Source organism: Sceloporus occidentalis, unplaced genomic scaffold (genome assembly GCF_023333645.1).
Source record: "Sceloporus occidentalis isolate IW3139 unplaced genomic scaffold, rSceOcc1.0.p SCAF_6, whole genome shotgun sequence".
NCBI classification, from domain to species: Eukaryota; Metazoa; Chordata; class Lepidosauria; order Squamata; family Phrynosomatidae; genus Sceloporus; species Sceloporus occidentalis.
The window spans coordinates 48,958,266-49,030,354 of record NW_028316986.1 but is presented as its reverse complement, the minus strand read 5'-3'; positions in this window follow the sequence as shown (position 1 = coordinate 49,030,354).

The following is a 72,089-nucleotide window of genomic DNA, read 5'->3' as shown; positions in this document are numbered from 1 at the left end:
AGTCTGCAGGACCTAAGCAGTGCAGCTGAGGATGGGGGTCTTGGAGATGTTTCATCCACAGGGTCACCATGACTTGGGGGTAGCCCAAAGGCAGTTAACAACAAATAACAAAGCTACATGGAGAGCAGGGGATATGGATGGATGGGTGGCATTTCCACCCATCTTACCACTCAGAAAGGTTGTAACCACTAGAAGTAGGACCCATGTTGTATTTCCTTTTCACAGCCTTGCAGGTTGGCAGAGGATGAGTGGAAATATAATCTGCCCATGCTCTGATCAGCAGCATAACAGACTCCCTTCTGCCTATGCTTTTGCTGCCCCATAACATATGTTGTGGGAGGCAGTTATGATTGTAGCAATAGTGTCATATACAGATCTGCTACAGATACGGATTTGAAAGTCTGATTGTGAATTCTGGCCATAGATATAATTCATTTCATTTCATGTATAAGTGTCTTTTCTTCCAAAATGGGACCCAAGGAAGCTTCCGGAGAGTCACTAAAAAACTAGAACAATAAAAAATAATTAAAACAATCACACAAAACCATATTACATTATTTTAAAACACACAAAGTATAAAAAGGATGATAAAACATCCTATTTTTTGTAAAAAAAAAAAAAAAGCTTCCCTAGTTATATATTAGAAGCCCATTTACGCAACAAGGCCTTTGACTGTTGGTGAAACAAAAGCAAGAAGGGGGGCTGGCCTAGTTTCCCATGAGGGGAAGTTCCAAAGCATGGGAGCAGCCACTGTATAAACTTGAATCCTATTAGTTATTCCCAACTAGAGTATAATCAATGGCTGAATTGTGAGTCAGCATGTAGGTAAATCCCAATGATACAATGGGTCTATTCTAGTTGCAGCTAATATCTTCAGGCTAACATGGTGAGCCCTTGGTATCTACTGCAGTTTGGTTCCAGGACTCCCTGTGGATATCCAAATCTGTGGATGTTCCCAATCAATACAATGGATAGTAAAATGGTGTCCCTTATATAAAAACAGCAAAATAAATGTTTGTTTTTGCATTTTATATTTTTCCCTGAATATTTTCAAGCTGTGGATGCTTGATAATGAATCCGTGGATATGGAGGCCCAGCTGTAGTTCATCTCCAGCAGGTTGGACATTGCAGTATGCTTTTGTTAGGGTCCTTGAACATAGCTTCCCAAATATCAGAAGCCCAGCCTGGCCAAACACATAGGAACTTTGCCTCCAATCAAAGCCAGGTTATGGTGGACCTCAGTTCCTTGTCACTTTGGTAGGATTTTAATCATGAAGGAATAATAGAGCAAAGTTTGGAAAGTTAAACAATTCCCTGTATCTCCAAGCCAGCATTTCTAGTGGCCATGCTGGCTTGGAGATTCTTAGATTTATATTTCAAAAGATAATTTGACCCATGTTGTGCAATAAAGACAGTGTCAAGGAAAAATGTTTGTGTCTTCCCCATCCCTGCATAGCATTTTGGGTATTTTGTGCCTTCTGGGTATGCATATTTGTAAGGCAAAACTGAACCCATCAAACGGGTGGGAATTTCAATAACAATAGCAATATAGCAAGTACATTTCTATACTGCTTATCAGTGCACTTGAGTACTCCCTAAGTGGTTTACAAATTGTAAGCTAATTGCCCCCACAATCTGGGTACTCATTTTAGCAACCTCGGAAGGATGCGAGCCTCAGTCGAGCTTGAGCCCTTTCACTGGTATTGAACTCGCAAACTTATGGTTTGTGAGTGAGTGGCTGCAGTACAGGCATTTAACCACTGCACCACCAGAGCTCCTGGTATGTGGCTGCAGTACAGACATTTCACTCATATTATAGAAATGCTGGGTAAGTTGTTAACTGATGTGCTCAAATCCATCATCATAAACATCTGATATGTTTTTCAATATAATTGAAATCATTGTAAATTTCCATTTTACTGTGCTAGACATTTTATGGCTGACTTTGGTGTTCTACTCAGTTCACCAATGGTTGAAGAACATTCAACTGTCCAGTTCCAGAACTGCAGCTGGAAGCTTTTTGCACCAGAGGACTAATGCAACAGTAGCACTACTGGCAGTCATGGATGGCCAACAGACCAGCTACAGGTCAGTGACAGCATCATTTGAAAAGATTCTACCATAGATGCAACTATCCTACTTCTATTCTACCTACTTCTCAGCCTTGTGTAGTAATCTCCCTTATGTCCGATAAAATTTTCTTCCTTGTTTGAGCAGAGTACATTTTGTCTCTATAGGTCTAACTAAAAGATTGCAGATTAGCATAAATACTGTTAAATATACTTAATTTGAATGTTTGCAAGCATGCACCTACACACACACGTGTGTGTAGTTACATTTATGATTATGTCACCATTATATTTTTACACAGTATACCTGTGGATTTGGGGAAAGTACACCCTACGGCTTGAAGTAGCATGTTCACCAGCAACAAAAGCCATTTGAGTCCAAATATCATTCCATATGGTGTAAATTTATAGATGTGTAGCACTTTATAAATAAAGGTTAATAATAATAATAATAATAATAATAATAATAATAATTTTTTAAAAAAATTATTGGTGGACAAATTCTCAATCATATCTGATTAGGGCATAAATCCATTTGTTAGTCCTCACTGGAGTAGACCCACACAATCAATTTTTAAAAGGGGGGGGGGGGTAAATCAACACTTTTGTAAGTTTAATTGACTAAGAGGCGAAGCAGATGGGGCAAAAGGACTGGCCGGAGGCTGCACCTGGCCCAATTGATGCATGACAGCACCAATCAGATGCCACAGTCATAAGAGCAGCCACTGCTGTGGTCCCAAACGGGCCATGAAAAGGAGCAGTAAGAAACCACTCTTTTTGCAGCTGGGTTTGGGCTGAGTTAGACAGCCCTAGCCTGGTTTCTAAGCAGCCTCTGTGCTATCTCTGTGCATATGTCATGTGCACACAACACCCCTGGATTGGGTGTGTCCCCCCCTGCTAGTTGACTAAGACTGGATTTAGGCCAACAGCAGTGATGGCCATCATGTACGAGACTGCAAGTTTTATTGATTCAACAGCTGAGACAGTCAATTGTAAGGAATGCTGGGGTCTGCAGTTCAACATCTGGTGGGCTGCAATAATGTATTCCTGCCACTCAATTACAGTTTTATATTTCAGTAAAATATCAGGGAATAATTAGCTCACAGGCTGTTCTCTATGCCTGAGTTTCTAATATATTCCTAAGTTACTTAGGTCAGAGTATCCAAAAGAAAAAAAAAATCAAATGCAGGTATCCAAAATCCTTCATTAGTTTTCTTAACTATAGGGCCATTATTTTCTTCTTTCCATCCTATAAGGAGTGATCCAATTCAATTTGTTAAAAAGACATCCATTTAGTAACTTTTAACACGTATTAATTTCATCATTAGCTTTAATCCTCGTTTAAGTACACTTATTGCAACATTTCATTAATCCATTAGCATGCTTGAAACCCAATTTCTCTTGAACACACTGAGCCTTTTCTTCCATATCCCAAATGCCTGTGGTTTCCTTTCTGTATTTGTAAAGGAGCCAGGGGACCAGCATGTCTGCTTGAACACTTTACATTCAAACCCAAACAAACTCCCCCTGAGTCCCCTTTCCATGTGGAGCACTCCTTCTGTTGGATCCAGTATTAAAGATGGATTCTTTCCAAATTCATCGGGTTTTTTTTTGTTTGGGGGGGGGGACACACCAAATAAAGCAAACCCAATAAAAACTAAGCAATTTTATCAGGAAAAAATTGGTTATGCTCCACTTAATTACTTGAAATGGAGAACCATGTGCTTCCTGCCACAATTAATTAGTCCGCTGGCTGTTTCCATCGCTTGAATTCTAATTACGTGGGCTGACATTCCTGCCATGAAACATTAGTATCCAAACCAAGAAATATGCTTATATTGCCATGGCCTCTGACTGCTGGACCAGCTGAAGCAGATTGTAAAATGAAACTGGAGAAGACTTCATAAGCCACCGTGGCTCAATCGGAATATTCAGAAGGCATCTTCTGACTATGTCATTTGCAGTGCTCCTACTTCACTGATGCACCCATCTATTTCCTTTGAAGAGTTTACCATCCTCTTCTAAAATACATCAAATATAATATTGAATCTCTGGTTCAAACTAGGTGATGTGAAGCCATGCAACCTCAGCTAAAAAATATCTATGTTCAGGAGGATGGAAGCAGAAGAGGAAAATGATTGAAATCTTCCTTTACTTCCAGACACGTAAAAACAACATCAACAGGATGATGTGTAAGATGTTTTTCAAGGTCCTGGCAATATACTCCTCTGGTACCCATGGCACTCTTTACATGCAGTATTCCAAACCCTGTTAGGTGTTCTGAAGCTGTATTATATAGATCATAGTTGGACCACACACACACACACACACACACACACACACACAAATCTTTTGTAGGTCATTTGCTCTGAGCCTCCTTTGTTTGTACTTCATTCCACCTTTCCTAACCTGCTGCTGAATGTCTAGAGTTTCCCTTAGTGAGTATAATCTGCTGCATCTTTGCTCTGTTTGTATGAACTTTATCTAATACCTTGGCTAAACTTTCCCTTCTTTCACTTCAGGCAGTTTCTTCCTGGCCTGCTTCCTTCAAGACAGTGTCTTAATTCATCCCTTCATTTATACTGTTACCTTTAAGATATTACATTGTGATCCTGCTCCTCATGGGTCTTTGCCTTCCTAGGCCCCCCTTAGTTTCTTCCTCTGTGATGCTTTATTGGTTTCTCTTCTATTTTCACTTCTTATTTTAATGCCTACATCTTATCTGTACAGAGGGTTATTAAGCAAAGAGGATTTGGTAGGATGGTCTGTCTCCAGGGACTCAGTAACTATAAGATCATTTCCCTGCTCTTCCATAATTACCCTCTGGGACTTTGCTTAAGTCATACCATTACTTTCAGTACCTCTGTTCCTGGCCTACAAAATGGTGGCATCAGCACTTTGTACCCTGCTGGGAAATGCTGTGCAAATGCTCCACGTAGAAAGGGCCTCTAGCTATATGTTCTTCCATAACCAAGGTATAACTGCTCCAATATAGCACTGGGATAAAGAGGAATAAGATTTTGCTGGTCTATGTCACTAAGAGAATAGTGTAGGAATAGGCTGCCCCTTCTGCTTCTTTGTTTTAAAACAATAAAACACAAAAGTCTCAACAATGGGAACCAAAAATGAGGAAAATATTCTCAATATTTCCTGCCCGCTCCAGCAAATTACTTCACAGGATATGAAAATGCTCATGGGACAAACATGCTCATGTCAGTCCATTGACATTTTGTGATACCTTGAGAACATTTTATACTAGACTGAACTTTCAGCCTGAAAATGTATTGTTGAAATACAGTGTAGTGCCTGTAAGAAAGCTTCTTCACATCCGTCCTATAATTTGTTAGCCAGTGAGTATCATGAAAAAGGTTCAAAGAGTCCATTAAAATGTTTGTACCATGTTGTATTTCACTGTGGACTGCAGTGACATAATGTGAGGTTTGCCAGTTCTGTACCTTCAGGAACCACTATATTTTCCAGACAGGAGTCCAGAAGTCAGAGCAATCCAATTTACTTAGGATGGCATTACACAGCAGGCTACAGACATTTTTCTACCTGAAGCAGTCAGTCCCTCCCCACCAAATGCTGCATTGTAGCAAAAGCTGCTCAAGTTGCTTTGGCACCTGGAACAGAAAATCCCGCAAGAACTCCTCTTCCTCACTGGAAGGAAAATGCAGTAATAAACTGAACATCTAACAATGTGCTGCCTTTTCATGATGAAATCATCTGCATGAGGCAGACATCTCATTGTGCCTAGTAACTGGACTGCCTCAGTTACACAGTATAAAGAATTTCTCCATTGTAGAACACATAATTTCAAGCCATGTGAGGTTATCAGTAAAGGCTACGGTGAGGAATATATGTGCTTCCTGAAAGATAGTTGCAACAAGAGACAGAGCAAGTGTCCTCTTGCCTTTTGTCCCTTTTTAAGGCCAAAAGCACCCAGGTGAGCACATCTACGGTCAATAGGAACCAGCAGGGGTAAATCAGACTAGTTCCAGGACTTACACAGAGTTATAAACAGAAACATGGTACAGATAATCCAAAGGAAACAAACTGTCCTGAGCAGAGTTTAAAGCCAAAAGAGCATTGCCAGAGAGATTGGCCTGAAGGTACACGCTGAAGGTCAGAGGTCTATGAGACCTGAGATATCAGACAGGGTTATACCAGGTGTCACCATCCCTGAATTTCCAGATTTACTTCCCTGGAGGAAAAGTGCGCCATAGGCAACAGGAGCCGAGGTAGACCAAGGAAAATCTGGTAAGCAGCCAGGGGATGCTCTGGGTGCAGCAGTGCATGAGAATGCAGGTGCTGAAATGGTGGCAAGAGGCAGGGCTGTAGGAGGCAGTGGGAACCTGATAAGCAAGGAAGAACAGCCAATGGAGGAGTGGGAAGAAAGGAAGAAAGATGATGAGGGGAACAGGGAGTGAAGTAGAGAAGTAAAAAAGTTTGAATGGGAAGAGATGAAGAAGGAAGGTAAATAGAAGTAAAAAAGCAGTTGTGAGAAGGACATGGAATGCTGAGGAGGCAAGGGAAATATTTCTTTTGTTCTCTCCCCTTATGAACATTTGTGTATTTGTTGGTAGATTTGTTGGTGAATTCACTCTCATTCCCCTGAAGGGTGTAGAATGGGACATAGTTATAAAGAGTTGAAGGGAGGAGTTTTGAGGGCTTTCCCTAAGACCCATGTAGACCCACACAATAATGTTTCTGGAACTATCCTGAAGAAAGAGAGATTTTAAATATATCTTTACTTATGGGAAGCACCACCTCTTTTTGTGTTGGATTCTTTCTTTTGTGGTGTCTGTCTGCATGCCAGCCTGCTTCCAGACTGCAAGAAACATAATAATAAATCTGGCACAAGTCTAACTCTTGTGACTGTGAGTGTGTGTGTGTGGTGGTGATGGTGATGTCTGAACTCAATAGATCTGCCAGTGCCATGATAGGACTGTGATCCTCCTCTGCCTCCAACTGGGCCCAGCCATCTTTGCATTCTTTCTCCCATTCTTTGTATGAAGAAGCCTCGTCCTGTTTGTACTGACATTAAAGGATGGATGGAAGAAAGAGTAGAAGGGGGCCAGTGCTTCCAGGACAGATTACGCTCTTGCCTTTTACCATGGGGTGGTTCCAATTTTAAAATAAAAGTTAAAATACAGTAGGTCAAAAGAAAAGGTAAACATGCAGTACTTACATGGATAAATCAACTCAGTTTTTTTGGTACAATTTTTAGACTAAAATTTCTAGACTTACACATGAATGTATACAGTAAAAAATTATAAAGTTAAAAATATTAAAAATATTAAGAAGTATTAAAATGATATATAAATCTTAAAATTTGGATGACACAACCCAACCATTGTCAGCTGGAAAAGGCCTGATTAGGGGGAAAAATTGCTTCCAAAAAGAGAGCAAGGATGGGGTCATCCTGGTCTCTTAGAGGAGGGAGTTCCAGAATCTGGGAGTAGTCACCAGGAACGCCTTTTGTCTTGTTTCCACCAAATAAGCCTGAGAATGTGGTGAGACAGACAGAAGAGCCTCTGCAGACAATATTGGAACTCTAATGGGTTCATAAAGGAGGATATGGTCCTTCAGATAACTGAATCCAAAATGGATAGGGCTTTACTTGTCAAAACTAGCACATTGAAATTTTCTCTGAAACAGATTGGCAGCCAATGGAGCTGTTGCAACACAGGAATTGTCTGCTCCCTCTAGCCAGGTCCAGTCAAAAACCCAGCTGCAGCTCTTTGGACCAACTGAAGTTTCTGAACACTTTGCAAAGGCAGCCCCACACAAAGCACATTACAGTAATCCAATCAGGATGTAATCACGGCATGTACAGTTGACCCTCCATATCCATGGATTCTTTATCCACAGATTCAAGCATCCATGGCTTGAATATATATGTGTGTGTGTGTATTCCAAAAAGCAAACATTGATTATGCTATTTTAAATAAGGGATGCTATTTTACTATCCATTGTATTTACTATCCATAGGAGGTCCTTGAACCAAAATGCAGTGGATACCAAGGGCCCACTGTATGCTGTGGCCAGATCTGATGTCTTCAGGAACAGGCACAGTTGCTGTGCTAGTTTTAATTGTGCAAAAGTCTCTCTTGTGAACTTCTGAACCTGGGTCTTCAGGCTCAGAGCTGAATCCAGGAGTATCCCCAAACTGCGAACCTGCATTTTCAAGAGGACTGTAAAGCCATCTAACACATGCTGCATCCCTATTCCCAGATTAGTCTTTCCATTGCCCAGGAGCATTTCTGTCTTGTTTGGATAAAGCCTCAGTTTGTTTGCCCTCATTTAGTTCATTACCTTTGCCAGGCATTCGTTTAGCCCAGGGCAACTTCACTGGAATCAGGTGGAAAGGAGTGATAGAGCTAGGTATCATCAGCATACTGGTGACACCTGACTGCCAAACTCCAGACAACCTGTCCCATAGGTTTCATGTAGATATTTAAAAGCATAGGGATCATGTTTGAACCCTGAGGAACCCCACAGGACAATGGCCAAAGAGTCAAGCAGGAATCCCCCAGCATCACCATCTGAGAGCAGGCCCCCAAAAAGGCATAGAGCTATGTAGAACAGTATCCCACATGCCCCATCCCAGAGAGGTAACTGAGAAGGATACCATGGTTGACGGTATGCAAGCCACTGATAGGTCCAGCAGAACCAACTTGGACACACTCCCCCTGTCCAGTTCCCTGTGTAGGTCATCCACCAAGGTGACCAATGCGGTCTCTGTCTCATATCCAGATTTGAAATGGTTCTAGATAATATATTTCATTCAGGAGCCCCTGAAGTTGAGAAGCTACTACAAACTCTAGTAGCTTGCCCCAAAGTGGAAGGTTGGATACTGGCATATAGTTATCTAGTACAGCAGGATCCAGGGAAGGTTTTGAACAGAAGTATTACCATAGCCCCCTTCAGGCATGTTGGGACCCTATCTTGTTGCAAAGAGGCACTTATCACTTCCTTTCCTTCTCAACAAAACCCCCACCACCAGCATGTTTAATTAGCCAGGAAGGGCAGATATCCAGAACAGATTGCACACAAGAGAGTATATAAATAAAATAAAAAGTGCATGAAATAAACATGGTGATTCATTGCTTCCCTCTTTCTTTTATAAATGAAACTGTAACATATTTTCACTGTATCTTGATATTCCTACACTCCACAATTACAGCAATATGATACTATCTTAATTGCTATAGCTACCTTTTATGGGACTCTGGGGTTTCCAGTTTGGTTAAGCAGTGAACATTCTCAGATAGCTCATGCATTACAACCAGCTAGACATCCTAGAATGCTATAGGGCTGAGCGGTGCCAGCTAAAAGTGATGTAAAATTGTCATAATTGTACATTGTGGATACTAAAAGGTACGTTTAAAATATATTTGCAATTTTATTTGTTAAAGGAAGGGGGAAACAATGAATCACCATTTTTCTTTCATATGTATTTTATGGTTTTATTTATTTAACTCAGGTTTGCTATCACTACATATAAAATATTAAAGCAACAAGGTTTTGGGATTTTTCTCAAAACCATTTCACCACTCCAGTTAGGCAGGGTAAAATTAACATATAGTATATTGAGCCCTTTAGCTATGTCAAGTTGAGAGACGCCTACGTATCACATTCCCACAGAATTGGCATTATTCTAACAATTATGTATAACTTTATATTTTTAATAAAAAAATAATTGTAGTTTAAAGTGGCACTTCATCTGAGGCTCTAAACTGGTGCATATTTATTTTGCATATAAATCTGACCCTACTGTTAGTAGAAAATGTCACCACCATGTTTGCAACTAAAGAAAAAGCTGAATGAGTACACATGAAGGTTTTATCATGTACTGAGGGAATGCTATAATCAAAGATGTGTTTTGTTGTTGTTGCTGTTCCTATTCCAGCTCGGCCATGTAAATCTCACTGGGTGACCCTGGGCAAGTCACAGTCTCTCAGCCTCAAAGGCAACTCCCTTCTGAAGAAACTTATCAAGAAAATCCTGCAGGGTCATCATAATTCAGGAATGACTTGAAGGCACATAACAACAGCAACAGCAAAGAGTCAGCACATACCAGAGTGACGAAATTGTTGCTTTTGTTTTTATCTTCCTGGCAAAACTGGGACTCAAGGCAGTAACAAATTGGGACTGAGTGGCAAAATGACCTGCAAATGTAGTGAAATGTCTTCTTCACCTAATAAATGGCAGATGATGAGAATTTCTAGTTATTAATGCTGTTGGATTTGGGTTAGTTCACTGGTTATTTAATGTTCCAATATTAGATTTGACAAGTTGCTACCTACCATTGCTGCCTGATAATTCATCAGCAAGACTGAACTGTTTAAAAAGGTTTGCTTGACATAAAAATTTAAACAAAAATTATCTGAAAAGGGCAACCCAAATTGTTAGAGAGAGAGAGAGAGAGCAATTCTTCTATGAGAAAAGGTTACCATGTTTGGTGCTATTTAGGGAACTGAGAAGAGAAGGACACAACAGAGAGAACTATAAAATTATGTGTGGTGATTAGAAAGCTTCTAGAACTTTCCCTTCTTTTCTCATAAGGCTGGAATGCAGAATCATCTAATGAAGATGTGAGTGATGAATAGTGCAAAAGTGATAAACAGAAGAACTACTCACTGTGCTTACTTACTATGGTGCTCACTACTACAAGACAATGGTCCCTACCAACCAGGCTTGGAAAATTTTATTGAGCTGACATGCTTGCATTCATCCACTGATGTCTGCACTCTTTTATCTGTAAACCTTCCTATTAAATGTGGCCCTGCCACAACATCTTATCTGTAATGCTGGTGTCAGTGTGCTGCAAAACTGTCAGTTAAGCAGAAACAGAGGTCCATTGTTGCTGTTCAATTGTCTGTCCTTCTCCATAGTAACACCTTAACATTTCTGTTAAAGAACAGACCTGTAGATATACCTGCTTATTCCTGCCAGGGTATTAGACAAAAGTGGTGGTAGGAGAAAGCATCTACCAGCATCTCTGACTCTAACTGATATACTTCAACATATGCTTACAGTTGAAGAAGTGGACTGCAACATTTTATACTGAAATATATCAGTTAACCTAAGAGATGCTGCTAGACCCCTTTCCTTTTTATGCTTGGAACAGACAAACATATTTATGAGACAGCATCCATGAAAATGGGTTTGCTATCGAACTCTTTGCTGTTTCCTGTCTTCCTTCAGATTTGTTTGTGGAAGCGCTAAGAGAAGAATCAATAGTTACCAGAGAACACTATGGCAAAGGAGGCTCCTTCTCCTTTTGCATGTGATGGCAGATGACTCTAGCAAGTGACCTCCAGAACTGCAGAGACGTGTAGATATCTTGACAGAACAACACAGAGCTGGCTCACAGTCAGCCTCACTACTGCATCACTCTGAAAGTGGCTTGAGAGGTCACACAACTGGCTGTGAGGCAGTCACAGCAGTAACTTCTTTTGACAAGATGTTTGCACATTACTGCATTGAGTGCAAACAGGAGTGACTCCTGGGAATCAGCTCATGCTTTCAAAAACACATTATGAAAAGAGACTATGATTAGATAGCTATTCCCTATTTTCTCCTTTAAATTTTCTGGTTGATATTCTGATAAGAAAAAATTGGAGAAAAAGAAACACAAGTAGGATGCCATATTGCAGAGCCTGTCATTTCTTCTCCAGTCATCGGGGCAAAGGGAGGAAACTCAGGGCAACAACACTGTCTTGAAATGTTGGTGTGTGTTTATAGTGTTGCCATGTGCCTTCAAGTCATTTTTTACTTATGGAGACCCTGAGGTGAACCTATGATGGGATTTTTATAACAAGATTTGTTGAGAGGTGGTTTGCCTTTGCCTTCTTCTGACGTTAAGGCTGCATCCACACTAGAGAAATAACCCGGTTTGGCACCGCTTTAACTGCCCTGGTTCAAGGCTATGAAGGCTATGGAATTCTGGGAGTTGGATCTCCGCTCTGGGCCCCAAAACAAACTCCAATTCCAGGGATGTAGCCAAGGGGGGGGGTCTTGGGGTCTGGACCCCCCTTCCATTAGAAAAATGAATGGTGCGTGCTGCTGCGCTGCTGTACCCAAGCCCCCTTATAATGGTGGCATTTAGTCTGGACCCCCCCTTCCTAAAATCCTGGCTACGTCCCTGCCAGTTCCCAGAATTCCATAGCCTTGAACCAGGGCAGTTAAAGCGATGCCAGACTGGGTTATTTCTCCAGTGTGGATGCAGCCTGAGTGTGACTTGCCCAAGGTCACCCATTGGGTTTACATGACCAAACATCTCATTCTGATATCAGTGAGAAGTGTGTGTGATCAGCCACCTGGCCTTCAAACAGAAGGCTCCAGATCTTTGGAGAAGATCCAGAGCTACTGGGGACTTTTGAAAATATGTGATAAGCAGGGTAAAATCCAGTTCTGCTTATGAACAGCCTGGCCATTGTTTGCTTACAGTTCACACCAGAATCAGACTTTGGGCCATATATTGTCTGGTCTCCCCACTGAAAGGATGGGGAGAGGGCACTGTATTTGGCCCGTGCAGACATGGCCCTCAAGGTAAATCAACCTGTAAAAGGCTTCTCCTGACTCCACCTCCATCATCCACATTCTGCCCATCTAAGAGGGGGCTTAGATTTGGTAGCTAACTAAGGAGTTTATCGCATGAACTTTAAAAGCATTTTCAAGCCTCCCAGTCTGGAACCAGAAGGTGGGAAAGAGGTGAGGATTATCACATGCTAAATCGCCATCTAATCACCACCTACCATCAGCCCAGGTCCAAGCCAGGTCCCAGTTGCACTCCGCCAGCACTTTTTAGAAGTCAGATGCTTTCCGGCTTCTAAAAAGTGTTGGCGGAGTGCAGCTGGGACCCAGGCTGATAGCGGGCAGTGATTAGGTGGCGATTTAGCATGCAATAATCCCTGCCTCCATCCTTGTCCAGCCTTCAGCCCGGGAGGCTGGAAGCACTTTTAAAGTTAACTTGATCAGCTCCTAATTTATTTGTGACAGCCACATTGTTTATATACTGCTTTTATGCCAAAAAATTCAAGGGAACTGAGACAAAAACTGCAAGAATTTTAAAAAGTCAGCTGACTTGTATTCAATCAATGGAAGGGGAAAGGGAAATATTTATTGGGGAAGAAACAGTGAGCTAGAGGAAAGGGATTTTGGGAATGTGAGATAGATTTTTTTAATCACATTTACAGATTGTCCCTGAAAAAGGTATCAAATTTTCATGAAGTAGGGGGAAGATCAGTAAAAGAAGAATACTAGAGAATAAACTGTTCTTGCTAATGATTCTCAGCAGCTTGGAACAAATACAATACAAAATGTTTGATATTCATATTGAACCCACACTTCATTAACATCCATTTATTAATATTATTAGTTTTAATTGTATTTATAGAAAAATTAACATCACCAATTCCTACTCAACAAATGGGGAGCCCAGGAGTGTCTGTGATCAGATCTGTGTGATTTTACAGCAGGGTGGGACATACATGCTGAAAGCATCAAAACCATGAATCGGGCTACAAAGAGAATATAAAATAAGTTATTGAAACATAGAGCAAATGGATGGGGCCCCTCTTTATCTGGGAAGCTATTCAGTGGAAGACAAGCTCTGTTAGTAAGTTTGATTCTGTAATAAATATTGACAATCAGTAATTGGATGTTCATGTTCTCAGTGAAGCAGACCTTTTTAATAATCATGGTATTATTATTATTTTTTTTAAAATGTGGTGGAACATATCCAAAGCATTCATAGGGAAAAGTCCCCATCTTGATTTCTGCTCTTGCCTAAGCCAAAAAAGCAATAAATGTTGGATGGAAATCCTTAGATTCCACACAAGCTGCTAGACAAATTAAGATGAAAAAGGCTGCACCTGATGGCTTAACATTGTACAGCTCTATTTGAGGCAGCAGCCTCATTCTTTTTGACTCTCAGCACACATACACATGAGTGAGCCTTATTCGAGATGGAAAGTCAAAAAGACCATGAACCAAAAATATAGATCAAATTAATGGGGAGGAAGAGCTCCAGTGTGAACATCCAAGTCTGCAGCTGGCAACTAACTACAAACTACAGTTGGCATCATAGTATGTCACCTGATCTATTGCTTTTCAGATGATTTTTGACATTGAATAGTAAGACCTGTTGCCCTGGGCTTATAGTAAGTCAAAGGCACAGTGAGAAAGAAACCAAGAACTGAGCATACGTCTATAGGGCTATATCATTTCATCTTTATGTTCAGCTCCACTGCTGGCATCCTATCCATATTCAGCCCACTTTTTCAATTACAGACATCTTCTCCTGCAAAGCTCTCTGCCTCTGTAGCAGAATCAAAATAGGTTTGGACATTTGATTGAAGTTAGGAAAGTACATTATTTTGAAATAAATATCACAGAACTGATCGAGTCTGGGATTGCTTGGATTTAGGATGCCGTCAGCGAGAAGATCAGCTCTTGAACCTTTCCACTTCCATGAAGGTGATGCTACAAAAGAGAAAAGGAAGTGTATATAAAACCTCATCTATACAGAGGTGGGACGAACAAAACTGACTCTTCCATTAGGCAAAGTTCTACCCTTAGCTAGTGGAGCATCAGGAGCAGTGAATTGCACCCCCCAACCCCCAACCCCCAACAGCAACCATTTCTGCTGTTCTGAAGAGCCTTGAAAATCAAGGCAAGACCCCAAATGCATGGCTCTGAGAGGTCTTTAGATTGTGGCTGGGTTGCCCTGGAAGATTGCATTGGATAACAGTAATGATGCAAAGAAAATATTTGCATCCCCATCAAGAAAATCATGTTTCAACCTCAGAGATATCTGGCTAAACAGAAGAAAAGCCACAGGAATTTTCACAACTTTACAGGACATTTTGTGTAAAAATATGTCTAAGGTTTTTCTGTGCAGACAATATGCTTTGGAGCACAAAATCTGAATTTTGTGCTCAATATAACATAACATAGCTTAACTTAGCATAAAGGGTTTTTGCATGGAAAGCACATGCAGAAGAACTACACATGATTTTTCTGTGAAAGAATCCATGTATCAATACAACTTTTACACAATTTGCACACATACTTGGGTTCTTACAAAGAAAAAACATGTGCAGTTTGCTCCTATATATTTTTTGTGATAAAAATACAATATTTTTGCACAGCATTGAAAGTATTTTGTCCAAAGTGCATATTTTCTGCCTCAAACTATATTTTATGTGAAGGAAAATCATTTATTATTTTGTGCAAACGAATTTTCACAAGTGAAGTCCTAAAGTATGATTACTACTCAAAAATGAATATAAAATTTCATATTCTTGCAGGATGAGGAGAAAATTGCTGAAATTATTCATTCTTTCACAGAGGAATGAAATAAGCAAAGATTTATAACCCTAGCTAGTAGCACAGGTGATTTCCCAAGGCACCCCCACCCACAGTATTTGGCTCTAACAAAAGATTTGGAGCAAAGTTGATTTAAGTTTCCTTTCAAGATTGCTTATTTATTTACTTCCTTTATAAAGCATCTCTCTGATAATGATATTTATAATTGAAAACATGAACAACAGTCTCTTGGAGAAATTACAGGGAAGGCACAGTAAATTATCACTTCTGTCCCAATATACATGCTTATCCAGCAGCAAGTCTAATTGAGCTCAATTGGATTTACATCACAATAAGTGCATGTAGAATTGGAGGCATGCTATTTAAATGATGCATGCACCCTAAGAGGCCAGAAGTCATGCCAAAGCCACGCTGAAGTCCTAAGGACTGGAGAGCAGCTTTGGTGCAGTTTCTGGCCTCTTTTGGCCTGTCTATTCAGGCCCTGAGTTACACAAAAACTTCTCTTATATTGTGGCAGACCATTGGTTCATCTAGGCCAGGTGTGGACAAAGCGCAGCCCTGTGATGCAGCCTTTTTGTGACCTGCACAGCATCCCAGGGATTGATTTTTTTTTTTTTTTGAAAAATGAAATTTCATTTTTTTGTCCTTAAATGCCTTCTAACATATGTGGGGGCATTTTCTACACACACCCACAAGACCATTTTTTTTTGGCCCAGGAGAAGATGTTTTCTAAAGAAAACACACTGCAGAAATAACCCAGTGCTAGGAAATCCTGTGAATTGTTATTTATTGTGGCACCAGAGCTCTCTGACAGAGAAGGCTAAATGTCTCACAAAACTAAAGTTCCCCAGATTCCCTAGTAGTGAGCTAGGGCAGATAAAGCAGTCTCAAACTGGATTGGTTCTGCAGTGTGTTTTGGAAATTAGGGAGAAGTGTTAATAATGTAACACCCTAGTCTCCTACAGTTGCCCAGCCTTTCCTAACCTAGAGGAAAACTAAATACTAGGATTACACTCTTCACTGTCAGGCTAGATTACCAGCTGTCCAAAATTGTAAGCTGAATTTGTCAAAGCAGATGAGAAGATGGTCATAAGAAATAAAAGAAAGAGAAGAAAGCAACAAGAATACCAAGATTCCAGGATGGAGGTCAAGAACAAACAGCATGGTCAAAAAGAAAAGGGTAGTAATGGCTATAATGGCCTTTATGGCAAAAAACATCTGCCCTGTGGATGTCTGTAAAAATCAAGGGGTTAGTTATAAATGTTTTAACATGATACAGCCAAAGAAACCAAAAACACAGTATACTCTTGTCTGCAAAGCAGATGTACTGTAGATTGATAACAGAGAAGACAGATGAAGTTTGACAGCTATGGGAATTACTATAGAGTCTGCCAGGTTTCTAGCAGAATGGACCAGATGTGATAGTTTGAGCAGTGACAAAAAGTAGTGTTTACTTTGGACTGCAATCAGAGCAAGGCAGAGAGAGATGGGCAAGGACTTCTTGGCTCTTTCTGCATTTTCTATTGGTATTGGCATTGAGCTTTTAAGCTTCTTTGTGCTTTATATTATCTTTTATGACTATGTGCCATATCTTGACATATGTGTCATGAGCTGCCACAACAGAAGAGCAACATGAAAAATATTTATCTGTTCATCATCACCTGAATGATTGGTAATAAGAAGGTGTTTAAAGCCATACTTTGTTGCATGGCATGAAACTGAGCTGCATTTTTCCACCCAGAGAGGTATTGCATTGAACTCTGCTTTGCAGCCTAGCAAAGTATTGCATAGAATAAATGTATGTAAAGCGATCTTATAGCACCTTTGAGACTAACTGAAAGAAAGAAGTTTCTTTTGCATTTGAGGAAGTAGACTGAAGCCTATGAAAGTTCCTGCTGCCAACTTCTTTCTTTCAGTTAGGAGTTTATCACACGGGAGGAATTTCTCTTAATTTCAAATGAAAAGAAAGTGGGGCCAGAACGCATTCACGTGAATTCGCTAGTTCAGCGAATTTACATGAATTCAAATTGTGTTCGAGTTGACTTCCCATTGCTTGAAAATAGCTTCCCATTGCCCAAAATTGCATGTGATCACCACTCACGCAATAACGTGAAACCCCATGATTGCATTTGGACTGACTTGCCATTTCCTGAAATTGTGTGTGGTAGTCTATCACGCAATAACATTAAACCCCATGATTGTGTTCAGATTGCCATTGGATTATACTTCTAGTTTCCCTTGTCTGATAACGTCTTTAGTCTCAAAGGTGCTACAAGATCTCTCTGCATAGTGAGTCTATAAAGATTAACATGGCTATATCTTTGAATGGTGTAAAGGTGTATTTGGCAGCCCCAGGAACCTGATGCACAAACTGAACTTTGTTTTTCAGCCCAGGATATTGTTACACTGGGTTTTAAAACTGAGCAAGCATAGGACTGTTGCCTTCCTGAACCTTTTTTTTTTTTTGGAAGGGGGGACATAGTAGACATAGCTAGAATTTAGCTGGGTGCTTTGCATGCCTGTTGTGCTGGCTTACTCCAAAGTAAACAGGCATAATGTTCATAATGTATGCTTTGTATATTCAGAGGGGAAATGTCCAAAATGGTAAGAATTGTATTCTGCCCCCTTACTTTGGTTTACCATTGGGATTTCAGCTCCATGCATTGTTGGAATATGGCTGCAGAAAATCTACCCAGATTGGGATCCAGTACCAAGCAGAAACAGAGAGAGAGAGAAAGAGGGAGGGATGAGAAAGATTCTCACTGCTAGAATAAAAGAAGCACAGAGAAACTACAAATGATGGTGTTAAAATCACACATGAACTCTAAGAGCACAAAATGTCTGTTAATCACCCTATAGCTTGCTTTATTTGACTCCAAATTCATATATTTGTGCTTTGCATTTCAGAGTGAGTCCCATGTGACAACAAAGCTAGAAGACTCTTCTGATTATATTATTATTATCTCCTAAAGTTTTAATGATAACGTCATGCAACATGCAAATATGCTTTATGGAGCAATTTCTGTTAGTGATCACTCAGGGGGAGTTCTACGGAGTTCAGTGGGATTTGAACCCATTGATCCCCAGATAAGTATAGTATTGCAACCTTAAACACTCACAGGCATGGGACAGATCATCCAAAAAGGATGGTCTCCTGGTGCCCAGCTTTGGTCCACAGCCTCCAGACTGCAGGACTTCCCCGCAGACCAAAAAGAACCCCATCTGTACAGGGCACCGTCATTTTGACGCCCTCATCACGTGCGAGGGATGAGGGGCATCTAGAAGCACCACCCCTCTTACGTGACGAGGGCACCCTATTGCACCCGTCTGGACCGGGCCTTAGTTAGTCAAACAAATATGCACAACTGATCATTCTGTCCAACCTAAACACAAATAAGGTTCCCAATCACACCCCTGATGACTCTATATGTTGGCACAGTGATGGTAGGGGATCACAACCAAAGAAAATGGAGCAATCACAAAATTAGTTTGCCCTTGAGGTAGCATTGGAATAGCTGCTAAGTGGAATTCCAAGGGCACATAGAGTGTAAAGTTAATTAATTTGGCACATGCAGAGAGCCATGAGTACAAATGAGGGTCACAAGGGTGGGGGACCAGTTCAGCCATTATACTTATTGCCTGGGAGGCCACCACGAATGAATACAGGAGGCAATGCTGGAAGAAAGGCCACAACTTTATTCAGCAAACAGAAACATAGGTAGGGTTGGCCCAAAGCATAGGTCAGGATCTGTAATATCCAACAACCCCCCGGTTGTTTGATAATCTTCTTGCCTGGTGACTGCCAGGCATTGGAATGACCTAGGGGCTAAGGAACGTCTATTGCAGCCAAGCCACCAGCCACTCGCATGTTCTCTAAGCCCCTAGTCGCCCGGGGGGCGCTCCCGGGTTGTGGTCCCCGCAATGACCACAACGCATGCCCTTAGTGCCCCCCCCAGGTGCTGAAAGACTCCTGTACCAGTGCTCCATAGCCCTGGTACTGCATCTGCCAGATCCATGGCCTATGCTACCACCCCTACAGTTATGGCAAAGACCACAGACCCTAGGGAGGGAGGGTGGGAGAGCCGAGCAAACAATGGCACATGCGCAGCCTATAAATAGGCCTAGCCCTGGCTGCCGTAAGGCAGTTGGCTTCTCCTCCAGAGCAGACCCAGCCAATGGGCTACTCCGGAGGACTAGAAGACCACCGAGAGGCCCTCCAGCCGCCTAGAGAGGCGGCGAAGGCGGAGGACCCCTCCACATGATGCCAGCTAGCCAATGGGAAGAAAGCACGCCCCCGCAAGGCATGCTGGGGTGAGTGGAGCTCCCGGCAATCCCTGGCGGGCGGCCGCTCCATGGAAAAGAGCATGTGTTGCATAGGGGAGGCTTTGATTTCAATATCCAAGACATCCAGTTGCAAAGTATTAATTAGAAGATGATGTGTGAAAGGAATTTGCTAAAGACCTTTGTGAGCTGATGTAAATCTTTGCTTATTGCTCTTATGTCACAGTGGCAATTTTCTAATCTTTTCCCCAATCTGGGAGGTGAGCGTTTTGTAATTTTGTTTTCAGTAAACCTCTTTTACTGTGGGACTCTTTGGGATTTTTTTAAAAATTAAGGTTTCTTTCTGAAGTATAAAAATATGTTTTTTCCCTCCTGAAAAATCCCACAACAGAATTTGTAACTATGGAATATGTAGTTATGTTTTGTAGTTACATCTCTCCCCCCCCCCCCCAAAAAAAAACCCTACTCTTTAAGCCCCATAATATAGCCATTTCTGAGGTGCAAGAGAGTGGGGAGGGTGGGGAATGCTCAGCCATCTTCCTGTAGCTGGGTGTGCTACAACAGGCATTTGCATGGACCACATAAGGCAGCTGCCTAGTGCAGTATACCCAGCAATAGGAAGAGGGCTGGATGCATCATCACTCAATTTCCTGCTCTCTGGCAACTCCGAAAAGACCATATTGAGGGACTGCATTTAAAAGACTTTTGGTTATTGTAAGGATGGTGCAATAATCACAAAAGTGATTAGGGGGCAGTACAGATGGGCGGTTAGAAGCCGCCCCTATAAGCCTTGCATCTGTGCTGCAGCATCCGCATGCTGCAGCACAGACGTGCCATCTAAAGGAGCTGCTCTAGGCGGTTCCCTTTTTTGATGCGTCATAAAGGCTGCAACACAGCCTTATGATTATGCTTCCTGCCAGCGACATCTGGTTGCTGTACGGCGTTGGTGTCATCATGGCAGCCCCTGTATGGACAGGAGGCTGCCATGATGGCAGCATCTGTATGGACTAGGGTTTAGGAGCATGTGGTTGCTGCGCGCTCCCAAATCCTAGAATCGTCACCGCCACACTGCTTCCCGCCTGTCTGTCTTGGGCCTATGTTAAGTCAGACATTTGACAACATAATTGCTGAACAGGATGCCAGCCAATGTTTTGATTTTGTGTGTGTGTGTGTGTGTGGTTTTGTTTTAGAAATTATTTTTTTTAATAAAAGTTGCTGATGCTATTGCTGATGAGAAGAAGTGCTGGCCTTTTCAATCACGACAAAACATCTGGTTGCACCTCAATTTTCAATTGGGGTATTTTGGATGATTAGGACTTGCTCCTCAAGGAGAGGAAAAAACATCAAAATATTCTTTACTGCAGTAACAGACAACACTGGATAGACATTTTGATATACTGCACACCAAGTTCCTAAGTTGGCATATGCTATCAAATAACTATTGATGGGAAGGTGAAGGTTCTACTTTCTTGGTCTACTTTACATGATAATGGGTGCTTTCAAGACAGAGCTTTCAGAGGAGATAGATGTGAAGAATACTGTATCATCTGAAACTGATATAAAAAGTGGAAGACTAATTCAAATGTTGATATGCGAGTATTGCAAATCTAACTGTACCCTATAAAACATGCAGGGGTAGCTGTGTTGGACATTTAGTAAATTCAAACAAAAATCCAGCAAGCAGTGATACCTTTATTGGCCAACCAAAATGTACAATATACTTGTTGCAAGCTTTCAAAGCTCCACTGGCTTCTTCATCAGGCAAGATGTTACATACCAAACAGGAGAAAAATTAGAGATGTTACTAAGATTGTTTCTGTCCTTAGTTAAGATGATATGGGGAGGGTATCTTTAGCAGGCTGGCCCATTCTCTGGCCATGCAGCAATTAGGCAAAGTTCAGGAAATTGAAAGTCAATTTGCATTTCAGCAAGGACTCCTCTTTTGCAATTCAATATGTCTCCATTCCTGTGAGACCACAGGCCTCTTTGTGAGCAAAGGACAATGGATTCCTCAAGAATACTTGAGGCTATTCTGAATGGCTGGATGAGATAGTGCATGCCAATGTAGGCCTGTAAATCTGGAATATATACATAAATCCACTTATGGATAATTATTTAAAATCCTAACTCATAGAAAAGGGGTGGGAATTTGATGTCCTTCATAATAATTATTTGATTTATTTATATCTCATCTCTTTCCTGGCTCTTAAACTCAAGGTAGCTTACAAACAGTAAGCTCATATCAGGAAAACCATACAAAAATTAATATACAATTAACTTTTAAATAGAATTAAAAGCAATTTAGAAACATATCCATTAAAAAGGAAAAATATATGGACAAGCACATTATTAAATGTACACATGCAAATACAGACAGCACATTAACGAAATATAGAAACAAATACAAATACAGGAAGACAACTCATTAAAAACCCTTTCCTCAGGGTCACCATGGAGAGAGCTGGTCTAATCTCTCTAGGAAAGAAGCTCCAGAATCTACTATCATTAGTCCTCAGTCTAAAGCTATGTGAGTTCCAAGGAAAAAGATTAAACTGTATCAAGTTGTATAGTACTTTAGTAATTCTGTGTATGAATGCTGTTTCCCACTAAGACTTAAATCAGGGATGGGAAACTGTACAAGGCTAGGGGGGCACATTAGGGCCTTGGAGGACCTCCTGCACCTGCCACATAAATAAAAAGGGGGGGTGCCCTCAGATGACCTCTGCAGAGCATTGGAGACATTCTCACCAAGACTGTATACCTTTTTCTAGGCCATTTGAGGTCATTTCCTGACCTCTTCTTGGTTCCAAAAGGGATTCTCCTGGATCTAAATTGGTGAAGCAGGGGCAAAATATGGTAGAAACACCTCTTCAAAAAAGTTTTTTTAAAAAATAAAAAAATAAAATGCTTTTTGACCTTAGGACTCCAGAGGGCTTCCAAACATGATAGAAATACTCTGCACAATCCCTAAGTGGCATTTTGTAAAGTTTATTTTTGAGTGTGTGTGTGTGTGTGTGTGGTTTGTGTGTGTGTAAACTCCTGGGCTGCTTAGGAGTCATGAAAAAGTCCCTGGAGGCCTCATGCAGTATGCAAGCCACATTTTACCTATCTCTGGCCTACATCCACTTGCTAATCCCAATTAGAATAGATTAATTGAACCAAGTACTAACTGGTAAATCAACACTAAAGGGGTTGATGCTAGTTGAGACTAGAAATTACTTTTATACTTTATTGATCAGGATCTCTAGTGTGAGCATAGAGGACAAGAAAAAAATCAGTCTGATAGGAATGAGTTACAACTTTATTTTTTCCACATGTTTTTTGATAAGAATTTTGTAAAACAATCAATAAAAAATCATAGAAGTTGAAAGAAAGATAGTTACATCTCTAAATACCGAATGCAGGGGGGACAAAATAGAGAAATAGATTTTTTGTTTTGTTTTGTTTTGGGAGTTTTGCTTAGTTTTCTGTGCTTTTTTTTGTTCAGCTTGAATAAATTTGGTTTCAGCCATACTTCTGATACTGTGTCATTTTTTTTCTGACAATCTTCTCATTTGTAACAGCTACATGGCAGATAGATACATGGTTCTCTTTCTACTGGCAAAAGCTGAATGAACTGATTTTAACAACAACAACATCGGGAGCTCCCATTGAGGTAGTGTGGGGCAAGGGGAGGTATGGCGGTGGGAGAAGGGACTTGCGTTACAGAGGAAGGCGAGATCGATGCGTCATATCTATCTCTCCTTCCTGTCCCCCTCCCAACCAAAGGGACCTGAGGGTCACTCCAACCGTGCCACAAACCCTGTCGCTGCTCCTGTGCAATGCCAGGTCGATTAACAACAAGTCCCACATAATCTATGACTTACTGGATGACAGCAAGTGCGACCTGGCTTGCATTACCGAGACCTGGCTTGGGCCTGAGGGAGATGCTGTGTGGGCACAGGCCCTTCCTGCCGGGTTCTCGGTGAAGGATCAGCCCAGGTTAGGTGGGCGGGGGTGTGTGGCCTTGATATATAAGAACACCTTGTCTCTTACTAGGAACCACATCCGGCAGACTTCCTTTATCGAGTGTATTTACCTGACCCTAAAAGCTAGAGATAGTCTAGGGATTCTGTTAGTGTATTGGCCACCCCGTGCGCTATCGGACTCCCTTAATGAGCTGACACAGCTGGTGGCGGAGCTGATGCTGGAGACACCCAGGCTACTTGTCCTGGGCGACTTCAACATCTCCCTCACGGCCAGCTATGTTCCATCCGGTGCGGCTCGGGAATTCATGGATACCATGACGGCCATGGGCCTGTCCCAGCTGATTTCGGGCCCAACGCATTTTGCGGGTAATACACTGGATTTGGTCTTTTGTTCGGATGCGGAAAATCCGTGGGCAGAAATAACCAGTATTTCCCCCCTGTCATGGACGGATCATTTCCTTGTGGAGGCAAAAATCAAGGTCTCTACCCAGATCCCCCCCGGGGGTGGTGGACCTATTAGGATGGTCCACCCTCGAAGGCTGATGGAACCCAAAAGGTTCCAGGAAGCCCTAGAGGGACACATGGTTGGAAGTGACGGCGACTCTGTTGATGCCCTGACTGGTATCTGGAATACCAGTCTCTCTAGGGCTATACACAGTATCGCTCCCAAGCGCCCTCTCAGACCTGCTTCCAAACGTAAGCCTTGGTACACGGAAGATCTCCGGGCGAGGAAGCGGGACCTGTGACGGCTAGAGCACCGCTGGCGGAAACACCTACGCTTAGCCGACAAGGCTCTCCTAGACAGCCTGTTGGAGGACTATGGAGAGGCGATACGAGCAGCTAAGAACTCGTTCTATGGTGCTCATGTCGCGTCCGCGGAGTCGCGTCCAGCAGAGTTGTTCAGGGTGGTCAGGGAGCTAACTCAGCTCCCTCCCGCCCCGAACCAGATCCTTGAACCTTCTAAGGCCTGCTGTGACCAATTTAACAACTTCTTCGCGGATAAAACCTCTCGGATAAGCGAAGGTCTTAACGCCGGCATTAGAGCAGAACCTAGGGTAGAGGCATCCAGAGCCTCCGTGGACTCTATTAAACTGGATCAGTTTGAGTTGGTAAGTACCGATGATGTGGACAAGATCCTTGGAAGTGTTCGGAAGACAACCTGCTCTCTCGATCCCTGTCCCTCATGGCTAGCGGCTCAGGGGGGACCGGCTGTAACCTTTTTGTTACACCGAATTATAAATACATCACTGAGGGATGGGCAATTTCCAACCAGCTTGAAATTGGCCACCATAAAACCGCTGCTAAAAAAGCCCTCCCTCGTCCCCCTGGTACATAATAATTATCGGCCAGTCTCGCTGCTGCCATTTTTGGGGAAGGTGATGGAGAAGGCGGTTGCAATCCAGCTTCGATCGATCTTGGATGAAACGGATTATCTGGACCCATTTCAAACTGGCTTTTGGGCGGGCTACGGGGTTGAGACGGCCATGGTCGCCTTGGTCGATGATCTCCGTCTGGGCATCGACAGGGGAAGCGTGTCCCTGTTGGTGCTCTTGGACATCTCAGCGGCTTTCGATACCATAGACCATGGTATCCTTCTGGAGCGCCTGGCAGAGGTGGGAATCGGGGGCACTGCACTTCAGTGGTTCCGCTCCTACCTCTCTGGGAGGTTCCAGATGGTGCAGCTGGGAGACGTGTGCCCCGATAAGAGGGCCCTCACAACTGGGGTCCCTCAAGGAGCCATTCTGTCTCCAATGCTATTTAACATTTACATGAAACCGCTGGGAGAGATCATCCGGAGACATGGGGCGCGGGGTTATCAGTACGCTGATGACACCCAAATAGTTTTCTCTATGTCTCCGACTGATGCAGTGACTGAGGATGGCGTCTCTCCTCTCGTGGCCTGTCTGGAGTCGGTAATGGGCTGGATGAGGGAAAACCGACTCAGTCTGAATCCAGAGAAAACGGAAGTACTTGTGATAGGTTCCCCTGGTCCAGGAATGGCGGTGGTTCCACCTGTCCTGAACGGGATCACGCTTCCTGTGAAGGACTCCGTGCGCAGTCTGGGGGTGCTTCTTGACTCGTCGCTTCACCTTACAGCTCAGGTGAATGTGACGGTCAAGAGCACCTGTTATCAGCTTCGGCTTATTCGCCAGCTGCGCCCATACCTGGCCCAGAGAGACCTTGAAACGGTGGTACATGCTCTGGTAACCTCTCGATTGGATTTCTGCAATGCGCTCTACATGGGGCAACCCTTATACCATACCCGGAAGCTACAGATGGTACAGAATATGGCAGCCAGACTGGTCACTGGTACTTCCAGGGCCAGTCATATTACACCTATACTCAAAGATCTGCATTGGCTGCCCATCCGCTTCCGGGCACAGTACAAGGTGTTGGTGATAACCTATAAAGCCCTATATGGCTTGGGCCCAGGATACCTGAAGGACCGCCTCTCTCCATACATTCCGCCCCGCACCCTCAGAACTTCTGGGCAGCAACTACTGAGGGTTCCAGGGGCTAGACTAACCTCCACAACGAGGAGGTCATATTCCATCGTCGCCCCGGCCCTCTGGAATATGCTGCCCATAGAGCTCCGCTCGGCCACCTCCCTGGCCCAGTTTAAGAAGGAACTAAAAACCTTCTTATTTCAATCTGCATTCCCCGAATGAAGTTCCAGCTGGTCTTCCCCCCCCCCCCCCCCGATGACAATGGTGATCGGCTGATGGTGTTTTAATTTTGTTTTTAATATGACTGTATTGTATTTTTATGGTGTTTCTGTATTGTTATTGTGTTGTTCACCGCCCTGATCGATGGAAGGGCAGTATACAAATAAAATTTTTATTTATTATTATTATTATTTAACAACAAATCTTTCCCTGGGGGGGATTATTCCCGCCATTTGGATATTTCTTCCAAAATTTGATAAAAGTTTCTTTAAATAATGTTTAAAAAATAATAGAAAACAAAAATGACAGATTGATCCATCACTAGTTTGGAAAGTTAAATGACCTGATTTTCAGAGTCCTTGTAATGGAAACCTAGAAAGAATGACAGTCCGCCCTTCATATATGCAAATTTGCCATCTGAGAATTTGAGCATATGTGGGGGGTGGGTGGGTGTTAGAGGAGGAGGTGGAGGAGGAAGAGGCAGGGATGAGGAGGAGGAGGAGGGAGAAGGCGAATGAGGAAGAGTGGAGGAGGAGGAGCAGGGCAACAGAAGCGGGTAAGAGGAAGAGGAGAAAGTGGGGGATATGGTGAAGAGGAGGAGGAAGAGGAATGAAGGAAGGAAAAGGAGGCAGAAGAGCAGAGAAGAGGGGGAGGAGGAGGGAAAAGTAGGATGAGCAGTGGCAGCGCGATGGAGGGGGAAGAGGAAGAGGAGGAAGGTGGAGAAAGTGAGGGAAGAGGAGGAGCAGGAAGAGCAGAAGCAGCGGCGACAGGGAAGAAGTAGAGGAGGAGAAGAGGAGGAGGAAGAGCAAAGAAGAGGAAGAGGAGGAAGGAAGAGGAAGTGGGAAAGAGAAGGAGGCAAAGTCCCATAGTACCCAATAGTTCACGGCCACGTGGCTGCACCACCATTGCATACTATGGGATTTGAGCATCCATGGACTTTTTGGGGGGGGGTCTGGAAAGTATCCCCAATGGATACTGAGAGCTATGCTGTATTTAGCTACAGTAGCTTCTTACCATCCTTGAGTGATTTCAACTAGTAGTGGAAAAATGCCTTTTCTAGAGACTGGGAACTGCACGTACATCCCCTTCTTCGCCATGCAAATGGACATTCTCATTATTCTGACTGTGGAAATGCTCATTAGCCACAGGGAGATACAAGAGAGCTCAGGATTCTCTGTCTAAGTGTTCCCTGAAGCATCCTGGCCTCAGAATACCTGAAACATATGAATCTTTTTGCTCAACTGACTCTTTGCCATCTGTCCTGGGGGAGAAGCTTAGGTGCTGTACAGATCCCAGATTTTAAATATGGGGAGAAATAATCAGGTCTTTAATTCAAACTTTAAAATGGCAATGCTGTGCTTGCTCAAGGAGTAAAGCACCCGTATGAATGTGCAATGACTCTTAACCTCATATTGTTTGGTTCCCAGCCACACATCAGCATCTTTACAGATACTGTCTGGAGCCGCTGAAGCCAAATAGAGGGATTTCTCCCTGCCTTTTATCATATGAATTGAAGAGAGGAGTTGACATGCGGGGGGGGGGGGGGAGATTCTGTGTGTATGTGCATACAAGTGTGCAAAGACCCAAAGTGTGTGTGTGTGTTTAGCAAATTGTAGAATAGTATCTCATTTCCTCCCAGGGCCTCATCCAGTGAGCCTGATGGAAATACCTCTTTAAGGAGAGAAATGTAATTCAAGTCAAGTGAAGGAAGGAAGCCAGGCTCTGTCCACAAAGTTCCTGGACTAGCAATGTGCATGGAGTAATGGATGAAATGTAATGAGGCTTCAGCAGTGTCTGCCAACTAACAGCCAGACCCCAGAGCTGATTTTTACCAATTAGCAGAGCTGTCCTTTCCCTCAATTTTCAGGCTGGCCGATGAAGTGTCTGACTATGCTGTCTGCATATCACCGTAGCTGAGATTCCAGCCCAGAGTCAGCAAAATCTTGCAAATGAGCCACAGAGGACTTTCGAATAGACCTCCAATTGCCTCAGCTCCATGTCACTCTTTTGACAGCTAAGCTTTCCATTACAGATGCCACAGAACTCTCTCTGGAGGATTCCCATATAATGGTGACCTCTTCTTCTCTGCCCCTCTCCTCCTTGGTTTTCAAAGGTTTTACTTTTGTTCACAAAGTGAGTCTGTTCACTCTTGTAGCAGCTTACAGGATTCCATTCCTTCTTCATCAAAGTCAATGGGAGGAGGAGTATTCCTTCTGTCCACTGATCCCTTGTCTACGAAACAATGTGGATAGGAATTCCTGGTTCCTTCTAGAATCTTCACCTCAGGGAAGAAATTTCAGAAGCCCCCCATTGCACTGGACATGGCAGTTCATTTTTAAATGACGACAATCATTCAGACTATGCCACTCAGCATATTCTTTTCAGTAATATGTGCTGAGTTCCTATTGCCTTCTAGGCAAGATTAGTGTCATTTTCACCGGTTTGGGCTCTACATTCCTCAGAGGTCACTCCCTTGTGATCATTTATAGCCAACAGTAAGCTTTTTGTTGTTACTGTCTGTAATGGAGAAACTTAGGTGCGTTACAGACCGCCGAAAAGCGGCGGCCTGTACCCACCCCTTTCCCTGGGGTATCGGGGTCTCAGTGGCCAGAACGGCAGCCGCTGAGGCCCCGATCCGCCGCTTTTCAGGATGCGGGGAAGCAGCAAAAGGCCGCTTCCCCGCAGCCTGGAAAGGGGTGTCCTTGGGGCTTCAAGCCCCAAGGACACCCCGCGGCAGTGGGGAGGAGGAGAAAGGGGCCACTTGGCCCCTTTCTCCCTTGCGCTGCTGGGCGCAGCCGTCTGAAGGCTGCGCCCAGCGATGCAAAGCAGCGCCTCAAACCAGGAAGGAGCTCCGAAACGGAGCTCCTTCCTGCTCCACACAAAGGGCGCACTAAGCAGCGTGGTCATTGCGGCATGGTCATGACATCGTCATGCTGGCCCCCATGTAGATGGGGCACTGCCATTTTGTACAGACTCAGTCCGTACTAGGGTTAGGGGGGTGCAGAAGCCCCCTAGTACGGACTGAGTCCGTACTAAAAGGCCCGTCTGTAACGGGCCATACTTGCCCAGGCTACAGCTCCCAGGATACCCCATCCAACAGTGGTAATCTCAATAGCTGCTTGGTTTTGGGACTCTCTCTCTCTTTTAGAAAGGTCTAAAAAGCCCAGGTTTGAGTATCCTCTGGGAGCAATGCAAGAATACATTTACTTGTACGAGCATTTGGTGGCTATGACTGAGGAAGGAAATTTTTGCTCAGTAAGATTTATTGCTTTGAATACTGATTTAGAACTTGAGAAACCCTTCTCCCTGACCATACTATAGATAGGATAGCCAGGTATTTATTCCCACCCATGGGTGTTCTGTTAGAAGAAAGCAGAGCCATGTCACACAGCCATTACTTGGAGGTTGTGCTGATTAACTGGTCTAAGTATGTAAAACATTTTCCATCACTGAATCAGATGCTGTCTTTATGTGAGACATGATGGAGTAATTATGCAGGGTCTCATGTATGGAGAGGATCAACTTTAACAATACAGCAGAGCCAAGAACAAATGAAACTGACAGAAAGTATAGTAGATCATGGGAAAATTGAAATAGTTAAAAAGAGTTCCCATATCTTGGATCAAATATTGATCAGAACGGAAACTACAGTCACAAAATCAGAAGATGACTAGGAATAGGAAAGGCAGCTATGAGAAAACTGGACAAAATCCTAAAGTGTAAAGATATAACTCTGAACACTAAAACAAGGATCACCCAGGCCACTGTATTCCCCATCTCCATATATGGATGCAAGAGCTGGATAGTGAAGAAAGCATATAAGAAGAAAATCAACTCATTTGAGATGTGGTGCTGGAGAGGAGTGCTGAGGATATGGAGGATGATCAAGAAGACAAATAAATGGGTTCTAGAACAGATTAAGCCTGAATTTTCCCTTAAAGCCAAGACAGCAAAACTAAGACTGTCATACTTTGGGCACATCATGAGAAGGCATGACTCATTAGAAAAGACAACAATGCTAGGAAAGATGGAAAGGAGCAGAAAGAGAAGGAGAGCACCTGCTAGATGGATGGATTCTATCGGAGAGGCCAAAAGCCTGAGCCTGAAGGACCTGAGCAGACTAGTAGAAGAAAGAAGGTCTTGGAGGGGTCTCATCCATGGGGTCATCATGAGCATCATCATCATCATCATCATCATCATCATCATCATCATCATCATCATCATCATCATAGTAGAGTGAATTGTAAGGAATACTCTCAGACCTTTGTGGGTCTCAAAAAGGGCCTGGGAATATATTTCTCTAAAAACTTTATCAGTGGTAAATAGGCTACCTTAAAAATCGGGGTAAATCAGCTTGTTTGTTTCCTCTGATTCCATATTCTCAGACCTGATGCCTTTGAATTGAAAGAAATAATGGCAGGCAGAGGGTCCTAGATTAGTGGGATAGTTAATCTACTTCAAATTTTAATCTTAATTTTAGTTGAGGTGATGAACCTATTTTGGTTTTAGGGTTTGGTGCCTTGGATAAAACCTTTAAAGTTTAGACTAGAGTGGATTCACTGACATGGCAGCATGAATGTAATCCTCCCCACCTTTTCTTCCTTCAATGCAGCAATGAGTAATTTCTACCAATTTTGTTTCCACTGTACTGATGTTGTTAAAAACTGAATCTTTCAAAGACTATGTGATGCTTAGGCCTTTTCTGAGAAAAAAAATCAGAGGTGTGTTCTTTTCCTGCATAGAAGGCTGATTTTTTTCTGTACTGAAAATGAGATTTCTGTGCAGAAAAATTCAACTTTCTGAGCAGAAAGTCTATATGGAGTTTACTACAGATTTTTTTTTTTTAGATTATCAGTGCAGGGGAATCTTTTGTGCTGAGGTTGCCCAATATCCAGGAAAATCTTTTTTTAACTACAGAGTGAATATTTTTAATTCTGATATCACTGCAGTCTTAAAAAATGTAGTGTTGTGATGCTCTTCTCTAGATTCATTCAGTTGTAATTAAATATACCTTGTGAAAAGAATACTAAAGTTTGTAACAGTACATACAAATGAATACATGTGCATGTATTGTCAGGGATGATGGGAGTTGTTGCTCTTCACCTCTGGCTCGAACTCACCACCTTGTTACGCACCGGCGCTGACCAGTTTTGGCCAGTGGTTAAAGCTTTTGCTCTAAAGCAGCAGAGTTACAGAGAATAGGCTGAAGACCCTGACAAACTCTCCAAGCCTTCTCACTCTTGCTTCCACAGAAGTCTTCCCACTTCTTCAGGATCCAGCTGGCTCTTGTATCTTCACCCAAGACACCAGACAACTCAGTAGTCTTATATACAAGATCTACTTTACTCTACTATATACAGCTCCAAAACTATCCAACACAACTCCTCACTACTACCCACTACTACTACCCACAAAATACATTGGGATTCATAGCCATTATTATAGTCATTGCAAAATACCACCCACTGTTGTCTGTTTCCACCCAGTGGGCGTGTACATCCACTCTCATTGGCTCTCTTGGTTCAACCCACAATTAATGATTTCATCATCTCAGCCTTGACCACTTAACAATTCTCAGGTGTGTTCAATTATCCACTTTGCATTTCTGTCCTTGGCATTTAGGACTTGTTAATTACTTTACCTTTTACACCAGTGTGGCTTCTAATTGCTTCTGCTGAGTCACCCTGACTCTCACATACAAGTTTTATTTCAATCACTGTATATCCCATGTTGCTTTTTCCTTAACAATCCCCTCCGAAATAAAATATTGTATGTGGCTTACAATGTCATTCCAACCATTTGTGTCAACCTTTCATGTTTTTCCACTGTTAAAGCTTTTGTAAACAAATCTGCAATGTTATTTTGTGTTTCTATGTATCTCAACTCTATTTCTCCTTTTTTAACCATATCTCTTACATTTTGGTACCTTACACCCACATATTTGGTTCTGTTCTTCAAACTTTCTGTTTCAGCCATCGCTATGCATGATTGCGAATCTTCCTGAATTTCAACAGGTACTCTGAAATTTTCGTTCAAGTCATTTAACAATTGTTCAAGCCATTGTACCTCGTTCACAATTTCGTTCAAAGCTGCAAATTCTGCTTCAGATGTGCTTAACGCTACGTTTGTTTGTTTTATGCTTCTCCATACTATTGGACTTTCACTATACTTGATTATCATTCCTGTAACTGATTTCTTGTCTCCTAATTCTGATGCAAATGAACTGTCTACATAGCAATCTAAATCTGCATTACTGCTTCTGATAATTAACTTTTTGTCTATAGTCCCTTTCAAATATCTTAACAAGTGTTTCACAGCTGTCCAATCCTCAACCTTAGGATCACAAAGTCTTCTAGATAAAACGTTCACAGCATACGAAATGTCTGGTCTAGTGTGGCAAGAAATGAACTGTAGAGATCCTATTATGCTCCTGGAAAAAGTCTTGTCCTCAAAATCTCTGGTTGTTGGTTCAGATACAAAACCAGTTGTCATTGGAGATTTAACTACCTTAGCATTCTGTAATCCACACTTTTCAATCAAATTTTCAATCTTCTTTCTCTGACTTAGTAAACAATGACCTTCTTGTGTCCATTCAACATTAATGCCTAAATAAGACTTCAACAAACCTAAATCTTTTAAAACAAATTTTTCTGACAATTCTCTCTTAACTGTTTCAATTTCCTGTTTTGACTTTGCTGCTACACACAAGTCATCCACATAAATCACCAGCACTATGTCTCCTTTTGTATAAACACAAGCATCTGCTACGCTTCTCTTGTATCCTAGCTTAACTAATTCGTCATTAATGCACAAATTCCATGCTCTGGCACTCTGTTTTAAACCATATAATGCCTTCTTTAATCTATAAACTTTCTGACTTCCATTCTCCTCAAAACCTTGTGGCTGTTCCATAAAAATTTCCTCATCCAAATTTGCATTTAAATAAGCTGTTTCAAAATCAAAATGTTCAACAACTAAATTCCTTCTTGCTGCTACAGCTAACACCATTCTCAAACTTTCTGGCTTTGCTGTTGGAGAATAAGTCTTGTCAAAATTCTCATACTGCTGCTGTGCAAAACCCTTAGCTACTAACCTAGCTTTGTACTTAATGCTTCCATCAGGCATTTCCTTTCTCTTATACACCCATTTACAACCAATCACTTTCTTATCTATGGGTCTATCCACAACTTCAAACACATTTTTGTTCACCAAGCAACTAAATTCACTATCCATTGCATCACACCATCTTTCTTGTTCTTCCCTAGAAAAGGTTTCTAACTCTTCAAAACTCTCAGGCTCTTCTACAACTGTACAAGCTCTTTCCTGTGTCACAACAAACCTATCTGGTGACTTTCTAACTCTGTGACTACGCCTGGGTATGAATTCTGTTGTTCTGCCTCTCTCTTCATCACTGTCTGCACTAGAAGTTGTTGTCTTTCGGCTAAACCTTTTGTCTTCTGTCATTCTAGTGGTTACTGGTCTTGATTGTGTCTCCCCATCAGAGGTACTGCCACTACTGCTAGTAGAGGCTTCTGGCTTGACTGAAACCCCTCCGTTTCCTGAAGTTGGTTCAGTCTGTGCTTCCTGCTCACTTGAGCTACCTAACCTCAAGAACACTTCCTTGTTGGCATGCAGCTTGTCCCAGCCAGCATGTCTTTCAAAATTTGCAGACCTGGAGTACTGTACTTCTCCTCCTCCCAAATGAAATTTGTAGCTGTTCCCTGAGTATCCTAAGAACATAAGCCTTTTACTCTTGGGTTCTCCTTTTCTCCTAAAACAAGCAGGTATGTATACATGTGCATATTGTCCAAAGACTCTTAAATATTTAAAATTTGGCACTCTCCTATACAAGACCCTGTAGGGAATGTCTTCAATCTCAGAATGATACAACCTGTTGCTTATGTGTATGGCAGTCAGAGTTGCTTCACCCCAGAAGCTGTCTTTTACTCCGGCATCTGCCATCAAGCAAGCAGATATCCTCTTAATGTCCTGGATTTTTCTTTCAGCTAAACCATCCTCACTTGGACAAGCAGGGTTATTGGTTTCATGTCTTATCCCCACCTTTTGAAACCAATTATACAGCTGGTTATTTAAAAATTCGCCACCTCTATCTGTAACAATAGTCCCAACTCTGCTTTCAAATTGTCTTTCAATCATCCTTACCCATGCTTTCAAACTTTGCCCAGCATCAGACTTATTTTTCAATATTCTTACAAAAGCATATCTTGTATATCTATCCACAATTACTAAGAAATATTTGCTTCCTCCTAAAGACAAACAATTTGCTTGGGCTACATCTGCATGTACAAACTGAAATGGTCTTTGAGCAATTCTCTTGGATTTCTTAGCAACTGGAAAAGCTCTGACCTTCACTTGATTACAAACAGTACAGTCTAAATGATTTTTGCATTCTGCCACTTTTATACCTGGACACATGCTTATTAAATTCTTTAAACACTTGAAACTTGCATGGCCAAATTTTCTATGGCGTTCATGTATGCAGTCTTTGTGCAATGGAACATTATCAATACTATTAGCATTCTCAACCTTGTAGTTATCAACATTTTCTTCCAGGAAATAAAGCTTATCCTTTTTCAAACCTATGCCACGCAGTTCCCCATTCAAGGTTATTTTACACAGATCCTTTTCAAATGTGACTATGTAGTCTCTGTCTGTTAATCTGCTCACTGATAACAAGTTGTTTTCTAATTCCTTTACATGCAAAACATCATTAAAGTTTTCTTTTAGCCCTGGAATGTAAACTGTTCCCATTTGATTTACAGTACTGAGCTCATTCCCATCAGCCAAAACTACAGCATTTACATGGGCTGGCTTTCTATCACTAATTAAGTTAATGTTATTACACATGGAGGACGAAGCTCCTGAATCTACAAGCCATTTGGAGTTTGCATTTCGTTTTTCTTTTATCATGGTTGCAACCCCCTTATTATTATTTCTATTGTCCTTCAAAAATGGCGGCTTGGACTGCTTCTGCCTCTGGTCGTGCCGTGGTTGCCATCTGCTCTCTTGCTTGCTTCTGTCAGCAGCCAAGTGCTTGCAGTGCCTCTGCAGATGTCCAATCTTTTTACAGTAGAAACATTTTCTTTGTTCCCTCGAAGAAGCTACCTGGTCCAGCCCACGCACATCAGGCTTGGCTTGCTCACTTGGCACAGTCTTAGAAGTTGGAGCGTCATTCCTCTCAGACAACCTCCTCTGGTTCTCTTCCAGAATCCTGGCCACAACTAAGTCTCTCGTCAGTTCTTCTGCCGGTAAGTTTTGCAAAGCATTGGTGATGTTGCCCCAAGTAGGGTCTAATGATTCAATCAAAATATAACACTGCTGTTCTCTACTTATTTCCACTCCTCTTAGCTCAGCCTGCACAAACAAGTTTTGCATTGTTTTCAAATGTTCTACCACACACTGCCCTTTTGCCATCTTCTGCCTATAAATTCTCTTAGACCATAACATTTTTGCAAAGGCAGTCGAAGGAGTGTGTAGTCTTTGAAGTGTTTCCCACACATCTTTCGCGGTCTGTTTATCCCTTACGTCATTAATCAAGTCTTCTTCCAGCATTAGAAAAAGACAAGCCTTGGCTTTGTTATCTTTTTCTTTCGTGGCTGCATTTGCTGCGGCTGGCAGCCCGGCTTCAACAGTTGCCCACAAACTTTCTTTTACTAACAGAGACTGGGCATAAATCTTCCAGGTGGAATAGTTGCTTCTGTTCAGTTTACTAAACTTCAAAATCTCCATCTTAATTTGTGCAGTGACTCACTTGACACAGTCCTTCTGAGTATGCACAGCTGACCCCTTTCGGGCTTAATCAAAACACAGGAGGAGTTACTCATGGAGCTTATCAGTGCAGCGCAAACAACTTGCTCTGATCTGTCTTCCACAAAACTGTCTTCTACTCTCTGGAACTTTCAGCTTCTGTGGATGCTGGGTGCTGCAGTATCTGGGCCCATAACCCTTGTCAGGGATGATGGGAGTTGTTGCTCTTCACCTCTGGCTCGAACTCACCACCTTGTTACGCACCGGCGCTGACCAGTTTTGGCCAGTGGTTAAAGCTTTTGCTCTAAAGCAGCAGAGTTACAGAGAATAGGCTGAAGACCCTGACAAACTCTCCAAGCCTTCTCACTCTTGCTTCCACAGAAGTCTTCCCACTTCTTCAGGATCCAGCTGGCTCTTGTATCTTCACCCAAGACACCAGACAACTCAGTAGTCTTATATACAAGATCTACTTTATTCTACTATATACAGCTCCAAAACTATCCAACACAACTCCTCACTACTATCCACTACTACCCACAAAATACATTGGGATTCATAGCCATTATTATAGTCATTGCAAAATACCACCCACTGTTGTCTGTTTCCACCCAGTGGGCGTGTACATCCACTCTCATTGGCTCTCTTGGTTCAACCCACAATTAATGATTTCATCATCTCAGCCTTGACCACTTAACAATTCTCAGGTGTGTTCAATTATCCACTTTGCATTTCTGTCCTTGGCATTTAGGACTTGTTAATTACTTTACCTTTTACACCTGTGTGGCTTCTAATTGCTTCTGCTGAGTCACCCTGACTCTCACATACAAGTTTTATTTCAATCACTGTATATCCCATGTTGCTTTTTCCTTAACATGTATTTCCAAATTTTCCTATGGAAATGAATGAGGGATGGGTTAGAGAAGCTAGTGTGAGAATGGAAATTTGAGCCCCTGATGTTGAATAGACAAATGGAGGAGAAGCTGGTCGTTGTTCCATTTATTTGAATAATGATCTCAACAGAATGTAGGAAAGAAGTACTGTCCCAAATTGAATAAGTGGAGAAATCCTGTAATTTGTTTGGAACAAATTTGAGGGATTAAATCTGAAAACATAGAAAGATGCCTTTCTCTACTATGACCACTCCTCATTACACAGTGCCAGCTGCTCCTGGAGATTAGGGCAAAATATCTGACAGTTTCAAAATTAGTCATTTTATAATTATGGAGGAGTGGAAAGTTTTAGACAATGTCTATCAGCCTCCCTTAGTAAAAAGAGGCACCAAAGCACAAGCAGTTCCCCAAAGCATCAAATCAATCTCCCAAGATCTGATGGTATACTTTTATCCTCCATGCTATATATCTCTGGCCAATGACAGGCATCTGATTGCATTGTTGAAAGAGGCAGAATATTATCAGCCAAGCACTTGTGATAGTCAACCCTAATTCCTTCTCAAATGTAAATGGAAAGCAGGGAAGGGGTAGTAGAAAGGTGGTGTCAAGAACTGCCTTTGCCCTCAGTGTTCAGCAAATAAATATTCTGTTTTGCAAACAGTAAAACTTTATTTGAGAAATACATAAGCATTAGCAGGAAGACATCTGTAGACAGAAGTGCCAGAATCCACAAACATTGCATAAAATTAACAATTTTCCTGGGCTTCATTTTAATTCACTTACTAGTTAAAACATACAAACCCTTTCTTCCATGTCCCCCTCACTCACTTAGCACCAGTCTGTTTTCATCTCTACTTTCTCTTTCTCACCAACAGACTCTGAGATATTTATTCCTCCACATATTTGCACTTTCTTGAGTCAAATTACCAGTATTCCTTTGAGTCCCCTGCCCTCACATTATTTCCAATAGAACTAAAGCGTCCATCAGTAGCATCACTGGGGAGTGACACAGTTCCAGCATGGGGGTGTTTCAGGCCTCCTAGGCCCAGCATTGGGGACCTTCTCCACTCAGCGCGGGGGCTTTGGGTGCCTTCTCTGCCTGGCACAGGGGCTTTGTGGGCCTTCTCCTTCCTCACCCTGGAAACCCCACGAAAGCCCTGCCCCCAAAGCCCCACCTCCCACATTGGGTGTCACCATGCATGGGAGTGCCACTGCCTTACATTACTCTCATCGTTTCCCCATGAACTTATAGAAACCATATTACTCTTTTACATAGCTAAAATATTAAACATGCTAATAATAATATTAATATTATTAATAATAATGATAATAAATTTTATTTTTGTCCTGCTTCTCAAGAAAGGGTGCAACATATTAAAATACAAAGCATAATGTATATATTTGATTATAAGTTGGCCTCATGTATATGTTGAGGGCAGGTTTGGGGGCCAAAATTATAAATTTGGATAGACCCATATATAAGTCGAGGGTAAAACTTAGGGGCATGCAACAAAGGATGTAAAGAACGAAGGAAAGGAAAATGATGTTAAAGAATGCTGCTATTTTCCTATCCAAGCATTCAAAAAGGCCAGAAGCAACACCACAGTGAAGAGAACAGAGGAGGTTGGTGCTTCTTTTACGTGCTCCCGGGATAGACTAAGATTTTACCTCTCCTCGGAGAGGGAGATGGATCCTATTTTTAGTTAAAGTACAGCACTTGCATTGACCCATGGATAAGTCGACCCAGGTTTTTTGGTCAATTTTTTGACTCAAATTTCTAGACTTATACATGAGTATATACAGTAATTAAAAAAGAAAACCAACACTTAAAATACAATACTATAAAACCATTAAAGTACTCATATGAGTATATTCTTTAATATATACAAACTAAAAAGTCATTATTTAAAATTGACTGGGTAGGCCTGCTGGAAGAGCTGTATCTTTAATGTTGTTTTAAATGACACTGTCATTTTTAGCTATCATGCCTGTTTGGCAGGTCATTCCACAGTTTAGGGACAGCAGATGAAAAGATTCTCTGGGAAACTGTTGCCAGTCTAGTCCTGGATGATTGAAACAAACATTTCCCAGAGGAACTGAGTGTATAGGGTGGATTGTATGTTATATATTACAACAATCACAGCAATAATCATATGACAGAATATGCCAGTTTCAGACAGAAGGCAATATACAGTAGAAATATTACAGTCCCCTTGAGATTACACATATTCTGCGTATTAGAACATTCATGGTGGGACCTAAATATCTGGCAATTTATTTTTAGTTACACTTACATCATGTCTTTCTTCGGTTGGCTTTTGATGGTCATGGCTCTCTTCTTTCCTCATAACTGTCCTGTGAGGTAGACCTGACTGACTGACATTGCTTGACAAAGATCAATAGGGACTAGAATCTGGATCTCCAAAGTCCCAGTACAACATTTTAACTGCAACTCTGGCTTTCTGTTTGTGTTTATTTGTCATTCTTTTCTACCAACTGCCCTTCCTGTCTCCATTTCCCATAGTCGTTTATATTTGCCCAGAACAACGTCTAAAAACTTAACTTCTGCAACTATTATCTACAAGAAGTAATATCAGTAGATGCTTGAATGAAATAACAGAATGAAATAACACACTTTACACACTCAGTAGGCATCAGCTACCATCTGTAAACTAGAGTAGATAGGGAAGATGATATACCAGTTTGATTTTTCCTCTCCTTTGTCATCAAAGCAGCTCAGTGTTAAAGGCTATCCTATTGCTACATTTGAGCAGTCATATAATGAAAGTGAGGATCACTGAATGTAATGTTCTAATCCTTCATCTGATTGCTCTTTGTGCTTTTATAAGAACATTATTAAGGATAATCAACATTACTGCCCCAAACTAAAGCAAGCCAGGCTACTCATATACTAAAGCTTGTTTATTATTCAGCACACATAAACCAGCAAAGCTCTTGAAAAGCCCCCTGCAGTCTTATCAGCACTGAGGAAAATCTAAGATAAAGATCATGTTCAGGTCTTGGATCCCAAAATGCTTAATTAGAAGAAATACTGGTGTGAACTTCACCAGTGGGCAAACACCTTATTGAAGCAACTGCATTCCTTCCCTTTACATATCTCTCTCTCAAACAACAGAGAATAACTTCCTGTCAAATAGGAGAGCAAGGACTGATTCAAATGTTGTGTTGGGGGAGACAGTGGGCAAGGATATCTTTCCTAACAGAAACATGGAGAGGGAATGTTGTTGTTGTTTTTCATAGTCTTTCTCCTGAGGACCCCAACCCCCTTTGTAAACTTGAATATAGGTTTGAAGTTTGCTTCGTATATAATATATTCACATCATTTACTCAAGAAACACAATGTAAACGACCCAACTTCAGATACCAACTACATCCCTATTTTGTCTTTCAGGGAAAATTTGGAATGGCTCTGAACATATTACTCCCTTACATCCTCAGGTAAGGATGCTTGAGAAATAGGGTGGTTACAGAACAGGGCTGAGTAAGTTGCTTTTGAAAACCTGCTTCCCCAGTTGCTCATTGCAGTGTTTTAAAACTAACCTGTTACTTGTTATGATGACAGAATCATATGACTTCTTATGCTAGATATTGTGCAAATACTTCTTTTTTATTTTCTGTTACTTTAAAAAGAATTGAGAAGAAAATGAAATTCATCAGGCATATTTCCTGTGAAAATGCTTACAAAATAGCTTTTGAAACTAACTGAAAACCAGTAATCTTTGGACCAATAAAGTGCCATTGTTCTTACTCATTACAGTATTTATTTATTTGATTTATATCCTATCTTCCTCCAACAATCACAGTTGATTAGTCTTTTTAAAAAATAATTTCAAACCCTGCCCCCTCCAGTGCATTCAGTCATATGCACAGCTTTCCTATTTTTCACTTCACTTTACAACAACCCTGTGAGGTACATCAGACCAAGAGTTATTGGCTTAAGTAACACAGTCTGCATCTACACTGCAGAAATAATCCATCTTGACACCACTTTAACTGCCATGGCTCAATGCTCTTGAATTCTGGGAATTATAGTTTATTGCAGAATCAGAGCTCTCTGACAGAGAAGGCTAACGCTATCACAACACTACAGTTCACAGAATTTCATAGCATTGAGCCATAACAGTTAAAGTGGTGTCAAACTGGATTATTTCTGCAATGCAGATGCAACCACAGTGGGTTTTATAGCTAGTGGGGATTTGAATCCCGATCTTCCAAGTCACAATAAAATCTTTAACCATACCTTTTAAAACATTTCTGTCCTACTTTGATGTGAAGCTGTGAATGTATGTGCCTTTGTATCACCTGTTGAAAACCTTCATCAGGTTTTCATCAGGTTTTCTTAGGCAAGGAATACTCAGAGGTGATTTTTTCCAGTTTGTTCCCCTGAAAGAGGAATGATACAGGACTACAGAGGACTACAGAGCTGATATTTGTTGACAGTCTTCCATCCAAGTATTAACCAGAGCTTAACTTGCTTAGCATCCAAGATCAGATGGGATCTGGTGCTTTGAGGGGTATTTAGGCTACAATGTGAAAGTTACACATATTAAATTCATTGCAAAAGAAACTCTCAAGATTATGTAAAGGAAAAACAGCACACCATCACACACAACACTATTGGAACAAACAACTGAACAGAGCATGGAGTGGATGATCTAGCTTTGATTTTACTCATATCTCCCATGGTGGGGAGCTAAGGGAAAAGGAAGGAGAAGGGTAATCGGTCACCCCTTCAGTATAAAAGTTAAAAAAAAACTCTGAAGTTCTTGCCTCACTCTAGACACACAAATTTCTACTCCTTTTGATAGGATGTTACTTTTTAACCCTTCCCCACCTATTTCATCTCCCATGTTGCTTAATCTCCTTGGCTGCAAATGTTGCAGCCAGAGCAAGAAAACTGAACACACTAGTTTGGATACTGTAGGCCAGGAGGGACAGTTTAAAGAACTTCTCAGTCTTAACTCCCCTCCTCCTGTGGCTCCATTTGCTTTCAAAAGCAGTGAAAGGGAGTCAACTTCAGCATAACGACAACCACCACTACCACCACCACCACCAACAACAAAAAACACTTTCTTTTTGTTTTTAATCTTTAGGGAGAAGAGGGAAGGAGAATAAAGTAGCAGCTGCCTTCCATGTGGATGTGATTTCCAGTCACGCCATGCACCAACACAGAGGCACACCATAGCAGTAATACAAGAGCCAGTTAAATTCTGAAATGCTGGATTATTTTTTCTAATATGCAGGAGTTAGTTCCAACACAACAGCTTGATCACTAATCATACTCCAGAACAAACAACGGCAACTGCATCTAAATGCTATTACAAACAAAGTAAAAGAGCTGTTTGACACCCGCCCCCCCCCAAATGGAGATCTGTAGGATTTAGGAAAATCAGAAGTCCAGGACAATATTAAGCAGTCTGGTGGGTGAACACATTTTTATGTTCAATGGGTCCCCTTATATCAGTGGGATAGTGATGCATGGATTTGACCATCTGAAGTTTGCACACTGGGAGCGGCAGGGCAAAGTCCATCTCACCCCTCCCTCAAGCCTCACAGAGGGACGAAAGGAGAAGCAGCCAGCAGGAACACAGAGAACCCAGTGAAAATTTAAACAGAGGCCAAGAAAACAGATGAAAAACTTAAAGAAATAAGAAGGGAAGGGAAGAAGAGGGAAAAAAGAGGAGAATGGTAAGGAAACAACCAATTCAACAATAATGGGGAGGGATGGGGGAAGGTGACACAGGAAAGCAACTACTGGGCAACAACAGTAGTGATAGGTGTCACTAAAGTGAAAGAACAGCAATGACATCATAGCCAGCACTGAGCACAGGGGGTGCAGGTGGCCCTCCTTTTGCAACCTCCTCAGCTGGAAAACCCTATGATGAGACACTCCAAGTGATACATAGCCAGGATAAGAGCATCAACAGAGAGATAGGTAGAAACTAAAAGAAAACACACTTGTAAGAATAGCTAAGGGCAGAGAAAGATTATGAGACAAGTAGTAAACATGCTCAGAAAGACAAATGCTAGGGACATGGAATATGAGAAGCATGAACCAAGGGAAGCTAGACATAGTAAAAATGGAAATGGAATGCATGAACATAGAAATACTGGGATGAGTGAGTTAAAATGGACAGGAATGGACCACTTTGAATCAGACAACAACACAGTGTTCTACTCAGGGAATGAAAAGACAAGAAGAAATGGGGTGGATTTCATACTAAGAAAAGATGTGGCAATAAGCACTCAGAGGATGCAGTGCCAAATCCACCCGAATCATATCTATAAGGCTCCATGGACCATCACCATAATTCAGGTATACACATCAACCACAGAGGCAGAACAGGAAGAAATTGATAAATTCTATTAAGGAGTACAGGAAGAAGTTGACAACACACCAACACAGGATGTCAAGCTGATCATTGGAGACTGGAACACCAAAGTAGGAAGCAAAGAAGAATCAAAAACAGTAGGAAGATTCAGATTAGGCAAGGGAAATAAAGTAGGTGGATGTTTGTTAGACCTTTGTGAAGCCAACAACCTATTCATTGCAAACTCATTTTTTCATACAACTGGAAAGAAGGTTATACACATTGACATCGCCAAATGGCCAACACAAAAAACAAATATATTATTTAACTGGAAGTAAAAGATGGTGAAGCTCCATACTGGTGGCTAAGGCTAGATCAGGTGCTGACTGTGGCACAGATCACGAATTACTCATATCAAAAATAAAAGTAAAACTCAAGAAGAAAACAAAAACAGTCATCATACCAAAATACGATTTAAAGAATATATCCACATCAACAATCTAAAGTTCAGATTTGCACTGAACAAAAAGGAGATAGAAATAAACTAAGAACCATGAATGCAACAGTACAACAGCTAGTGCAGAAAGATAAAGAAAACTACTACACTGACCAATGAAGAGAAATAGAAGACAACAACAAAAAGGGAAGAATGAGAGAGTTGTTCCACAAAATTTGAGAAATCAAGGGAAAGTTCAAACCAAGGACTAGCACCATCTATGATAAAAATAACATAATGCAAGACCAGGAAGCAATAAAAACATGTTGGATGCAATACACAGAAGAATTATATAAAAGAGACAACAACATGAAGGATACATTATTATTATTATTATTATTATTATTATTATTATTATTATTATTAAACTTTATTTATAAAGCGCTGTAAATTTACACAGCGCTGTACATACAATCTTTTTAAATTAGACGGTTCCCTGCCCTCAGGCTTACAATCTAAAAGACACAATACAAAAGGAGAAGGGAGTGGTGGTGGGGAAGGGGATGAGGTCCAGCAGTTCTTCTCAACCTCCGAGGCCTGGACCAAGGCAGATGGACTGGAGGGAGGACTTGGCTTCTTGGTGCTAGTAGCCTGCCTCTCTCTCCCTTAAGATGGTGGCTGAAGGGAGGGCTTGTCTTCTTCCAGGAAGGCCTGTTGGAGCTAGCCTGCCTCTCTCTCCCTCAAGATGGTGGCTGAAGGGAGGGCTTGGAATGAAGAGCCATATGAAGAACAACTCCAAATTCTAAAAAGTGAGGTGGAAGCTGTAATAAAAGAAATGACAAAAACATGTATCCAGGAACAAATGACATTCCAATCGAACTGGTGCAATCCACAATGGCATTAATAGGAATGGGGACTGCAGCCAGGAAACCATAAGAAGATTAAGAATGGGGAGAGCAGCTATGAAAGAACTAGAAAAGATCAAGAGAAGTAATAGTGCCACTGTATTCTGCTTTGGTCAGGCCCCACCTGAAATACTGTGTCCAGTTCTGGGCACCACAATTCAAAAAGGTCATTGAGAAACTGGAGTGTGTCCAAAGGACAGCAGCTAAAATGGTGAAGGGTCTGGAAACCATGTTCTATGAGGAATGACTTAGGGAGCTGGGGATGTTTAGCCTGGAGAAGAGATGGTTAAGAGGTGATATGATAGCCCTGTTTAAATACTTGAAGAGGTGTCATATTGAGGAGGGAACAGACTTGTTTTCTGCTGCTCCAGAGAACAGGACCCGGAACAATGGATGCAAGCTCCAGGAAAAGAGATTCTACCTCAACATTAGGAGGAACGTCCTGACAATAAGGGCTGTTCGACAGTGGAACAAACTCCCACAGAGTGTGGTGGAATCTCCTTCTTTGGAGGTCTTTAAATGGAGGCTGGATGGCCATCTGTCGGGGATGCTTTGATTGAGACTTCCTGCATGGCAGGGGTGTTGGACTGGATGGCCCTTGTTGTCTCTTCCAGCTCTATGATTCTATGAGATGTGGTGCTGGAGAAGAGTGCTGAGGATCCCATGGACAAGCCAAGAAGACAAACAAATGGGTCCTAGAGCAGATCAAGCCAGAAATCTCCTGGTGTATTTTGGACACATATTGAGAATATATGAATCATTGGAAAAAAACAATGATGCTAGGAAAAGTGGAGGGAAGTCGAAAAAGAGGAAGACTGAATGCTAGATCAATAGAGATCACAAGTATGAATTTGCAGGAGTTAGGCATAGCAGTGGAAGACATGGGGTTTTGGAGATGTCTCATCAGCAGGGTTGCCATGGGTCGAGATCAACATGAAGGCAGTTAACAACAACAACAAAAGTTTGCCATTCAGTGATGGTGTATGCATGTGGACATGCTGTCATGGATGCATGCTTCTTGCTTTCCACTGAATAATATGAGATGTGACTGTCTGCAATTTTCCCATCCATGGATTGGTGGTGGTGGAACCGAATCTGTACACACATATGTTTCAAATAATGGCAAGATTCAAATAGAATATTACACTATGGTTTAGCTGTGCATGTACAATCAACAAGATTATGCATCCTCAGTCCCAGTCTCCTCTCACATAACTCCAATGAGAAAATAAACTTTGGCTTCCTTTTCCAGTTTGCTAGTTTATGATTGTGCCCAAACCTGAAACTATGGCTAACTGTTTATTGACAGAAAAAGGAGGCTTGCCTAGGTTCATTCAAGTAATGACTTCCTATTGTTTAATCATATGTCCAAATGCAGTCCATGTCAAGGAACAGAGACAATGGAGGCTTAGAGTATGGAAAACTTATCTTTTGGGACCATAACCTCCCCAGCTCTCAAACCAATAGGGCCAGTGGGCTTGTAGACAGGAGAGTGGATGTGGAGGTTGCACTCCAAAAGTAACTTCTTCAAGCTCTGCCCTGGCTAGAATTTAATCAGGGACATGTTATTACTGCAATTAAAATTGTAGAGAAGGAGCTTGCCTGCACAGGCCTACTCTGTATGGCTATGCCATCTTCCTCTTCCTTTCAAGCTTCAGTGTGTTAGGCAAGCTGCCAACAAAGCAGATCTTTCCCCCTTTTATCAGAGGTGTCTGCTTTAAGCAAACTTTTTAATCTTTAGCTTCTCACTCTCCTCAGAATCTAAAGAGCAGCTGCAGCCAACTACTGATACATTATCCTTCCTTGCTCAGAGTGCCCCATCCCTCTTTTCCCTAGCCATGACTCCATTCAGGCTTTGATTAATAATGAGGGCCTCATGGCTAGCTCTGTTTTTCTTGCAATTTTTTTTTTTTTAAAATCTCATTTGTCAAACAAACGATACCCAATTTCCTAGCCAAGATTCACAGCATACTCTTATAATTATATCTTGCCCTTGTTGGTGTTGGCAGGTTTTAAGCTCAAATAGAGATGCCAGATCTAAAACTTTTTTAAAGGGGGAGATTGAAAGAAATCCCATCCATTATATGAAGCACTATGCAGCCTACAAGGGCAACATGATCTTTCATGGCTGGTGCACTATACAGTGGGTTACCATACCTCAATCAATATCAAGGTGTCCCAAAGACCAACTTCTCCCATTTGAACCCATCTCTCTGCTGAGGTAGTGAGCTGAGTAAGTAAGTAATTCCCAGAGGTGTTTGACCAAGGAATTATCAGCAGCAAGAACAGAGCTGCTCTAATATTCTTAGTTTTACTGGAAAACTAAAATCAAACTGTGTTTAATTATATTTTTGCAGATCTCCCCCCTTTTATCTAAATTGGAGTTACAGCACCCTCTCAGAAGCAGAGTTAGAAATCTACTAACCCAACCATTCAGGCCTTTTAGCTATATTCTGAATCTGAAGGCAGTTCCAGGCCAGGGATTCCTATGCTAAGAAAGCTGATTGTTTCCTTTTGTAATAGTTTGAGATTGATATGGTTATTAATCTTTTCAGTATTACAATTCAGGTAAGATAATAATTTAGGACAAATCGAGGCAGAACAATCAGCATTCTCAACACAAAACTCTTTGCTTGGAATTGCTTGTATCTGTCCATCTGTACTGAGGGTTTTGGCCTGGACATCTATTATTTGTTTCTTTATGGAAATGGATTTAGAGATCTCCCTTGAGGTCTGCAGTTTGCTAAAGAAAGTGTTACAATTTCATAAAGTCCATACATTAAAAAAAAATCAGTACACTCAGAGTTTCCTCGAAGTGGGGGGAAACAAATACATTTCTTGCCTACTTCCATGGAAACATGTACCCTTGGGCCTCTAAAACAATTAGGACTTCATTCCCCAGAATGCTTCAGAGACTCAATATCTGTAGAAACATACATAGCAGTGCAAACACATACACACACATTTTTTTTCTCCATAAAATATGGAAAATGAGTTTCTCCCTTCTCAAAGTATATACTTCAGCCAAAAAAAAGTCTAGACTAACCTCAGTTACCCAGAGGGCCTTCTCTACCGCTGCTCCGAAGCTATGGAATGACCTGCCAAAGGAGATCTGCCACATTTCTACTCTTACAGCCTTTAAGAAGGCTCTTAGGACGGATCTCTTCCGGCAGGCCTTCCCTGCCTAGTTCCTCTCTCCTTTTACTGTGACTCACGTCACTCTGTCCACCAATTCTTCTCTTAAATATAATGGGAAGAATTAAATTAAAATTAATTAAAATTAAATTCTTGCCTCAAGAAGAAGAACCCTCCCTCTGTACTTTCTGTCATCATCAGACCTGGGAGGGAGTGAAAAAGGCAGGCTCAGTTCCATCAGGTCTAGCTGTGAATTCTGTGACTTATGTCACTCTCTTTTATCTTATTTTATTGTATTTTATTTGATTGTATTCTCTGTATTTTTATTGCTGTAATCCGCCCAGAGTCCTTGTGATTGGGTGGACTATAAATAAATTATTATTATTATTATTATTATTATTATTATTATTAAGTTCCCCTTAAGCATTTCTCTTCACAAGTGTCAATGTTGTTTAACCTCCTTCCCAAAATTCAGTTTCTCCTCAGGCTTTCTATGTAACTTCACTATGGTTCCCACTTCAAACAAACAACAGAACAAAACAAAACAAAAATCATGAGCACCCTCCACACCCTGTGTAAGCACCTATTTCAGTGATTTTTCAAGCGGCATGATTTTCACAGAGGATTGTGTAAAACCAGTAGTTGCAGGAAGATGGAATATAAAGGAGAATCAGGAATAGAGGAGAAGGAGGAGGAATCACTCATAGTATGTGTGTGGGTTAAGCGAGATGAAAAGAGTAAGGTCAGTAGCTGCCCTGTAGGACTTATACAAAGTAAACTACATTGTTTATATAAAAGTGAGAGTTGTGCTTCAGTTATCAAAACTGCCATATGAAACATAGTGGCAGTAAAAAGTTTGTGCCCTGAACAAGTTTGAAGGTCCACCAGTGATTAAAAAGAAGAAAGCAATTGTGTAATGGAGGTAATGAAACCTCCAAGAGAGCAAAAATCCTGCCAAAATCATAGAACAATGGAAACAAGAATCCAGTCTGTATACAGAGCTAACTATATCTTATAAGGAGTACTAAATGAAAGTAGAGCTGGGGACCTCAGAGCACTTTCACAGTTAACTGTTGTGATCCCAAGAAAAATGACACCACATAGGGATACTGTTTTGCACCTTAAGCCAGGGGAAAAAAGAACCTATGGCGTGTTACAGAGCGCCCAAGAAGGGCGCTCTGCCGTCGCCTCCATTTCTGCCGCCAGGAAGCTGCAGCCTCCAAATGGACAGGCTTCCCAGTGGTGGAAAAAGAAGCCGCAAAAAGTGGCTTCTTTTCACGATGCACGAGTGCACAAATGGCGCACTCGTGACGTCGCAAGGCAAGGGCGGCGTGCGGATGCTAAGCATCCAGCACGTAAAAATGGCTGTGCCCGTGTGTATAGGGCGCCGCCATTTTTATGCTCTTGTCACGTGCTAGGGGTGAGGCTGGTATGGACGCTAGGTCCTCGGCTAGCATGTGACGGAGGTGGCGCAAAGTCCCGTGCGGCATGGGCCTAAATTACACATCTAAAGACCTGGCATCCACATATAACTCTGGAGAGAAAAGACTTTATGATGCATAGGACTCCGCCTTCAGGGAGAAACTGCAGCAAGAAACATACCCCATATCAGAGGAGAAAATTACAAATTGCAAGAGCAGCAGAATTATCTAATCAAAGGTTCAAAATTATTACAGCAGTGACAAATACATCAATCATAAAATAAAGTGTGCGTAGAAGTCCGCAGGGCCTCCTAGCAAAAAATGAAAGCCCACTCTACAAGTTGAAAGTAGTTGTGTGGTTCCTCTCTCTTGACACTTAAACGTCCTTCAAATTTGGGCTCAGTTTTTCACTTGTTGAACATTCAGCTAAGTCCCAATCTGCTGTTGAGTCTTTATTTTCAATGAAGGTGGAGAGAAATTCAGAGACATTTGCAGGGGTTGGTTATGGTGACTTTGAGAAAATACTAGTATGAAGTGGCATGAGTTTCCATTCTAAGGAAATATGGTCCAGTCTTCTATTATTTATTTATGTATTTTGAAGCCAGTTTTTCAGTCTAAGCTGAATTCAAGTACTGGCCTTGAGAACATCAGTTCATTAGCTGACACAGATTGACTTTCTTAAGATAATGAAATAAAATCATTTACAGAGAAACCGTTGGCACAGTGATATGCTAATGCGGGCACCTGGAAAAGCATACTGGATTAAAGAAACTAAAACAAAGTTTCAGTGATCAAAAGCTAAGTCTCATGCTGGGGCTTATCCAAACATGATACAGCCTCCTTACTGTTAGGTAAGAAATCAATGTGCACTGAAGTTAAAACAAACAATTCCATCATGACTAAATCAAGAGGAGAGGCCCTTGTGTAAAAATAACTTTTTTCCATAAACATTTCTTTTTCCAAATGGCAGTTCCACATATTTATTTCCGGTATATAGCATACCGGCATCCACTTTGTGTAAGACACATATCTGGATATTTAATAAACATTTCTAGAAGTTTATGCATCATGGAAATGTTATCACACAGAAGAAATTAGGGGATTCAAAAAGCATTATCCAGGAAAGTTTGCACGATTGCAGCTAAGATTATCACACACATAGCGATTAGAGAGGGCTTGTCCTGGGACTAACCAGGGAACAACCAGGGAGTGGAAATCCTGTGAATGATTTGTTGCTGGTTATTCCCTGGTTATTCCTGGGATAAGCCTTCTCTAATTGCTATGTATGTGATAATGCCTATTAAATCTCTCAAGTTCCTCCTGTGTGATAAAGTCCATGGTTTAACAATGAAATATTTTCAGTTTACTATCTACTTTTTAATAATAGTTTTTTAAAATAATAAATTTTGATTTATTTTTATTTTTCCCCTCTTTTTCCTTTTTTTTTTTTTTTGCACAACAAAAAATAAATGGAAAAGAATCAATTTCTCTACAGCATTTGTTATGAGGCTTGTCCACGTCTCTTACACAGTGAAATCTGGAGACTTGGGCTAATTTTCAAATAATTGCATGTAAGGAGTCCCGAAGAACTGAAATTTGGTATTTACAGCCAGACTTTGCATACATTTAATATCCCTTATCTCCCCACCACCACCACCACTGATCATCTCATCTGATTTAATCCTTGTGTTCTCCTTCTTCAGTGATTCTCAGACAGAACTGTAAATTCTGATTCTCACCCAGTAAAAGACAAGTCGATTTATGTTAGGCTTGCAATGTAAATTGAGATTGTTCCTGGAGTCACAATATAAATTGAGACAGATGGAAATAGGGGGAACCAGTTCCATAGGGAATTATTGGAGATAAGAGGAATGTGTTCCATTGGAGTTGAAGCAGCCATAAAGTTAGCTTTTTTTACTCAACCCACTGCTTGTTTGAAAGACATTTAAAAACATAAACATCACAGTTTATCTTGTTCAGGCTAAAGAAATGTGCAGATGCTCTTCAGAGGGACCAGAAGATTAATCCGCTGCTGCTCCTATAGGGGCTAGGTTCAGGTTATCTGTCTTGCCATTCGATGATAGTTACCTTTCTGAAGAGCACACAGACAGAGAGAAACTGGTAAGTACTTTGTTCTTCTGCTGTGCCTATTCTTGCAGCCTTTCCAGACTGAGAAAGCACATCAGGAGAGAAAGAGACAACGTATCTCCTACTGTGTCTTCTGCAGCAGGTGTGGAAGGTATAACAGGAGGAGAGAGACAGCACATCTTCAGAGGAATCAGGACGGACAACAAGTGTTGATCCCTCAGCAGATTTGTTGAGTAGAAGGCACATCATGTGAAGAGAGTTTACCATGGAAGGAATCCAGATTTACAGCAACTGGTGGCCCCAAATGAACAGGCTTTTCATATAGAGAAGGAGTGTCATTCAGAGCTGAAGGTGAAAGATTGTTGCCAGAAGGGAGAACAGCAGGAGAGTGCACTTTTGCCATTACAAAGAAGTGACCAACCACCATTTCTGTCTTCCATTGTGGTTTTTGTCTGAGGAGTTCCTTTTAGTCAGCAATGGCATCCCTAATTCTGTGCTGCACAACTGAACTTTCATTTGTGTCTCGATCATTCAACCTCATGAGATTCAAAAGCAGCACTGGCCTAGGTTAACATTTCACACAAGACTTTGAGGCTTAGATTATGAACAGGCTGTTCTGGTAAGTATTCCTGCCTTTCAGATGTGGATGCCAGTTCTTCTTCATGACCATTCATTCTCCAGTTTTATCAGATCTTCTTTGGAGATTTCTCCTCTAGGAGAGTTCTTAAACTGTTCAATATCTACTTCATCTAAAGGTTCTTCTGCTAATCCATCACTGTTTGCTGTTTCTGCACTGGCTTGGGTTGTAGTAAAGATGGTGTCTCTGATACCAAGCACAGCAGAACCATGACAAAATTGTGGACAAAGCTTCTTCTAAACACCATTCATGCAGTCAGCTGAAACCTGCCAAGCTGATTTCATAAACTGTATGAAATCCTTCATGTTACAGATTGCGGTTCATTAATTTGTTTGCTTCACTAAATCATCCAAGACAGACCAAAAATAATAAGAATTGAAAGCTTTAATTGTACCTTGGTCCATGGAATGCAAAAGAGAAATGGAATTTGCTGGTAAAAACAATGATAAAACAATAAAATAAAATAATATCAATATAATGGTCTCTGGATGGCTGCAGAATGGCTAGGGGGATTGTCCAAAAGCAGCAGGATCCTGGATGAAATGTCCTTCTTGCAATATTCCTTAAGATCGGTGTGACATTCCTTTGCAAAATATTACTTAAAAATGCCACCTGTCATCCAGCCTGTCTTGCTAGTATCCCAATGGATAGGCAAAAATGATTCACATCACTCTTTAAGATCCTTGGATTTTCAGCATGGTAAATTGTCAATGGTGTCAGTTTACAGTTGCCTTCAGTGTCACCTCCTAGGAGGAGTGTGAAGTGGTTTTTATCTAGATATAATCTTCTCTTCCAGAGAAATATAGGCATAGTCAGACAATGGGAAGGCTAATGGGGGTGGGACTTCCAGGATGTGAGGTATGTCAAGAGTTTTTTTGGGGTGGGTGGGAAGGGTTTGCTTGGCCAGAATTGGCTGATTTCCCAAAATGTACCCAGAAAAATCACAAACACGGAAATCCAACTACCGCCCACCCTGAACCCTATATTAGAACCAACAAAAGCCTGCTGTGACGACTTTAATAACTTCTTCACAGATAAAATATCTCGGATAAGGGCTGATCTTGACGCTGGCATTAAAACAGAAACAATAGGAGTGGTATCCAGAGCTTAATAGAGCTTCTGTGGACTCTATTAAGCTGGATCACTTTGAGTTTGTAAATAGCGATGAAGTGGACAAGCTCCTTGGATGGGTAAAGAAGACGACGTGCACTCTCGATCCCTGCCCTTCTTGGCTGACCGCCCAGGAAGAAGATGCCATAACTACATTGTTATGATTAATAATCAATGCATCCTTCCGGGAGGGCAAATTTCTATCTAAATTTAAATTAGCAGTGATTAAACTGCTGCTGAAAAAACCCTCCCTGGACCCCCTGGTGAAAAATAATTATAGACCGGTCTCCCTGCTGCCATTCTTGGGTAAGGTAATCAAGAGAGCAGTCACCTTCCAACTCTAAGCTGTCATGGATGAAACTGATTATCTGGACCCATTTCAATACTGCTTCAGGGCAGGATACGCAGTTGAGACTGCCATGGTCGCCTTAGTTGATGATCTCCATCTGGACATCGACAGGGGAAGTGTGGCCTTGTTGGTGCTCTTGGACATCTCAGCAGCTTTCGATACCATTGACCACGGTATCCTTCTGGAACGCCTGAGGAAGCTGGGTATCGGGGGCACTGCGCTCCAGTGGTTCTGATCTTACTTTTCAGGCAGATTCCAGATGGTGAAGCTGGGGACACCTGCTCCTCTAAGAGGGAACTGGCATCTGGTGTCCCTCAGGGAGCTATCTGTAGCAATGAGTCCAAGAGTACTCCCAAACTGCGAACTTTGTCCTTTAGGGGAAGCGTGACCCCATCCAGGACTGGATGACAAATTTCCCTGTCTGGACTTGGGGAACCTATCACGAGTATCTCTGTTTTCTCGGGATGCAGCTTGATATCTTCCTCCCAAGTGTCACTAATGACTTCCCTAGAGAGTTGAGGGATTATTTATGGTATGGCAGCCTCTCAAAAATGATTAATGAGCAATTCCTATATAAATGCTCTCAGCATTGCAAACCATCCCTCTCTCATCTATATTCTTCCACTATGGTAGGTATTGCTGAGTCTATGAAGATTATCGCACTGCGTTCTGAGAACGTTCCGTATCATCACGTGATGAGAACGTTCCTGGAACAGATATTACTGCATTAGTAAACTAGAACGTGATCAGAACGTGATCAGAACTGCATTTTACCGCACAGCGATTCCTTTTTCTTGAAACCGTTCTCAGAACGGTTTGCTGTATTACGTTTTGTGGGCTGTGTTCTGATGACGTCGCCACTCAGAGGTTGGACGGCTCGGGAGAGGCTCTGATCCCAGGAAAGAGGAAAAAGGGAGGCTTGGCTTACTGAAATCCCTCACCTCCCTTCCCCATAGGAATCAATCCAAAAACGGAGGTTAAAAAAGAGCAGAGAGCCCTTATGGGTCTTCATCTGAGGAGGCAGAGGTTGCTTGGCTATGGGGATGTCCTGCCATCTCTCCCTCTCCCCTCTTTCCCCATAGAAATCAATCCAAAAACGGAGCTTAAAGAGCAGAGAGCCCTTATGGGTCTTCATCTGAGGAGGCAGAGGTTGCTTGGCTATGGGGATGTCCTGCCATCTCTCCCTCTCCCCTCTTTCCCCATAGAAATCAATCCAAAAACGGAGCTTAAAGAGCAGAGAGCCCTATGGGTCTTCATCTGAGGAGGCAGAGGTTGCTTGGCTATGGGGATGTCCTGCCATCTCTCCCTCTCCCCTCTTTCCCCATAGAAATCAATCCAAAAACGGATCTTAAAGAGCAGAGAGCCCTTATGGGTCTTCATCTGAGGAGGCAGAGGTTGCTTGGCTATGGGGATGTCCTGCCATCTCTCCCTCTCCCCTCTTTCCCCATAGAAATCAATCCAAAAACGGAGTTTAAAATCTCTCCCAGATGCAGACCCAAAGGGCTTGCCTCTGCTCCTTTTAAACTCAGTTTTTGGATTGATTTCTATGGGGAAGGGAGGTGGGGGATTTCAGTAAGCCTAGGGACTCTGGCCGGGAGAGTGCTTCTCAGCCTCACTGAGAAGTCTTCCCTCCGAAGATTCCCTTGGGAGGGAAGGAAGGCAAGCCCCCCTCCCCAGCTTGTCTTCCCTCCGAAGGGAGTCCGAGGATTCTCTTGGGAGGGAAGGAAGGCAAGCCCCTATAAAACGCTGGGGCTTCATATGCTGGCATATGTTTGAAGAAAATAGGATAAAACTTATGTAACTTGATGGGCCAAGGGCAGAGTCCCCTCCTTGGCAGCCTGGGCTTTAAGGGAGCTCCACGGAGGTCCCTTCAAGCGGAGGGAAAGGGAGGGGACTGGACCAAGGGGAGAGCCCCTGCAGCCATTGCAGCTCTTTAAACCGGTTAGAAAAGAAGAGTCCTCTGCTGTCATCCCATTTCCTCCTGTGTGTGTGCATGTAATGTGTGCCTTCAGGTTGTGAGCTTCCCTCCCCGCTTTAACTCTTGTCTGGCTCTTTGCTATGGAATTCTGGGAGTTGTTTGCTTGCTTTTCTGTGGTGCTCCAAACAGAGGAGCTTTTGTGGGTTCCCTCCTGGAGGGAAGGAGGAGAAGGTCCTGGGCATCCCTGCCTCCTGCATTGTGACAGCACAGGAGCCCCACTGGACATGACACTAGAGGCCCCCGCAGAAGCAGCCAGACCCTCTCCCTCTTGCTCTCTGCTCTGGTCTCTTCTTTCCCTCTCTCTTTCTCTCTCTTTCTCTCTCTTTCCCTGCTTTCCTCTTCTCTTCCTTGTCCCACCTTTCCTCCCTTTTTCCTTCCTTCCCTCCCTCCTTCTTCCCCCCCCCTCTCTCTCTCACACACACACACACACACACACACCTTCCCTCACTGCAGTCGCTCGCCTGCCTGCCTCCCTGTCTCCCTGCCTCCCTGCCTGTCATTCTTTCAGCCAATCAGGAGACGGGGGAATGAGAGAACGGATTTGAGAATGGATATGAATACCGCACACACTTCTGTTGGAACGTTCTCATCACGTTTCAGCTCTCTGGGAACACATTCAATCTGTACCCTCCTGGAACACATTTGGAACACATTTAAACGTTCTGAGAACCCGATTGGAACACATACGTGCGGTATACTCAAATGCGTTCCGTTCTCATCACGTGATGAGAACGTTCTCAGAACCCAGTGCGATAATCTCCTATGTCTTTCTGTTGTGGCTACTGGAGAGTGTCATTGTCTGTCCCAAGCACAATAATAATAATAATAATAATAATAATAATAATAATAATTTATTTCTATCCTGCCATATTCTGAAGGAATCAAGGCAGGTTACAAGAAAGAAACAATAAAATATAATAATACCCAAACCCTAACCCTCCCTCTCCCACCCCCACCCCAATTATAAAAATGAATTATATAAAATAAAATTACAATACAAATAAGAAAAGAAAAAAGCTAAAATTAGGGTGGAGGAGCTGAGAGGAGCATGCCCCCATGTCATTCTGTTTTCCTGTCTGTATCATAGTCTGAATGAGGAACATCCCCCTGTTGGTCTGCTTAACTGTCTGTGGAAGAGTCTGAAACTGGGTCCAGGGAACAAGGCATGACATGATGTGGCAAATATGTTGAGCCTGGGGGTGAATATGTGGAATAGGATATAAGTTCCATGTACGAATGTGAAATGACAGAATAATTCTCTCATGCCCGAATAAGAGTAGGAAATAAAATCAGCGTTATTGAATCCAGCTATTGCTGGGCTGCAAGTTCCAGCAGCCCCTAACTGGTGTAGCCAGTGCTGAGGAATGCTGGGAGCTGCAGTCCAACCTTTGCGACTTGAAAGCTATGCAGAGTCAGTCAGCTCTGGTTAGTATTTGGATGAGAGACTGCCAGGAAGTACAAGGTGCTATAAGCTAGCTTTTGGAGGAGGCAAATCACTTTTTCAGGATTCCTTACCTAAGAATATCCTATGAAATTTGCAGCCTTGCCATAAGTTGATGGGCAATTTGAAGCTGGCAGCAGCTAGCTTCATACCCAATGACTCACAGAAGTCCCCCTCCCCAGCACAAACATACTCACTCATTCACTGAAGATGCCAGCCACAGATGCTGGCGAAACGTCAGGAAGAAACTTTTCTGAAACATAGCCACATAGCCTGAAAAAACCCACAAAAACACTCACTGAAGTTTGAAAATTCACCCAGTCAAACATGGCTTCCAAGCCACAGCTCTCCTTCTTCTCCCTGTGCAGGGACTGGGCTTGAAAGTATCTGGCAGCAGTTAGAAACAGCTAGGCTTCTAGCTCTGTCCCAGTGACTCACAGAACCTCAAGAACAAACATATGTAGAAGTGTATCCTGTGTGTGTGTGTGTGTGTGTGTGTGTAGGGTTGCCATAAGTCAGGACCTCCAAACCGAGACAAATGTAAGACAAATGTAGGACAACATTTTCAAATGTAGGACACATTTTTTAACATGGAGGACACGCAAAAAAGTTGATGCTTTTTAAAAAATGTTAATATAAATGCATGTTTCTTAGGCATGATCAAAATGGAGCACATTTTGGCATTATTCCTAGACAGATGGCAGAAATGGACTTCCCTTTCTGGCCAAACACCCCTCCCCCCATTCCAAAACACACACGAAGCACATTTGAGCATTGAACATGGTTTACTTAACATGGCCTCTTGCATATTTCAGAGGCTTATTCCATAACCAAACCCCTTGGGTTTAAACTTTAGCATGGTTTAACATGGCTATACATATTTAACATGTCAAGGTGGTTTCACAAGAAGTGGATTTGCCGTTTCAGGTTTCTTGCACCAACTGTACTTCTCAGAAGTGTGTACTTGGTCAAGGGAAAGCACAAAAAATACACCAAAAACACACCTTGGAAGGTGACACTGTCTCGCCTTCAGAAACAGTGTGCACATGCCTCAGAAGCTGATTGATATCAATATCACCATCCTTATCATCATCACTATCACTGTCCAAGCAAGCCAGGCTTGTTAGCATTCAAAGCACCCAAATGCTTTGGATAGTCACAACATCTCAGCTTCAGAAACAGTGAGCGCAGGCCTCAGAAGCTGATTGATATCAATATCACCATCCTCATCATCATCACTATCACTGTCCAAGAAAGCCAGGATTGTTAGCATTCAAAGCACCCAAATGCATTTTGGATAGTCACACCATCTCAGCTTCAGAAACAGCGAGCACAGGCCTCAGAAGCTGGCTGATATCAATATCACTATCCTCATCATCGTCATCATCATCATCACTATCATTGTTAAAACAATGTTAAAACATTGTTAAAAAGTAAAATAAAAAGAAGGGAAACTTGGATATTAATAATAATAAAAATTAACAAAAAATAAAATAAAAAGAAGGGAAACTTGGATATTAAAAATAATAAAAATTAACAAAAAAAAATAAAATAAAAAGGAAAACTTGGATATTAATAATACCAAAAATTAACAAAAAATAATAAAAAAATAAATGCACACAAACCACACTGACTCTCTTAAACAGGCCTGCCCAGAAAAAATAAATAAAAAACAAGGGAGACCTGAAATGGCCACTCACCTCCTTTTCCTCCTACTCCTCTTCCTGTTTGTATTTGGCGCTGATTCCCCTCCCTCTGACCCAGAGTCTTCCTCCGTTCCGCCTCCTCCTCTTCTGAGGCTCCGCCTCCTCAAGGGGACCAGCTCCCTTTTTAGGCCAGTGCGCGCGCCTGGGCAACTGCTTCTGCCGACCGTGCCTGGGCTCGGCATGGTCGCGGAGGAGGAGGCAGAGGAGGAGGTGGTTGGCCAGCCAGCCCCATGAGCGGCCGCCCGCGGCCATACAAAAGGAGCGCGCGGGAGGAGGAGGAGGCAGAGGGCCCACGCGGCAATTCACAGGGAGTGCGCGAGGGCAGAGGCGGAAGTGTGTGGCCAGCCGGCTGCATGAGTGGCCGCAACAATTAGGAGGGCGCGCATGGGGGTGGTGGAGGAGGAGGAGGGTGGCCACGGGTGGGACAAATCCTACTTTTGGCACTAACCGGACCGGGACCGGACTAGTACCACCAAAAGCGGGATTGTCCCGCCTGCAGGCGGGTTATGGCATCCGTGTGTGTGTGTGTGTGTGTGTGTGCGCGCGCACACACACACACACTTAAAGGAAGTAAAATAATTTGATAACTAGAACCATGAACTGGTAAACTGGAAGTCATATGTATTCCTTCTTTCTTTTGTTATATTGTTATTTTGTGCAGTATGTTAGCTTCTGTAGCTGTATGTGTAATTTTCCATATATGTTGTTTTATTTTATTAAAAAGTATGTGTTAATATTTATACTGATTTGTGCACATTCTTATTTAAGTTGGACTAATTAACAGATAGTTGGACTTCTTTAAGTTGGGCCAGTTGACCCCAAGATGATATATCCTTTGTATACCTTCTCACAAATTATTTCCACAAATCAGCTGACTAATAAATCTAAGAAAGCTCTGTCAATTCCCTTTGACTTTTCAAATCTGTTTTAATGTCAGCTTTTGTGGGTCAATGCTAAAATACAAAGAAGAGCAATTGACTGTTAGAGGCATGCTTCTGTAAGGTTCACAAAGAGCTTAACATGTGTCATAAGTATAGCAAAATAAAAGCATCAGCTATAGTTTGGTATTCATCTATTCAAAGTAGTCTAAACTTACAAAGAGCTTGTTGAAATTCTTCACTCTATTTTTTGTCAGAAGATTTGGAGGGATACCAGATTTTTCCTGAAGAAATTCTTCAGCAGTGCCTTGGACCTGGTTTCTTTTGGGGACATTATAGAGGTGTGTGTGGGTAAAAGGCAGCTATCGAACCAAACATTCCATTAAAGAGTGTCAGGGAACAAGTTCTGTGACATTACCCCATTTCCCTGATGTGTGGGAGAATTTCAAATTTTGGTTTTGCTCCAGTTTAAACTATATTATTAACACCACCCCAGGATTAATTGCAAACACAATGGCAAAGATGGTTGCAAATAGAGCAGGAAGGATGCACCTCCTCCTGCTAAAATCACTTCTGTGTGCACAGAGGTGGAGTGTATTGCTTCCTGTGTCAATGTGAGTCTCCAGCTCCTTGTTCCTCATGGGATACTCCCCCCTCTGCAGAACCTCTCCCAATATCTGGAGCTCATCATAGGAGCTTCCTTGGGGAAAGGGAATGTGATATTTTGGATTCTAGCAATTCTATGTGTGACGATGTTGAAGGTCACAGTTATTAATTCTACTTGCATGTCTTCTTATGATAGGTACTCCTGATACTGTAAAGTGACACTATTTTTGCTTTACAAACTTATTTGTTCATTTATAATCTTAAGACTTACTGTTCTTATTGTGTGCCTTCAAGTCATATTCAATTTATAGTGACCCTAAGGTAAATCTATTATGGGGGTTTCTTGGCAAGATTTATTCAGATAATAAATAAATAAATAAATAAATAAATAATTTTTTTATTTCTAACCCGCTTTTCTGTGATAAAACAATCAAAGCGGTTAACAATTAAAATACCCCCAGACAAAATTACATCATCATTACATAACCCCCCCTTAAAAATCAGAGTTTTAAAATATCTAATTAAAATTAAAAATATTCAAAGGCAGTTTGCTATTGTCCTTTCTGAGACTGAAAGAGTGTGACTTACCCAAGGTCACCCAGCAGGTTTGTAGTTGAGTGGAGATTCAAACTTCAGTCTCCAGCAATAGCATTTATATTTCTGTACTGCTTATCAGACAACTCAGCACTGAGTTTACAATCTGTAAGACAATTGCCCCCAATAAACTGAGTACTCATTTTACCAACCTATAAAAGAATGGAAGATTGAGTCAATCTTGGAGCTCTGGGATTGGCCCTTATCACACATGGGGGGTTTGCAGCTCAGATCCGCAGTCACTCCTGTTCTAGCAATGCAAAATGTGATGTTTTTTCACAACAGATCCGGAGTCACTCCTGTCTAGCAATGTGAATTCATGTTAAAACGTGATGTTTTACCACACCTGGTTGCCTTTCCGTTGCCATTCCGAATCGAGGGGGAAGCAGAGTCAGTTTGATTCCAGACAAGTCATGTGATGTGGATTCAAGCAAACCATGGTGAGTGCACATTGTATTACCACACTGGAACATACTTTGAGGGTTCAATGATTCGAATCATTGCTCAGTGGGGCTCAGGACTCTGTCCACCTTCCCTGTCCCCTCCTTAGCTGTCATCCTTCATCGGGGTAAAGGAGCAGGTAGGGGATGATGGGATAATAATAATAAATAATAATATTTATTTATATTCCGCTTAATCCCTTGGAATCCAAGTGGATTACAACAATAAAAGAGGATACAGTTAAAATTCTAAAACCCCATCCCTCCCCCCAGTATAAAAACATAGTAATACTAAAAAGAGATTAAACCAGACAGATATTAAAACAGTAGTTTAAAATAATAGTTAAAATCAGTGGAAGATTTGTAAAAAAGAAATGTATAGCGGGGACCAGACAGGATGGAAAAAGGGATGGAGAAAAGGGGAGAGAAGTGGAGGGAGGGGGCAGGAAAATAGAGGTGAACCTAGTCTGGAAAGGCCTGCTGAAGAGATCCATCTTAATAGCCTTCTTAAAGGTTTCCAAGGTGGTAATCTGACGGATCTCATCCGGCAGGCCGTTCCAGAGATAGGCGGCAGAATGGCAGAGAGGATGAGATGGGAATGCAGGAGCAGGCAGGGGATGATGGAATCAGTGGCAGGGTGACAGAGAGGATGAGATAGGGAAACAGGAGCAGGCAGGGAATGATGGGATGGGTGGTAGGGTGGCAGAGAGGACAAGATGGGGATGCAGGAGCAGGCTGGGGAGGATGGGATGGGTGGCAGGGTGACAGAGAGGATGAGATGGGAATGCAGGAGGAGGAGGGCAATAAAGGAGCAGGATGCAGGGGGCCAAGGGGGCAACATTGGAGTGACCTTCCACATCAGACCAATTCGAAGTGAAATCAAAGTGAGCTTAGAAGCAGATTTTGGTGAATTCGCTTGTTTCTGAATTCACAAAAATGAGGAGTCATTGCAGATTGAATATGGAAGTGCCTTGTAAGAACTCCCACAGAAAGCAATCACGTTAGAAAACACATCACGTTTTAGCATGAATTCACATTGTTGGACCTGCAGTCATGTTGGAACTGAGCTGCAAAAAGCTTCAAAAATCTCTGTGATAAACACCAATGTTGGGGCTGCAGTACTGGCAATTAAGCACTGCACCACCAGGGTTTCAGAGCCATAATCCAATGCTTAAAACACTACAGCATGCTGGCTGTTGCTGTTGCTGTTGCAGCAAATAAAATAGCACTTAAACTCCTATTCACACATGCTTTTGTTTACAGAAAGCAAAAAGCAAATGTAGCCAGGTTGGATCATAAAATTAAAAAAGCAAAACAAACTCCCCAGTCAGGGAGTAACATTTTAAGAGAATAAATGTCACAGAATGAGCTAGCTTTCAAGTTCTCTAAATGTTTTGCAAGGCTGGTTATTAAGGAAAGCAGCAAAAGGGTGGGGAGAAAAGCTAATTTGGTGTTAAGGCCACAAAATCTGCATTTTGATCACCTTTAAGGTGCCTTAAAATGACATGCATCCAAAACACACTGCAGAAATAGCCCAGTTTGAGATTGCTTTAACTGCCCTAGCTCTGTGCTAGGGAATCCTGGGAATTACAGTTTATTGTGGCACCAGGGCTCTCTGACAGAGAAGGCTAAATGTCTCACAAAAGTATACTACTCAGAATTCCTTACCACTGAGACATGGCAGTTAAAGCAGTCTCAAACTGGATTATTTCTGCAGTGTGTTTTGGACCATAGTTAGAATATATTCTAGGTGCTCTGAAAGTTTTGGGTTATACAGAATCATAGAATTGGAAGGTGGCCCATGGCTCATTGCAGGATCTCCAGCTAAAGCATTCCCAGTGGTAGCTGGTCAGACTCTTTTTCAGGACGTCCAAAGGAGGAAAGCCTACCACCTTTCTAGGCTACTGATTCCATTGCCAAACCACTCTTACTGTTAAGAAAGCCCTTCTAATGTTCAATCAAAATCTGCTCTTCTACCACAATATCTAGTTCTACCATCTAGGGTGGCATAGAACAGGCCTGTCCCCTCCTCCTTACGACAGCCTTTTGGTATTTAAAGAGTGCTATCATGTCATCCCTCAGTCTTCCCTTCCCCATCCCCAGCTGCTTCAACCTTTCCTCGTATGTTTTGTTCTCCATTCCTCTTCTCAACCTGCTCCAACTTGTTTATATCTTTCTTAAAATGAGATGCCCAAAAAAGAATGCAATATTACATATGAGGCCTGCCCAGTGCAGAATATAGTGGGGCTATTACTTCCCTTGACTTGGAAACTCTGGTGCATTCCGGACGGGCCTTATGGAGTGCCTTGCCCCTCGCACGTAACAAGTACGTCAAAATGGCGGTGCCGCATACAGATGGGCGCCGCCATTTTGACGTCACGGATGCACAGCGTCCGGATGTCGTGCGCCGGAAGTGGCGCCGCAAGTGCGAGCCTCGTGCTTTGCGGCGCCTCTTCCGGGGCACAGGAAGAAGCACCATTTTGGCGCTTCTTTCTTGCTGCTCCCGGGAACCACGCGGTTTGACTGCTGCGGTTCCCGGATGCACCAACTGGCAGCGGTGTGAGACTGTCCATTTGGGGCGGTCTGTAATGCACCTCTGCTTCTTTTAATTCAGGCTAAAATAAAATTCACTTGCTTTTTGCCAGGATCACACTACAGGCTCATGTTCAGTTTACGAATGACAGTAATCCCAAGGTCCTTTTCACATGTAGACATTCTATACCTATGTATTTATTTTTTGTTGGCTGAAATGTGGAATTTTGCATTTGTCATTATTCAGTTTCATTTTATTAATTTCTGCCCTATCTTCTAGTTTCCCTAGGTCTTTTTGTATTCTGTTCCTATCTTCTAATGTGTTAGCCACCCCTTCCAGTGTTGTGCAGTCCTGAGACAATAAAACACATGCAGTGGGCAGCAACAGCAGTGGCAGGGCAGCAGAGCAAGCTTAGATAGTATGCCTTACGTAGGTTTTTAATTTTTGTTTTAATTTTGTATACTCTGCATGTACAGTGCTGTGCAAATTTGCAGTGCTTTATAAATAAGGTTTAATAAATAATAATAATAATAATAATAATAATAATAATAATAATTCCCCATTTTGAGAAAAACTAAGTATAGGCCTATTTTTAGTGGATTTCCTAATGGACCACAGATGAGCCACATGTACATAGATACATGTATTAACCTAATGTCTTGTCCACTTGTGGTCCATTAATAAATCTACAAATAGAAGATTACAACAAGCCACTGGTTTAAAAGAAGATTTATTGAATACATTGATGACTGAATTATAGCAGAGGAAAGCTTATTCACCATCCCTATCTACCATGGGGGCTTATGCATCAGGGTGAGAGGGCACCCCTGAAGTCATAAAGGCACCAGACCCAGTCCTTTCCTAGGACCGGGAATCATGTAGTCCTCCAGATGTTGTTGGATTCCAAGACCTAGGAGCATTGATTGCAATTACCCCTCCAATCCTTCCCATCCTCCCTGTCCCTGTTTTCAACATACTTCAATGATCAGTCACCATGGACATAGCAAAATCAATCAATATTCATATCCTATGATTCCACAGCTTTAAATGAGGTGATGGGGGACCTTGTGTAGAAAACATGTGTGGGAAAGTCAATGTCTGGCTCTCCACGTAGGGCATTTAAAATGTTTCTCTGTTCCTTCTAGAACTGTGGCAGCTGGTGGTTCTTATATCAGTGGTATAGTGAATCTGCTGTAGGTTTTAATTTGAACATTAAAGGAGTTATCCAAGGTGCTCGATTCTATCCCCAATATAGGTTGGGCACCTTGAATAAGCACTTTAAATTACCAACACTCAGAGTAGATTCACCATTCCACTGAAAATGGAGGAAGAAGCCACCACTGTTCTAGAAACTGCTGGAATAATGGGTTCCTCCTTCTCGCTTAGTATGAAGAGAAGGGTTGGAAATGGAAGACCCATGTGGCTCCCTGCTTATCTCATTATCTCATCACTACTATACAGAATGAAGATTTCCTTTTGACCTCCAATTATTCTGTACACAGTGATGTGAGCAAACTGTCATGATGTCTTGTAAACAATGTATACACTCACCTTTTATGTTCACATTTTTCCTCTTTGTTTTGTCCACTAAAACCTAGATATGGAGGAGCAGGAGTCATTATGGACTACAGGGGAGGCTCTCCTTAACAAGTCTCGTGTTGAGACAACTCATGGGTTAGGTCCAAACTATCTGATAGACTGTATTTTCCAATATGAGCTTGAACCCTGAGGACCAGAGGAGAGGCCCTTCTCAGGTATGGCTAATGGGGGAAAAAAGAAAAGGCCCCTGTACTTTGGAACTTGTCCCTAGGGAGGCAACAATGCTCCCCCCTCCTTATTGTCCTTCTGTTGGCAAGGAAAGGTTTTTTTTTTTTTAAATGTAGACATGCTTTTAGAAATGAAAGCTTTTAACAAAGGGAGGTATTGTTTTAAACAAATTAAACTGTTTAATTTGCAAGTTCTTTTCAGGGTGTATGTTTTCAATATGGTTCATAGTTTAATTTGGTTTTGATGTTAATTTTTTGTATGTTTTTAATTGTAATTTTATTATTGTGTAAGTTCCAGCCTTAGGGGGAAAAGTGGGATGACAACAACAAGTGTTAATAAAATTCTTCAGTTCCCTGAGAGCCTTTAGATTTGAAGAAACCTTCACATTTGTTTTGAATTTCTCTTGGGAAGAAACATTAGTGGTAATTCTAGAAATAAAGTACACAGCACATTGTTGCTTTATTGACTAACAGATAGTTTCAGATCCATGATTCCAGGTGGATATTGCTTCCTGGAATATTCTTAGCTTTCCAAATTGCTAAATATCAAACAAGCTAGAGGAAAAGTAGCACTGATCAGGTCAGGATATGAGAATGGATATATGTTATTCAAACTATCAATTTTAGTTTCTGGAACACTTAGTATAAAACATGGGCCCTGTGGTCATATTCCTGGACATGAAGGTAAAGCTTCACATCTGTTGTTGTTGCTTTTTCTTTTTGCATTTAAATATATTTTCATTGAGTGTATTGACAAACAGTTAAACTAATAATATAAATCTCTTGCCATTTTCTTTTCCACTTATTTTATTTCTCTTGTCTTGGTTTGTTTAATTGCAAATGTGTATAATCTGGCTATGCATTGGTTCTGTTCTCTAATCAGTATCTGTTTCACATTTTATTCATTTCCTTTGGCTGTGCCTTCTTTTATGAGTGATCGTATACTGGTTCGTTGCAGTTCTTTCAACCATCTAATTTAGTTAATGTTTATGGGAATGTTTCATTTGTGTATTTCACAAAACATGAGAGGACTTCATGCATAGATTGAAATACATATTGAGATGAAACAGATACAAATCTAGACAGATGGCAATTTTGACATCTCAGCCAATTTAAAGGATTCAACACTTGCACAGCAATGGGGGAAAAACCCTTTTCATTTTGCCAGATTCTAAATTAGATTACATTTGGAACAGTTTTATCATCATCACATTCACTGGGGGGGGGGGGGGAATAGAAACAACCACTTTCTTTTCCTTTACCCAAATTTCCATGTGTTTGTCTTTTGGTGGACAATACACTGTAACCGCTGAGTTTAATAGCTGGCAAAATGGCTGCCTTGTTTGCTAAATGTAAAAGTGGAAATTTGCATATTAATATGAAATATTTCCTGCCTTTTGATAGCTTATTTGATGCAACCTGGCTTCTATTGTCAAACATGTCTGACCAAATATTCAATTCAATAGAGCCACACAATAAAAAAAAAAGAAGGGGAAAAAAGCTAAATAATTTAAACTCATTATTCCACTAATCCTTCCACTCTCTCAGGGTCCCTGGAGGTGTATTCAAAGGTAATTGAAAACACTTTAATACACTGAAAAGACATTCTAGACTAATATAGTTAGACATAGCAAGTTGCACTCAATTTTTCATTCTGTTATTTAACAACAAAGGGGAAAAGTTCACTTGGACAAAAAAAAGCACACAGATAATTATAGGCATGCCTTATAAATAAATGAACTGGCATCTGTAATCTCTTTTTCAATATACTGGGAATTAAAAAGAGCTGTGGGCATCTACACGGGAGTCAATGTGGTTTCAAGACTAAATCTGGAGACTAGGACTGAGTTCAATTTTTTTTAAAATCCACCTTGGGGTATTGCATTAAATGTAGGCAAAAACATTCCTGAGAAAATGCATACCTTGTAGAACATTAATGCTGTTTCAATTCAATGCAATTTAAAATTGTCACATGTTTGTTCTTTTGGTTGAGGACTTCTGTTGGTGTTGTTTCTCTCTCCTTTCCTCACATTTCTACTTACTGCTATTGTTGTGGTGACCCATGTACTTATGAGTGCCCTGATGCCATCATGTCAGATGCAGCTTCATGACCTCAAGCTGCATAGTCTGAATGATTAAGGAGCCATCTAAACACAAAGAAAGGAAGGAAGGAAGACAGTAAAAGAAAGAAAAAGAGAAAATGGCCCCTCAAAAGGCTCTCCTGAATCAAGGCTACAACAAAGAGTTTCGAAGAAATGCTGAAAATGGGAGGTATCCTTTAACCATCATGAAAAGGAACATAAACCTATATTGAGTAAATTATTTGAACTTTGACAAAGCGTAACAATTTCTTCCTGTTCATCAGTGTCACAAAATCTACACATATGTAAGCATTTGGCCTTCACAAAAATGTATGGGGAGGGGAAGGAAAATCCAGCACTATCAAGTGGGTAGATATCATTATTTAACTCTGAATTCTATGTGGTATATGAATGTGTGAAAGGCACTTAATATTTCCCAATAAGACTTTCCTGCTCTGCACACAAACAGCTGCAGAAGAGGCAGAACATAGAGATGTTGGGGAGAAGGACTTCAGTAAATGACATTTTCCTCACCACAGTTTTAACATTTTCTGGATATTCATTTTCCCTTTTTACTCCATATGGCCTCAAAGGATGATGGGTGAAAAAGAACAAAATGGAAGAGGGAATTCCTCTTTTGATTACTAATATGAGAACCAAGGATGGTGACAGTTGGGAGCTTATCGCATTGCTTATTGAAGTGACTTACCTTTCCTGGCTTCAATTTTAAATCGGGCGTCATTCTGATATTATCACAAGGATTTTGCCACCAAATCTGCCACCCAGGTCCATCCCAGGTCCAACGCTACTCCCAGGAGTGCTCCAGCAGCCATTTTCTTAAGAAAGAAAACTCCAGGTTTTGAAAAGAGGCATGCTGAGCACCCCTGGGAGCGGGGATGGACCTGCGATGGACCCGGGTGGCAGATTCAGTGGCAAAATCCTTGTGATAACATTAGGATGCTGCCAGATTTAAAATTTAAGCTGGGAGAGGTAAGTCACTTTAATAAGCAATTCAATAAGCTCCTTGGATGAGACACTCTCCATATACAGTGGAACCTTTGGGACCTCCCACTTTAGCAAATCATTTTTTAAAAAGATATTGGGAAAAACTTTCAGTGGAGGTCTGGAGCACAAGGGCCTCAGACCACATTTTGTTGAAGGCTGGGCAATGAAATATTAAAAGCTGGTTGGAAAAATTGCTATAGTTATTTGAGATGGTTCAGTGTATAACTTCTGTGGGAAAAACAAAGACTATTCTTTTGGTGAAATTAAAACTTTACGCAAGGACAACTGGGGCAAAAGGTTCCCAATAGTGCAGGGGAACCAGGAGATGTCCCTCATAAATTTCAGATGTCCCTGAAATGTAAACAAGCTTGCCATGAGAACATTTTTTTAAAAAAAGTTACATAGCAGAATATTTATGGTGAAGTGAGCTTTTCCTGCTGTGATGAATAGGTAACTCAAAAAAAGACAGGCACTTCCAAGTCCATAAATTGGCTCTCAAGGTTGAACTTCATTTGCCATGTCTCATGCTGCAAGGTTGACATTTGAGTTTCCTCATCCTGTTTGTTGTTAAAACAGTGAAATATAAGTCAATAAAGCTTTCACAGGCATTAGAACGGTCTGAAGGCAAAGACCAAGTTGCTTATGAAGCTGATAATGGATTAGGGAGAAGCTCATCTGTAGGTCAATTTTTGCACCCTTGGGTTCAAATTTTGCTTCTTTTTAGGGTGGTGCCAAAACATTATTAATACTGTTTGGGTGTCTGCATAAAGGTTAGAGAAGCTTTATCTTAGGACTAATTGTGTCTCTCCCATCACATGTCACAGGACCAATGATAGCTAATGCAGGTTAGAGAAAAAAAAATCCCATGAAAATATGTACTAAAATTAGGAATGTAAAGAATGCCCACATTTCAGGAATTACAATGAAAAATCAGTTTGCACAAAAAATTAATAATCTTGTTTTGTGCAGAAAGTTGTACATGGAAACTTGGCACAGCCTTTTTTCCCTAGTGATTTTTTTTTCACAAAAGGACCCCAAACTGTTAAAAAATAATTTTCAAAATGCACTGAAACATTCCTAACCTTTCCCAGAAGGGAGAAAACTTTATCAGTTATTTGTTCTTCTGCATGAGAATGAACTAAGTGAAGATTTATATCCCTAACTAAAAATGAAAAAGTGTCTTTTTAAAAGCTGAAGAAAATTCAGTATGACTGAAGTACCACTTAAACCCACAAAGCACTAGTTTCCAGGAATGAAAAAGCCATTTCAAACATGAGGCAAAACATTTTACAGCACTTTTAGGAGATACATGGGAAGGATCTACATGTCTCTAAGGGGGAGGAAACTCAGTAATTTTCCTCCAGAGATTGATTTCTTAATTATTTTATTCATGCTCAAAGTATCATTGTAAAGACGTACAGAGAGGCACAGTGAATGACTGTCCAACAGCTGTTGAGTTCTAGTTACTTGATTATTCATTAATGAGCATGTCTGAGAGCCAACATTGTGTGGTTTGGGTGTTGGACTACAATTCTGGAGATTAAGGTTTGAATCCCCACTCAGTTATAGAAACCCATTAGGTGACTTTGGGCAGGTTACACTCTTTCAGCCTCAAAGGAAGGCAAAGGCAAAGGCAAACCCTCTCTGAACAAATCATGCCAATAAAACCTCATGAAGGATTTGCCTTAGTGTCATCATAAGCCAGAAATGATTTGAAGGCACACAACAACAACTAAGCATTTTAAAAATAACATTATTTATATCTTTCTAACTGGAGTTTTCTTGTTGTTGTGTGCCTTCAAGTCATTTCTGACTTGTGGTGACTCCAAGGTGAATCTATCTTGGGGCTTTCTTGACAACATTTGTTCAGAAGGGGGTTGGTTTTGCTTTTCTCTGATGGTAAGAGGGTATGACCTGCCAAAAGTCATCCATTAGGATTCCATGGCTAAGAAGAGATTTGAACCCTGGCCTCCCAGTGTCTTAGTCCAACACTCAAACCAATACACCATGCTGGCTCTTGAACTTTTCTAGGAAGTGATTAAATGCCATTTTGTTAACTTGCTCTGCCAGGCTGGCTGTCCACTGTTCTTGTTTTTTAAATCATGTAGGCACTTGTTTTCATTTCTGTATTTTTATTGTGCTGGATTTGCCTTTACATTTTACACTGTGCTATAGGACACTGTCTAAATACAAATAATATTTAATTCACCTTCATTATGACATGTTCTAGTTCCCAAGTGGGGTTTTGTTGCATTATTCACAGAGAACTACATCTAAAAGTAAAGTGGGGTTCAGGAAAGGAAGAGGCACTAGGGACCACATTGCTAGCATACGAAAGCTAATGTAGTGTACCAAGAAATTCTAAAAGAAAATCAGCATGTGCTTTATAGCAAAACTTTTAACTGCATATATCATGAAAGGCTATGGAATACCCTTAAAATTATTGGAATGTCAACATATCTTATAGTCCTTATGAGGAATCTGTCAGAACAGACTGCAGAGAAACAGAATGGTTCTCAATTGATAAAGGGGACAGAAAAGGCTGCATCTTATCCCCCTACTTGTTCAAAGTATATGTGGAACATATTGCAATAAAAGCAGGTTTGGAAATAGAAAGAGGAGGAGTGAAAATAGAAGGAAGGAATATCAACAATCTAAGATATGCAGACATCATCATAATACTATCAGAAAACCAGACCTGGAACACCTACTAAAGAAGATCAAGGAAAAAAGTGCAAAGTCTAGCTTACTGTTGAACATAAAAGAAACAAAAATAATGACAATGGAGAATCTACATAAATTCAACCTATACAATGAAGAAACAGAAAGAGTAAAAGCGTTCTTATATCTACAATCAAACATTGAAAGCAATGAGGATTGCAGGCAGGAAAATAGAAGAATATTAAGAATGGGGAGAGTTGCTCTGAAAGAATTAGAAAAGATCCTAAAATGCAAAGATATACATTGAGCAAAAAAGTTAGAATCAATAAACAAGATTCTAGCAATAAAGAAACAACACAGGAAGAAAATCAACATCATGAGATGGCATGACTCATTGGAAAAAATAACCATTTGCTAGGAAAGGTGGAAAGAAGCAGAGGCTGCATGCTAGATGGATAGACTCTATTAGAGAGGTCACAGATATGAGTTTGTAGGAACTAAGCAGAACAGTGGAGGATGTGGAGTCTTGGCTCATCCACAGGGTTACCATGGGTCAGGATCAGCTCGAGGGCAGTTAACAACAAGAGCCAATAGGTGGTACATTAAAATGAACCCAGAAATGAATAAGCAACTGTTATATGTGCCATTCTATTTGTCCCCTTAATACTCTGGCAGAAATACTTTGGGTTTCACTTTATTTACTATCACTTTTTTAAAAAGAAATTGTGGTTTTGTTACTTTATTGAAAGAAAGTAGTTGCTCTTAAGTAGTTGCCACAACAGCTGCCTGAGTCCTCTGCACAGACACTCTGGTGTGATGAGTCTTCGCCAGATGACCAGTAAACTCCTGATAGGGAGATTTGGTAAAAATAGTCTCCTTCCAGGGGTCAGGGGTCAGGTAACTATAGGTCTTGGAAATGGCATCAAAGGTGGCCTTTGCAAAGTTGCCCAAGGTGGCTGTGCAACCCCTGGCTGAGGTGTAACAGTCATCAATTGCAGTCATCA